Genomic DNA, 71305 nt, shown 5'->3' on the forward strand with positions numbered 1-71305 from the left:
GTCGAAATTTTTCTCTTGCTCCAATTAACCTAAAGCTTCTCCTGTATAAAACATTAGTGCGGCCAAAACTCGAATATGCGTCGTCTATCTGGGATCCTCATATTCACATGCTCATAGACAACATTGAATCCATTCAGAATCGCTCAGCACGTTTCATATTGTCTAATTACTCTCGAACTGCAAGTGTCACATTAATGAAGGCTCATCTCAATTTGTCTAACCTCTCAATACGACGCAAAAATTCACGTCTCTGCCTCTTTCATAAGATCTATCACAATAACAGAACCCTCTCTGATTCACTGTTTTTTCCACCAGCCTACATATCAGCACGCAATGACCATCGATACAAGGTTGGCGTTCCCTTCTGCCATACGAACCAGCACTTCAACTCTTTCATCCCTAAAACATGTACTGACTGGAACCACCTTCCCGCATCGATCGTTTCAATCACAGACGCCAACGCGTTCAAATCAATCATTTCTGAGAGTGCGTTGTAATTTGTTCTAATCCGGCTTTGTTGTTTTACTTTATGTTTGATATTTGTTGTCCCACTCCTCTCTGTAATGCCCAGTGCCTTGAGAGTAAATAAATGAAATGAAATGAAATGAGATCGGCAGATTGCCATGCGTTGCGGTGGGTCCTTATTTAGGATACGTGGGCAGGCTTCTCGTAGGTACTTACGGCTTCGCTGTTTTCGCTGTCTTCGTTTTGGCGTCTGGGCTATGGAATCCTCAACTTTGGCCTCGGCGAACAGAATCCCTTCGGTTTTAGGGCTACCATGATGCCGAGATAAATATGAAGGCTTGGTGGATGAGACTGGGGATGCGTGGATGTGTCGGCGCTTAAAAGAGGGTATGTGCTTAGCACTTTCTGCTTGTAGGCATTCGTGAGGTTGTTCGTGGCGCACCGTGCCTCTTTTCGCCTCATGGAGACTACGCAAAGCGGAAGCCTTTTCAGGTGCACCCATTGCGTTGTCGTTGCTCCGTTGACAATTTGGAGAAAGTTCATTTTTGAGAGTGAAATCGTCTGAGTCAGAATTAGAAACGGCTGCCTCGTCAGGTGATGCCTTAATTCCTTGTTTGAATGAAGCACTTAGTTGCGTTACCAGTGTCTCCTGATGAGGTCCTTTCAAAGATGTACCAAATCACTCTTTATCTTGAAAGAGTCATTGCTCTGCACTGTAGAGTCATTGTTGTTGGAGGTACCTGCCTGTTTATCCTGTGCTATTGCTACAATGTCATTGTTGGAATGGGGTTCCAACTCTGGAAACAATCTGTTCATTCTAAATTTGGTTAACAGGATATAATATATGCGATTTCATATTCTTCCGTTAAATGATCCAAATCAATAAGTTCTTCAACATCGCTGTCAAGCTTCTTTAGATTATCATGTGCTTCTTCAAGGCTTTTCTTCAAGAAAATGAGCTTACCGCTTGACGGTGGCTCGGCGCTCATCTCAGCTTTGATGTCGCCAATGAGTGTGGTTACGTTCTTTCGGAGGAGGCTTCGTCTTTGGCAAAGGGCTTCCAGGTCCATTCTCGACGTCGTTTATGTCTACGTGGTCGTCATGAAGGATCACGGTCGGTGGAAGGTCGAAGCCGTTGTCATTGACTTTCAGTGATTTCCGTGAGGCGTCCGCCAAGAATCGGTAAAAGTTGTCGAGGGCGTGGGATCCGGTACACGTTTGGTGCGTCCTGGGTTTCTTCGCGGACGCTTGCGGTAGATGGTCAGGAGCAGCAGCCCAGTGCCATCGCAGCCGTGTCACTCACGTCATCGTTGATGGCGGTCCGCACTCCGTTCTTCAACTGTGTAGATCTTCCCATCCTGGTCACGGCGCCATATTTGTTGACGAAACGGAAGCGGGGGACCGCGGGACGTGAGTGATTCTTTTAAATGCAGAGCATTTCTTTAACTCACGATGTACCCGTTCTAGTTGTCCGTCGTAGTCCGCACCCCTCCCCCTACACTATATAAAAAAATAATACTTACCGGCGCCTGGTTTCGATCCCACGACCCTGCGGGCGGAACGCAAGGTACATGGTGCTCTACCCACTGCGCCACAAAGCCGATACAGAATGGAGGGCTACGAACGCGCCTTATATCCTTGACTCATTCAAACTACGTCAAGAAGCTGCTGATACAACGCATTCACTGCCTGTGGGCGGAACGCGAGGCACATGGTGCTCTTCCCACTGCGCCACAATAATCATACCCACCTGCTAATAAATGATGTCACGTGACCACGTAATTACGTCTCCTCATTTAATTACAAAACAACAACCAACAGCAACAAGTGCAACAACATTAACGTAACGCAAAAACGTCGTGCGCCCCCGGAAATGCTCTGCATTTGATCGTGCCCCTCGCGAGGGGGATGTTTTCTTTTTTTTAATGGCGGATGGAACTGCTATCTTACCATGATGGTGATAGTAGGAGGCAGCTGCCAAGCTACCTCTTCTTTCTCGAATATTTTCAACAGCTACATACATGGCATCCTCTCGCGTCCCACTTGCCCTACACCCAACTGCCCTTCCTACCCATCAGCACGACACCTTTACCGGGAGTGCCATCCGCCAGACCTACCACCACACCTGCGTTCCCGCATCGCTTCCTGGGAGGACTGGTTGAACCCGGGTCCTGGCGTGGATGTCAAATCGACGCAAGGACTTTTGGCGGCCCACTGCCTTCGTGTTAGTGCGGACCTCTGGGAGTTCTACGGACCAACCGTCTCCTAATGAAGAGGCTGTGGCACGATGGCCCGGACTAGGGCTGTTTAGAGAATAAAGTTTTCTCTCTCTCTCTTAGTTCTCAAGCACCCTGCTCTGGCCTTAAAAAAGCACTGCCCTTGGAATTATCGTAGAAATTTTCCTTTCTGATATCCAATTTCACTGCCATGTACATCTCCAACGACGTTTTCGAAGTAGCGGGGGCTTCGACAGCGCCCAGCGCGGCGGCGCGCCGTGACACTTTTCTGCATAGCATCGGTGATTGGAGAGGAAGACCACTTGCGGCGCTCTAGCGACTTGGAGAATTCAGCGTGGCCAGAACCTTCTTGAGCACGCTGGGGCTTAATGGAGCGGCGGTTGAAGGCAGCCTCATCGCCTCTCCGGCTCTGCGAGAGTGCTTTTGCTTCTGTGTGTTCGACTCTAATGTGTCGACGCTCTCGGTTATCAAGAAATTACCCAGTATTACAGGACTACAGGACAAACATCCCCAAGCCCTCATACATCACTAAGCAAACCTGGAGAAATTACGCTGAGACAAATTCAAACAAATTCGTATACCTCGTAAGAACTCATTTATTGATCCCGACACAGTACGCAGCCGAATGCAAATTCTGCAATCAATTAGGTACGCTCCGCCATATCATTGTGGACTGCAAGGAAAACCCCGACCTACCAACCCTTCCAAATGCCCCTTCCCTTGAGCAGTGGGAGATACTGTTGACTAGCGGTAGCCTGGAGGACCAAGCATTCCTCGTAACCCGGACTACGACGGCGCGGTCAACACATGGCTTCCTGGACTGAGGATCCACTCTTATCTTTACAGCTCAATAAACGTTTCATCTCTCTCTCTCTCTCTCTCTCTCTCTCTCTCTCTCTCTCTCTCTCTCTCTCTCTCTCTCTCTCTCTCTCTCTCTCTCTCTCTCTCTCTCTCTCTCTCTCTCTCTCTCTCTCTCTCTCTCGACGCTCTTTTTGATCGTTGCATTGGAGGCTATAAATAGGCCACCATTCCCAAGGGCCACCGTGAAGAACGTTTCTCTGCCCGTTCAAGTTCAGGTCCTGAACCAATTTTTGCAGGTTTCTCCAGACTAGTTGAACAATCTATATATGTCGTCCGCTGAACTCGAGTGCCTCAACTATTCCCCGTTTATCCGCGTAATTCTGCCTTCCCCAGTCACTGCTTCCTGAATACCCCTTCGAGACACGCCTCAGTTTTAGCCTTAGCGGTATGCGTTTCTCCTTGTCGTACTCCCTTTCCTATCGAGAACTTTTCGCTTTACTTGTGGATGATTATCCTGCCCGTGCATCCCTTGTCGTCTAAGAGTTTTATGTAAATATCCTCTGTTTCGGGAGTGAACGCCCGGAATAAAGAATCGCGGGGTGCTAACGCGTGCGCTGCGACGTACCCCCCGGTCTGTACCTGATGACCCTGAAACCATATGATATGTGCCCCTTCAGGCGTATGATTCGCAATTATGCGAAGGACCTGGCGACATTTCCTCCTCTGATAAAATTTCGGCAAGCCTCTTGGGAATCGGTCATTATTATTGCGCGAGGATGGGAAGAGATGGCCAGGACGATGGCACCCCTTCCGCGCGAGTCGGATCAGTGGTTTTGATGGTTGTCATTGCTATGGGATTACTACTGGACGAGCTGGCTGCTGCTGTGTTACACCATTGGTGGGTCCGGCACTGTCCACGTAGATTGTAGCAGGGTGGGAGTCCCACGTTTTGGGGAGGTGTTGGGCTCGTCGAAGTGTTCTGATTGATTGATTCTGGGGTTTAACGCGCCGACGCAACGCAGGCGATGAGGCGCGCCGTAGTGGAGGGCTCCGGATTAATTTTGACCACCTGGGGATCTTTATCGTGCGCCGAAATCTCGTACACACGGGCGTTTTTGCTTTTCGCCTCCATCAGAAAAGCGGCCGCCGCGGCCGGGAATCGAATCCGCAACCTCGTGCTCAGCAGCAGAACGCCTTAGCCACTGAGCCACCGCGGCGGGTCGAAGTGTTCTGCGTTATTGATCGTGTTCCGGATGCATATTTCTGAGGAAGGGATGGACGTGAAGGCATTCTCTTATTTCCCGAGGGATGTCGAACAGATCTTGGACCGTGGTGTGTGTGTGTGCTGGGGGGGGGGGGGGGGGGTGTATTTAAAGGAGCCATGAAGACAAAATACAAGTTTGTTTTATTCGAAAGATTTCGTGTTTTGTAGTGTCCCCAGCGCTTGTCCGGATGCAAAAGATGTTTTATTCACTGAGAAATCAACCAATTTACGTTAAAATTTTGATTTTCCCGCTAAATCGCGTGTTTCGTGGTCTTCAATGACATCACTGGAACCGACCGCTCTGCAGCCCATTGGAACACGGCCGGACTGGAGGAGCGGCGAACGCGCATGAAACTGTGCGCCCGCCGCTCCTCCAGCCCGGCCGTGATTGGAAAGCCTTGTTCACCGTTAGTGAACCTAGATGGCGCCATCATACCGTGGCAAGCCGTTTTCTGCCTCTGGTTTGTTTTTAGATGCGAAGGGACCTCATTCACTCGCCTTGTACCTGCATCCGGCGTCGTCGTCGGCGTCCACCCCTCCCCCATTCTCTTCGCCGCGCCAGCTGCGCTCTCCGCCGCTCACCCCCTCTCCTCTCCGATAGTGCACTCTCTCGCGAGATAGTGTACTAGAATCAATTCTAGTACACTATACTCGCGGGGTGCATTGGATTGGATTCGATTGGATTTGGATTGGGTTGGATTAAAGTGGATTGTGTTGGATTGCGTTGCGTCATAGCCGCGGCAGACGCACTGGCGCCGGCGCGTCCCCTCACCGTTATGCGCGCTATAAAACGCGGTGCCTGCGCCGCTCCGCTCCATCGTTCCAGCGCCGTTCCTCCGCTGTCCAACGCTGCAACGTGAACCCCCTATGCGTCGAATCTACACAGGGGTTCCCGCGAGGGGAGGTGGGAACTTTTTGACCTGGCTTGTTATTGTTCAGGGAGAAAATAATCGTTTCGTGAAACAGAGTGCTCGCTCGGCAAATATGGTCACGCAATACACCGTTGCGTGCGTCAATCGGCAAGTGTTGTCTTAAACTACCCCAAAGCCCCACAGTCCTGTGCAGCTAAACCATGCAAGCACAGTGCGCGCAGTGCCAACAGCAGTACGCATCGGTACTTGTATGTTTACGTGTGCTTTCGTAACTTCCACTGTCGATCCCAACATTTTTGCTGCTTTAAAAAGAATGTGGCCTAAATTTAAGCGCAAATAGCCCGTTCGGCAAGCTTATAAGCAGTTATAAGCTCTGCCTACTTTGCGTTTGCTTTTGCCGGCCTTCGCCAATCGCAGAGCTGGCTGGTATGACATCATAGGTTTTGTTATGGGAAATGAGCGAGTGGGTCGCATGGCCTTTCCCTTTTTTCCTAATTATACAGCTTATTTGAGCGAAGTTTACGTTAAAAGTGGTTTCAGTATGATTCTAACAAGGCAATCTTTTGAATGAACAATACTTGTGTTTTGTCTTCATGGCTCCTTTAAGGTGGCTATGCCTGTTTCCGTCCTCGCGAGGCGCACTTGTTGCGCGATTCTCTGTGCATTTACGAGCTCTTTCATGGTATTGCAGACTCCCGGAGACATCAGGCGCTGGTTGGACGTAGTTACTGGTAGGCCCAAATATAGTTTGGTGCACTTACGGAGAGCCCGACCTAGTCTGTCCTCCTGTTTGGACTTGATGTTCAGAAAAGGAACGTACACGTGACGACAAAGGCTTGTACCAGTTTAGTGTTTTCGGTCTCCTTCATTATTCCGTGGTTTTTGGAGGTCACTCGCTTGATTATCAGGGCTACCTGGTTAGCCACCGCTAAAAGGCGGCTCACCGCTGTGGTGTTGTGTTCCGTGTTGTACGCCGAGAACACGGATTTCCTGTTGGTGATAGGCATGAAATCCACGTGCAGTTTCATCGGATCTTGTGTGGGGTATTTGGGCCACTCGACGTCTAGCTTGCGGTTGAGTGACTGTATCCGCCATCTCTTAGTGAGCGATTGTCTGATATCCCACATGTAGAGCAGGTGCGAGTCAACAGCTGACTCGCCTGGAGCTTCGATTTTTCGCGTATGGTGTTCCACGTCCGATAACAGCTCTAGCGTCCACCACTCAATGTCCACTGTGATGGGTTTCACCTGTTTCTCAAGTCGTCTTTGTCTGGCTTCTCTCCATTCGTGCCAGTCTGCAAGCTCAACGTCTTCTCTCCTGCCTGCCACATGCGTCGCCCCATGCTCGTCTGTAAAATAAAGTGGTAACTTCTGAGACTTTCCTCTAGGTTTTCTTATTTCTCCTCCCTAACAGCAAGTGCAAGTTACGACTGGTTTGTATTTCCCGGCTTTCAGGAAACCTGCACGCTTTTTCCACTTTTTCTCTTTCTTGTAGGCAGTATGCAATTATGTTGTCGTTTGGATTTATTAACAATTGCCATGCTTCTAAGTAAATTTACGTGAAGAATGAACGTGTCGTTATTGTCGGTGTCGGCATGAAAAGTTTGTTCACCCTGCTGGTAGCGCTAGTGGCGTTAGCGGAGTTAGTAGGTGGCGCGTCGGTTCATTTCGTGTTCTTTGGCCTCGATTTGATCTCGGCGGGCTGTCCGCCATATTGCAATGTTGTGCGGCGTTCGATCATCTTGAACAGTAGTTTTCCAAAGAAGTACCCCTTTCCGTGCGTTGTTATGTTGTTCTACGCGAATTCTGTTGCTCACTAGCCGGTACGTTCCAAGTTTTATGTTCAGGCGTGGCCTAGTCAAGTGTTGTGGATCGCAGCCGTCTGTGCAGATTACTGAATAAATCCGGATTTCGTAGTCCGGCGCCCGATGCCACACCAAAGCCGGTGTCCCGTGTGACGTCTTTAAAGTGCAGGGGCGACTTTTTTTACGAGCTTTCCGAAAATTCCGCGAATGGTCCGTGTGGCTTCGACTGTCGCGCTGTTAGTGAGTGTGTATTTATGCGCTGAATTGGCGTTTTACGCCTCGCAAGTGTCGACAAGGTGCCGAGGGACTCTCTCTAAAGCAAGCCTGCTAGCCCTAACGTCCGTAAGTTAACATGTGCTTTTCAGTCATTTTCTAAGCCTCGCTAAGCGGCAATTCATTCAGCGTTGTTAACCTTCGAAGTCAGAGCTTCAGTGCACCGGTGGTAACTTGTGATTTTTCTGCAACGCTGACTTCTTGGCGCGATAACGAGGTCGAACCTGGGTGGCGGCAACAAAAGTCAGTATCGCTTACCTCTTTGTATGATGCTTAAAGTGCGATGTTTATCGACTGCTGTTGTCTGCTGTGAAGCCTGCCCTTTCGTTGTTTCCTGTGAGAGCCTCTAACGGCGAGAAAACATGCGACATATACCTGGAGCTACCGACCGTTATAGTGTGGTCCGTGCTTGCCTGTCCGCCGGTGGTGCCGTAACGAATGTCGTAAGACGTGTGCCATGCCGGTGCCTTTCCGACATGGCTCTCCGGTCTAGTGAAGCGCTAAGAGCGCGTTGAGTACGGCGAATTGTCGCTCCCCGTTCCAATTAGTGAGTTGTGGCTGCACTAACCGTGTGGGGCCGTGAATCCTCTCCCCGAAGCTTCCCCCGTGTAACCTGTTGCGGCAGTTGCTGGCTGTGCACTCGACGCGACTCCGTGTGTAACGCCTTCGTGTTCTTGTAGGCCCATCGCATGTGTGCATGTCCGTTTGAGGCCTTGCGAACTGTTGAATCGGGTGGCACTTAAAAAGACGCTTGCCCGACACCTCGCTGATTGTCTCCCTGCAGGAACGCTTGCCTCAAGATCTCCACTAACGTGCTGCTTCTCCAGATTGGTACGTTTTTTTCCCCTCATTTTTCTGCCGCATTGCCTACTGATTCCAGAGCATGCACTGTGGTCAGTGTGGTGCTTATGAAAGAACGTAGCGCCTTTTTCTTGTTTGTTTCGGGGGGGGGGGGGGGGGGGGGCATTTCCTGACGCTAATTGGCGGAAGCCGAGTATTGAAAGAATTCCAAGTTCATTGCGAACTATCTGTCTGTTTTGTGTTAGTCAAAATAACTAGGCGATTTGGAAGGGTTTCATGACTGAAAATTTCGCTGCGTGATGTGACCAATGCACGTCTGTCCTGACTCCTACTCGCAGTGAAATTTTCAATTATCATTTATCAAAAGCCCAGCGCACAATGAGCTGGAAGCTTTAAACGTGCACAGTTACACCTTCCAGTTGTGCAGCATGTAACATCTCAAGTATGTGAATTGATGCTGTGTGGTTGTGTTTTTGGTGGTGCCTCAAACACTCAAGGATACAAACCATGCAGCAGCACCATTATGAGTTCTGAGCGAGCACAGTGATTAAGGAACGCTTGATTTGATCCTTCAAGAAGACTTGTTTTTAGGAGGTCGTTTGGCTGTATACAACAGCGCTTTCTTTTTTCAGCCAAACTGCGTGAAGTGCTAAGAGTACCACTTTTGAGACTGGTTCCTTATGCAGACTGCAAAGGGTGGGACTGCCTTCAATGTTGTACTGTGTGGCTAACAATTTGGTTCAGATCCATGTACCCGCTGCGGTGGCTTAGTGGCTAAGGCGTTCTGCTGCTAATCCCTAGGATGCGGGCTTGATCCTTCCTGGCTGCCGCGGCCGTTTTCACGGTAGAGCCAAACATTGAAAATGCCCGTGTGTCAAGATTTCAGTGTGTGTTAAAGGTACCCAGTTAGTCAAAATTTATCCGAAGCCCTCCACTGCAGCGCACCTTATAGCCCAGGTGTAGCTTCGATGCATTAATCCACGAAAGTTAAATGCATTAGTTTTCATTGCTTTTGAAGTATTTAGACAACTGAGTAGGGATCTAAAATTAACGGTACTGCTATTCCTTTGTGTAAGGAGGGTAGAGCAGTGTCTTGCATTGTGTCCCTAGGATGGGTAAAGCATAATGCAGTCACCACCAATGGGGGCCAGCAGCATTGCTAGCTTTGGCACAGAATAGGATTTTTCAAATAATTTAAGCCTTTATTTAAGATATTTTCCTCTGCTAGCACAGTGCGAGGTTCTCCGGCTATTGTGGTGTCAAGTTCCTTGCCGGCGGCTTATCTTGACACGTCGTAATTTGTGTAGACACACCCTACTCATTTAGTGCCAGTTTGGTGCAGAACTATCAGCTGGATGCAGGCCTATGTGATACGTTGCACATGTGTGAGGGTTTGTCCTATTTGCACAGTTGAATACTTGTATGATAAATCCTACTTCAGGGCATATCAGAAGCACTCATTTGACGGCATGAAATATAATTGTGCTTGAAGAGCACGTTCACATTGCCAGGGAGTTCAATCTGAAGTTGTTTTTTGGTGCAGTTCTTGGATATTTCTGGTAGCGATGGATGAGTAGCTTTAAAACTATGCCATGCAAAAAACCTTTGTAAAAGGAAATTGTTTTATTACAAGGTGTGTAGCTAACTAGTCATATTTAAAATGGAAATTACTTCGCACAATGTGCTTATTAAATTAGAACTAAAAGTTAAGACATGCACATTTGTCTCGCCGATTTGACAACTGGTACATTGTAGTGTGAGTGTGCCAACTCGGATCTGTGAGTCATTGGTATGTTGTGTGTGGAAAATTTATAATATTTTTGAGTGTGGGGGTTCCAAAAGGTTGCAATGATTTTGAAAGATTGCATTTAATTATCGTTGGTTGGGACAGACAACTTGAATGATTGTGGGGTTAAGGGAAGCTTGAGCTCAACTTTAGCACCTATCATGTACAGTGCAAAAGTTATTGCCACCTACTTAACTTTTACATGTGTGTCCATTTACTGGGTGTTTGTTACCTTTGTGGCGTGCTTCTTTTAAGCCAGGATGTCTATATTGTGTGGTGTGCACCTTATATTCTTGAGCATGACCCCTTGCACTGATCTAAGCTTTCTTTCAAGACATCTCGTAGGATGCTAGGTGTCAGCCCGACAAGCAAGCACAAGTGTGCGTTGATTGTATGCTCCTTTTTTTCAGTGACCAAGGTAAGCTGCTTAATGAACGCTACCCAGATCGTGCTAATTACACAATTTATTTTTCGGTTTGGTTTTCTGCAGCGTTCCTGCTAGTTGTACTAAATTTAGGTTTTCTTGCGTTTTGGTTACACTTAGGGCTGTTTTGTAGCTCGGCGGTGATTTCTGTTTATCTTAAAATTGTCTTCATATGTATCCTTAAAGGAGCACTGACGCGAATTCAAAGCTCAGATAACTACATAAAAAGCTTCCTTTGTATATGGAGATACCCGCCAGGAAGTTTCAATCGTAACCATTCAGTAGAACATATTTTAAATCCATTTTAATCTTTGCGCGCACAAGAAAGCTCAGTACGGATACCCTTTCGGCATCGGCATCAGCATAACTCGTTGAACACCGCGCACAAAACTGCTAACATCAGGCTCCCGTGACGTGGCTGAGGTGGCTGGCTGCTGTTGGTGTGTGCTGCTCTGCCTTGTGCACCACGTCAGTTTTTGGGACTGACTTCATGGTGCCCGGGAGAGCGCAGTCACTACTGGCCTGAGCGCGCGCGTTCGTGACAATCGTGGCGCGACAAGAACAGTGATGTCAAGCGTGCCCTCCTGGCGGGGCGGCCGCCTCGGTGTTCGTTCCATCGAAACCGAAAGTGACACAAATAAATGAAGTTAATGTAATTATTTACATTGCAATCGACCATCCAATGAGCCACTGCATGATTAGTGGGCTAGTAGGCACCCATAGCAGTGAAAAAAACGTCACACAGAAGTTTTGTGCCGGTACTTCAAGCCTACTATGCTTTCGCTATACAAATAAATTTTTTGCAGGTAGTCTGCAAAATCACTGAAAGAAAGGTTGTCTTCAGCGAACTTTCAATTGTTTTGTTGCATTTTCTTTTTTACTTCACTCGTAGCAATTTCACGATGCAGACATCTGGCTGTAACTACTTGCATTTCGATAAACTGCAAGCGAGCAAAGTTGCCTTGGGGTATAGTGGTATCCAAATACATAACTACTATGATACCAGGTGGTTTCATCAGTGTGGGTTCAATTAGTCATGCTCTCCTGAACTCTGTGCCAGTCTTTTGTGATCAGGATCACAAGGCAAAAGTTATACTTTATTGGAGACAAGCATAAATTAGATTCTTTTATTTAGATCCTTGAATTAAACTTGTTATTAACTGTCACACATGACAGCAACTGCTCACTCATACAAAAGCTTCATGTACAGCTGCACAGTGTTGATATTCCTACATAAAAATGAAAGAAGCACTCATTGAGTGCTCTTTTAATTCATGATCAGTAGTGCAATTCGCAGCATGGATAGACCGCACTTTCTGTATTTACTCGTGTATAAGCTGCTCTCGTGTATAACCCCCCCCCCACTTGGGGATGGAAAAATTTGAAACAAAAATTACGGAGACCTATGCAATCACTGAGAGCTTACTCTTATAAAGCACTGCAGTAAAGCATATTGTAGCATAAAGCAAAACCTCCAGCGAGGTTTTGCTGTTCGCTGCACATTGTCATCAGCTTCGTAGTGACACTCACCACTTCTGTCCTGTTTTTCATGGCGACTTGAGTGCCACTGCATCTCCGTTACGTGGTCAAGATTTGGAAGTATGCGCATTGCTTGTGGAGTCTTGCGTATCATGTCACGAGCTGCATGTTTTCAAACGTGGACAAGCGGAGGCAGCCCTACACTGCGGGTTTCTCGAGTGGTAGAGAGAGAGAGAGAGAAAAAATTCATTTGCCCTTTTGTCTAAGGCCTCCTCATTACAGGGGGCCACTGGATTTCCTCAGCGGCGGGTTTTCCAGGGGTCTTGCAGTGCTTATCCCACACACACACACGCACACACACACAGACAGACAGGCAGACAGAAATTGAAGTGGTATATCCATTGCAAAAGAGGCATTATCTGTTTTCTTGGCAAGCTCGGTAATTTGGTTTAATATGATTTTGGTGAATAACTAGTAGACATGTGCTTTTAGGCAAATAATTCAGTACTAGCTCTTGGACTTAGTGGCATTGTCTTGTAAGCAGGTTCATTCTGCTGTTTTATTTGATATGAGTTGAAGTGAACCTGCTGGTAGATGATGCTTTTTTACTTGTCAAGTACGCACCGTAGCATTTTCGAAGAAAGTACCCCAAGGTGCTAATGCGGATGGGAAATGTAAGGAGAATGTCTGCAGCTTGGCACTTTCAGCTGCGTCATTTGGCGTACGTAGCAATTGCATAAAAGCAGAGAATGAGGCAGCAGCAAATTTGGTTGTCTTGATATAATTGCTGCGCTGCAACCTACGTTCACACCCACAGGTTGAAGATCTCTTGAGAGGAAAAAACATTCTGTGTGGGCACGTTTACTTGAAGCCCTTTCAAGGGAAGTCTGGCAGTACCAAAATTTTTATCTATGGTGCAGGCTTTGTGCGCCCCTGCACGTTGCGCGTCTACAATGGCAAAACATTGTTTAATGTGTTTTGTGTTCAATCGGAGGGACTTGTTCACATCTGAGGGTCTTGAGCTGCAGGCTAGGCCGGTTTCTAGAAGCCATTCCCCCAGCCGCCCAGTCTCCCGAGAATTGTTTTCTGCACCTGCTGCGTGCCATCCTTTCTGTCCCCTGTAGTACGGCCATTGTGCCACACTGTAGAACAGCGCTCAGCTATGGGTGGGGTGTGTGGTCTTCTGTCAGTCCTTTTCTTTTTTTTTTGTGTTAACTAATTTTAGTTTTTCCACAATTTTTTTTAATGGTTTGGTTGAACCACATACGTATATTTTGGCCTCAAAGAGATGGTAAAAATGTGTGTAATCTATATAGAGAGCTGTAGAATGGCTATGAAGGGAGCCAGGTGTTTACATTATTGCTTTTCCTGAATGCCGTTAGACAATGTCTGTGTGTTTGTGTGGGGCCGGGGGGCCAGGAGGGTGGCTTGCGAGGTGTCCAGGTCAGTGTTGCCACTCTACCCGCCGCAGTGGCTCAGTGGCTAAGGCGTTGCGCTGCTGAGCACGAAGTCGCGGGTTCGATTCCCGGCCGCGGCGGTCGCTTTTCTGATGGAGGCGAGATGCAAAAAACGCCCGTGTGTACGTGATTTCGGCGCACGTTAAAGATCCCCAGGTGGTCAAAATTAATCCGGAGCCCTCCACTACGGCGCGCCTCATCGCCTGCATTTCGTCGGCGCGTTAAACCCTACAATCAATCAATCAATCAGTGTTGCCACTCTTGTGTGTTCCAGGTTTGGGGAAGCACAGGCGGCTTGTGCGAGAGGTCAGGGCACCGAGGGAGACAATTCCGGAGCAGCAGGGGCCGCCAGATGCCTTTGCCCAGCAGGTCACGCGTCTATCCAGATGTCAACTCCCACAGGCCGAGGGACTACTGGGACTACGAGTCGCACGTCGTCGAATGGGGGTAACTCCGCCCCCGCTTCTTTCTTTCCCCCTCCTGGCCGTTGGGCCTGGTGGAGGGGTATGAGTGCAGCAGTTCCGAATGCTGCACTGAAGCAGCAGCCCACTCTGGCAATATTTGGCAAGTGGCCTTCTGCCAAATGTTGCCACCTTTGCAGGCTGGCCACAGAAGGGAGGGGAAACAGCGTGTGTTCAATTTTGCACCCATACACTGTGTGCAGTTCGGTGCTGCACGAGGTCAGTACAGGCACTGTTGTGCGGAGAGTAAAACCATGTTTTGAGCCGGTCACAGCAGCAAGGGCAGGGCCAGTGTCTGTCTGCTCCTTGCCTTGTATTGCACCCCCGAAAGGGCCCATTCCTGTGGCTACAGGCCCAGAACGTGGCCCCAGCTGCCAGCGTCTCATGGAGAAAACAGCATGGGTTTTGAGGTTTAGTTTTACTTGTGCCTACTGCGAGTTACAAAGGCACTCACTGCCTTGATTTGTTTCATACGCAGAGTTCTGCACTTCTGGACAAATTTGACAAAAACCTGATAAACATTAGCTGGTTCCTTTGTTGAAACATCTGTACCCAAAGTACTCCCGTTTGGAGGGTGTTTATTTGGAACAACCTTAGTGGCATTTTCTTAACCTGGAAGTGCAGGACATGTTTCATTCTATGTGCACCCTTCTACTTCGTAAAACATCGGCTCCCTTGAGACAGCAAAATGATGACTAAGGGATTGGCGTCTGAATATGTTCTGGAAAGGCAGCATTGTATATTGGCAGGATCATACAAGGAGTCGCTGAGAATGGGGTGGCCATTTTAGGTTTTCACCTGAACGAAAGCCTCGTACCGCAAATATTCTTATGCACTGTTATGCAGTTTTTCTTTAGGACGTTTCAAAGGGACACTTAAGCATATTTGTTTGGAGGTTTAAATGCAGCAGTGTTGTGCAGGTTAAATTTGTCAACCAACGGTCAATTGTTTAACCACTATTTGACCATTTATGGGAATTTCGGAGCCTTAGCTTACGTGCAATGGGTGGTTGAAGATAAAGCAGCATGCACCATTCACGGCCGCCATGTAAACTACCATGATGATGTTGCATGGCGTTGAAATGTGTTCTCATGCTGTCTGCCTGAAGTTATTTCTACCCATTATTTGGCAAACACAAGCTTCACGTTTGTTCTTGCACAGGTTCTTAAACATACTGGCAGATCACTAAGTTTAGTCCTTCAGACTGCCCTTGCTGGTGTGTCATCGCAGTCATCAGCAAATCAGCAGGACGGATGGTGCGAGGGAAACAGCCCTCTGACACTTCTCCAGAAACCCTCATGACTGGCCAGTGACTGGCACCATTCTCTCATCCCTTCATAACGGTGGAAGGCCTGTGGTGACTGACAGCTAAACATTCCCTGACACGAGGCCGGCTTTGTTCTGACTTTGTTTTGTAGTTTGGGGATTCCAGTGATCCTTTTCACTGACAGTGGTAAAAACACACGTGTTCCACTCCATTTCCAGCAAAACTGCTTTGTCGTAAGGTGTTTTCAAACTCTTTGCCACCTCCCTCAAGGCACCGACCATTTCGATTGATGATTTCGGTCCCAAATTCTATTGTGTTCAAGTAGGGTTGCCACCTTTCCCCGAAGAAAAAAACCGGCAATTTGGATTGGGGAGTGGGGGAGTAGAAGGTTGAATTTGTGTTGAAAAAAAGACGCCACATTTTTTTTATTTACATGCAATGCCATTTCTTGTAGCTTTTCCCTACAGAGAAAGCAGCATAACGCTTGCACTGAAGGTGAAGGCACATTCGGCTATTGCACGTGCTGATCGCGCCGGCGGCATTTCGTTGTGCTGTTCCTCCTTTTGGTCCCCTTCCATCTCGGGAATCGGGCTCGGCCGCGCATTTCCTCTGCTTGCGTTTCTTATTTGCACAGCTTGTCGACACTTGGTTGTCGTAGTACATGTATTTACGCTGACGAAAGGCCAAAAATATATAGCCGCGACACAATGGCCAAAAAACCGGCCAATGTCGGCCGGTTTTAGGTACAGACCGGCAACCGGCCCGCTGTCTAAAAAACCGGTCAGGCCGGTCCAAAACCGGTCGGGTGGCAACCCTATGTTCAAGGCATTTCTCACACCCTTCATGTTGTTGCTGGTTAAAGCACCGGCCACATGACAACATTGTCTTTCATTTCCTTACCTGGCTCTAGATATTAGCCTTTCGAGGTGGGAGGTGGTCTGAAAGCAAATATTTAAGGCAGCTCGAAAGCTGTGAACCAAAATGAGGTGGAGGCATCTTAGCCTTCAATTCAGCATCCGTGGTAATTCTGGGACTAGTGCCATATCCTCCCCTATTGGTGCTGGGCAGTCATAAATGAGTTGTAATTGCCATGACAACGCCACTGCCATGTTGAACCTGTAGGTGTTGTGGTAACAAAGTGAGGAGGTGCAGCCCGGGGGCTGGGGTAGGAGGCGATGTCGTCCCCGGGGTTCTCCTTGCTGTGCTCGCCTTGCTGCCCGCCAAGACGGGCACGCAGCCATGCCGCCATACGTCGCACTGTACAGCGATCACGGTAGCCGAAATGGCATTTCAGCACTTTATTCATGTTACAAAAATGCTACTGTGCGCAAACACAGCGTGCGGCGAGAAACACTGATCAACAATATAAAGTAGCGAAAGGTGACATCAAATACAGTACACACACACCGTATAAGTCTAAATATAGGTCGAGATTTTTCACTAAAACTTTTGCCGAAAAGTCATCCCTCAACATATATACATTGGCTTAATTTTTTCCTCATTTCTCGGCCGCAAGGTGAGGGGTTCAACATATATTCCAGCTCGACCTATATTCCGACTTATACGGTACTAGTTGTACAGCTCTTTGCATGACACCAGCCCTGTTGTTCAGCTTGACTTCATGTTATATGAACAAGTATCTCACTTTTTGCTGAAACAAAGCAATACCACTTCTTCCTGCTGAGCAACCTCTCTTTTTTTTTTTTTTTTTTGTAATCCTCAGAATGCTGACATGAGATTTCTCTTATGTTACGACGCGTGCGCGAGCCTGGCCCCCTTGCCTTCCACTGTTGCTCTGGCAGCAGCAGCGACCGTTGTTGCACGTGCGCGCCTCCAGTCGTGCTGGGGGAGGCAGAAAGAAAAACAGTGTAAAAGGAGAAGCGTTTTGCCTACATAGTGCCGCTGCGACTAGGAGCGAGTAAATCGAATCGAAACGAGCAAAAAGTAACATTGGCCTTCCAAAATCTCAGCCCTTGTGAGGTGCTGCCGTATAAAGATAGGTCACATTGTTCAGAAGTGTCCCCAGGAAAGTGCTAATACTATAAAATCTTTTAGTGGCTGTAGTCTCCACTGTGGTTCTTCAAACCTTAAATTTTATAAAGGGCTCTGAAACATAAACTGCCAAATATTTTTTGCTGTCAGTAAGTGCTTGGAAAACTGATAGCTACAAATAAACTTGGAAGGATGTTCACCGTCCTTTCAGTTCTGCTCAAAAAGCATTTCAGCACAAGCCACTTTTAAATGCTGTAGCCTAAGGTGTCACGGCACTGTAAGGATGATTGTCTGCATATCTGTGAAGCACTTAACAGCAGCTTAGCCAGTTCTTAATCATTGCTGTGAGCTTTCGCTTTTGTGGTGCATGCTTTCAGGGGCAGCTAAAGATTGGAAGTTTTCTAATTTTCACAAATCTGGCCACTGTGCATATTAGTGCAAATTGTTGCAAGTGAAGATTGATGTTCAGGTGTGTGCAAAGCCTTATTGTTTGGTTCCAGAGTTCAAGACGACTACCAGCTGGCTCGAAAGCTTGGTCGTGGGAAGTACAGCGAGGTGTTTGAGGCTATCAATGTCACCAACAATGAGAAGTGTGTAGTAAAAATATTAAAGGTAAGCCCCAGCTTTACCGCACACTTTCTGCTCTGTGTTGTTCACCTTCGTTCTCAGGCAGACACTGCACTCATTAATGTCTGGGCTGCTGTTGTTGTGGCCACTCTTCAAGGGACCCTGCAACACTCTTTGAGCTGTGCAAGTAAACCTGCGCGACGTTCAGATTACACTGCCAGGAATACCTGAGCCAAATATTGCACGTGCACGTGAAGTGGTGAGCGCGCAAATTGCTGTGAAAGACGCAGAAAACCCAACTGCGCTGTCTTCAGTTTTTCTCATTATGCACCCCTGGCATGACCTAAACGATGTCATTTGGGCCATGGCTGTCCCATTGGCTGCTGCTGGTCAACTTCGCGGCTTATTTCTCGCATTTCCTGTGGTATCTGCTGTCGTCGGTGCTTTGTACCAGCCTCTTCTGTGTCTGAACTTGTACGCACAGTTTTGGAATTTATTTTGTGTTTTGAATGCGTGTGGAGTTTGAGTGACGACCTTAATACTCCCCTTTCAACGAGACCACTCGACAACAAACGTTTATTGCTTCAAAAACTCCCTACCAGCCTGAGCGCGTGCTTGCGAGCAGGCAGCAATGCCTGCTTTTTTGTGGCCCCAGACTGAAAATAGACCCCTCCTCGTGCGGAGAAGAGGAGAAAACTCCTTGGCGTGTGATATATCGAAGGCCGCCGAAGGGAACGCCGTGGGCCACCCCCCTTCTCCGGGAGAGAGCACACAGCTTTCGTCGCGTTGTCCGCGGTTGAGTTAACAGGGTGTCTAGCGACCGGGAAAACCGGGAAAAGTCAGGGAATTTTTAGCCACCGGGAAAAGTCAGGAAATTGTCAGGGAATTTTTGAATCAAGTAGTACCAGTCAGGGAAAACCACTTTGGGGCCTGTCCACACAGTTTTAGAATAGGGGAAACCAGTCGAACGCAACGCGAACGCAAACCGAACGTAACACGTTCGCGCGCGACGAAAGCGTGAACCGCATGAAACGTTTTCTGGTTTTTCTGCAAGGGAAAACGCGGCGCGTATGCCCGAGGCGCGCTGACGCCGCCGCGGAAACCTCCCGCACGGTGCGTGCCGAGCGGCAGGCGGTGGCAACATGGCGGTAGCACCGGCCGCGGAGTAGTGCGGTAGCTCCAACGGCCGCTTCTGACCACTTTAAAATGCTACTCAAGGCACAAACGCACTCGCTTGTGCAGGAAAGGAGCCACCGCAGGCACGAAATCGTCGACGCGGCCGTGAAAATACCGTGCACGAATCACGTGCAGAAACTCGCCGTGCGGTCCACGGACCTGGCTTAGGTTGCTGGGTGTATTTGCGGCAGAGGAACGTCTAGGTGGTGCCCAAATCGCACGCAAAACGGGGCCTTTTCTCCAGCGAATTTTAAAAGGCAGCGTTTTTGGGGGGCTAATTTTGAAAGAACTTCCTTATGACATCAGGAGCCAGAATTACATAATCAAAAAGAAACATGGTTTAGCGCGAACCCAGTGAACCGCATGGGGTGTTTACTGCTCGCGAAAACGCGCCGCGCACATCACAGGCGCGCTGACGCTGCCGTGGAACTACCCGCACGCTGCGCGTGGTGCTGCCGGCGGCGGCAACATGGCGGTGGCTTCGACCGCGAAGTGGTGACGGGAGCTCGAGCGACCGCTTCTAAGCGCTCTCTAAAATGCCGCACAAGGCACGCACGAAGTTGCTCGTGAGGTAAAGGAGCTTATAATGTGGGCGAAAACGGTACAATAAAACGTCATTCGCGCCGCTACTGAAAGGGCCCATGCAATACCTGCCGGGGAGGTAAGCCTTAACAAACATGTCTGGCGGAGCCAGCAGGCTGCCTCCAGAGCTTCGAAACTGCCGCCATGAGGCGCGCGGCTCCCCATTGGCGCAAGTCGTCAGGCTCCTCCCACTGCCGCGCGCGACGCGCGTCATTTTCTGAGCGAGGCAGAAGCTGCCGCGTGCGCGAATCGTCGACGCGGGCGTCAAAAAATCGCACGCGCAACGCACCATGCCGTTCACGTTGCATGTCAAGCCAGGACAATCAAGAAAAAAAGCAAAAGGTGCTTGCTGAAGCGCAACTTGAAGTTTCTATCCCGCAAGATGAAATAAACTCTGAAGCCGTAACTGAAGGCAAGCAAACCTCAATGAGCAAAGTGAAATTAATCAAAGTGCATTTTGAGAATTAGGGCACTTGCAACAAATGTGTTTTTCCGTATGATCGAATGTCTTTTCTCTACGCTTTTTATATGCTTCACGGACCGTTTCCATAAAATGGCGCGTGTTGTATTGGTCAGGGAATTTCAACTAAAATGGTCATGGAAAACCTGGAAAAGTCAGGGAAATTGAATTACGAAATTTGCTAGACACCCTGGTTACTTAAGAGGGAAAATTATGCGCGATTTTTCATCGCACAAGGTTCGGTGATATTGAACGGATTTCCATAATCCTTTGGGGATGGTATTGCTGGGGCGATAGACTTTACCCCAAAAACCATTCCGAGTAGTTGATGGTAAGTGCTGCAGGGTTCCTTTCTGGGTGGCATTTGTGAGGCTATCTGTTCTACCAAAGCAGAGCTGGTGTGCCTGTCTTCTGGGGGATAAAGGGTAGTTGTGTGGAAACTACTGCCCAATGTTTACTACAGTACCAAACTGCACTCTTTAGTTGCTGATATATTTCTGACGTTCTTGCAGCAAATGGGCTGCCCTTCTCATTTTCTTTCTTTGTGGTTCGTTAACAGCCTGTGAAGAAAAAAAAGATTAAGCGAGAGATCAAGATATTGGAAAACCTTCGTGGGGGGCCAAACATTGTCACATTGCAAGCAGTTGTCAAAGACCTTGTGGTGAGTTGGTGTTTCTTTTTGTTTCAATGTAGTTGGTAATATGTAATAAAATGCTTATTAAGGAATTTTGCTTTGCCTGAAAGCTCAAAAAAATTTTAAGAATTCTACATTGAAAGGAAAATACTCGAAGGTATGTTTTTCACATCAACATTTTGCAGTTGTGCCCAGTAAATCTGGTGCTTCTGAAATAGCTTGAATAGTAAAAAGTAGGGGTGTGCAAATACCAAATGCAGCTCTTGAATTGCATTGAAAAAAGTGTGATGTTGAATTGAATAAAACAGTGACAAATCTATACTGTGAGCCAAAAGCTTTTTTCGCACAAGAGAAACGGGGCAGGAGTTAAGTTTCCAATGCTGTTTCATAAGTGTCACGATTTTCTTTTTCGATCAGGGAGTTGTGCTGCTGAGCCAGAGCATGCAGGTTCAATCTCGGCCTTCGTGGCTATTTTTCTGAAGGAGGCAAGGACGAAAATGCCCATGTGTTGGGAATAGGTGCAGTTAGAAAATATCCCCAGCCGCTCTATAGTGATTCGCCATCCTTTGCTGCGGCACGCCTCACAGTCCAGGGGTCGTTTCGGTGCATGAAACACCCAGAATTATTCTTTTTCCATCTAATCAGGCCAGGATGTCGGTGCACGCATGGCCATTTTGCTACCCCAGGGGAGCCTTGATTTCCCTATTTTCTAAGTAAATTCTGTATCCTCCACTCCCCTTGCGGTATAAAATAGGTTGGATGCGGTATAAAATAAGTTGGATGCGGTATAAAATAGGGGTAACTGCAGTCTCCTGTGTACACATTCCAGACTCTAGGGTCTGGAAGGAAGGAAGGGGGGGCATAACTCTTTTGGTTCAGCCTAGTGTCATGGCTATTACTGGTGATAAGCATTCTGTTTCATGGTTTTATCGTGTCAATTTTTTTTTTTTTTGCATCAGGGGCAGAATTTTGGGTTGTCGTTTTCAAAAATATCCCTTTTATTTGTTTCATGTCACATCTCGTCATCTGCTCTCAAACAATTGGGGTTCACTCGAAATGGGTGTTTTGAGATGGACAAAATTGAGAATTCCACGTCTGGCCTTTCGTATGCTTGGGGTTTCTCATGACAGCCAGTGCAGACCTTGCATTATTTCCAACAGATGTAGTCCCCCAGACGTTATGACTAGTGCCTGCAGTCACAAACGTTGCTACTCAGGGATTCCCATTCAAATTAATATGCACAAAATGAAGTGAACTTTGCTCCAACAAAATTCACGAGGCTTATGGAGAAATGTTTTCGTGAAAACTTTGTTGTCGATTTGGCAGACAAGTTAAACTGAGGAGGAAATATGAAAGCCTTGCATTTGAGTAATTGCTCTGTGCAGGCTGTTTTTTCTGCAACAGCGATGCCGTGAAGTGATTTACATCATCATCATCATTTATTTTACCCTTACGCTTATAAATACCCTTATATTTACACAAAGGACAGCAGGTAGTCCGTTTGGACTGATGCTTCCTGGCCTGGTCTCGCTGTCATTTTCTTTCAATAATTTCGGCAACTTCTGCTTTTTGTTTTTTCACGGCAGCACCATGCTTACAATTCAGGTTGCTCTTGCACAAACAAAGCCACCCATGACAGCATCGCTTCAACGCACTGGGGACTGAGATACAGCTGTAAAGATTGAATTGGCTTGGTTGTGGCTAGACAGCTAGTCACCTTTTACAAGTCAATGTTAACATCGTCATTGCCATCAATTCGCAGCAGTGAAATGTGGACACTGGCATTGCGGGCTGCTTCAGGTGTAAAAAAGTGATACGGTCGAACCCGAATGTATCGAACCAGTTCACATCGAATTATCCTTTATGTCGAACTATTTCTGGACACGGTATATTTTCAGTGAGAATATATAGCTACAAAAAAAACCAGCGACAACCGATATATCGAATGCCAAATGCCACAAAAGTTGGAAAGTGAGTGTAGAAGTCGGAGAGGACATGTAGCCTGCGATTTCGTCTTGGGAACCCGGAGAGAAACAGACATTTAGGCGGGGTGTTAGAGGATTTTACTTAAAATGCTCTCAGTACATTCTGTCGCATGTCACTGTGTTCCGTTCATTATGGTTTTACGAAACATTCTGTAGCCTACTGATTGGAATTCTACCCCAATAGTCATTTTTTAAATAAAACTTCAAGGTCTTTCATGATCTATTGGCTCATGCAGTGAATGCATGTACACACTTGCACGAATTCTTTCGGTGCTTGTCTTGAGGCATTTCATAGTCACTGCTAAAAGACATCTGTGCGGCAGAAACTCGTCTGCACCGAAGGCGTTTTACTTGTTAACACATTTCTGCGTGCCCAGGATGCTGCTTTTGGGGCTCCTCGGTTGTTTTGCTCCCCCTCTAGCAATATTTCTCAAATCTTAATGCTAGTTCTGGCTGCTCCAAAAGCTGCTCTAAAATGACTCGACCCAATCACATCACTGTGTCTTGGGCAGCGAGGTTGTTCAAGCAGAAGATACAGGACCATTTCGTGTGAAAGTAAAGCAGTTTCACCAATAAAGTGCTCCTAACAATGCTATGTGCTTTTATGATGTTCAATTCCTTAGCTTGCTTATATCGCATTACTGATGTTTTTTTTTTCTTTTTTGTGAGTTTGACATAACCGGGTTTCACTGTATTACAATAGAGTAGGGGTGCTATGAATGTGTATTCTTCTCAGTTTCAGATCTCGAACAGCATTAGAAAGTAATATTTTTTGGTTGAAAATTTTGTTGGAGCGGCACGATTCATAGAACGTTGTTGAAAGGAAATTTCGTGCAATAACTCTTGGGGAGGACTAATTGAGAATCGGAAATGATTTCTTCATAGTGAAAATTTTGCTGGCACGACGTTCGATGTAGTGGGGATTGACTGTATTTGCTGTATTATCGGTTCCAATGTGTGGGAAGGAATGGTGCTTTTCTTTTTTCCCCCCTTATATGTGGAGTTGCCCTGCAAGCTTACCAGCCTGTTTGAAGGGTCCTACCACCTTTGTATCAAATCGTAAGCGTACTGGGTGATCACATAGCAAGTGCAGAGTGAGGAGGATCACTTTCCATAGTTTCCGTAGCAATGCCAACTGTATAAGGCCTTAGTTCAGGGTCATGGTTCAGATGAGATTTTACTGCTGGCAGCGACAAAGTTAAAAAATTGCTCAGCGGTTGCAGCCCGGTTATGACCATTTTGATGTGGATATATAGGCAAACACAAATGTATCGAACTCCAAAAGGATCGCGAAATAGCTCAATATATTGATAATTTGAAATATAAAATATGCCTGTTTGAAGCTTATCTCAAAACTTTGCATATTACTGAGAGCTTTCGGACATCGCGACAAGCAGTTGCTTATTGATTTGTCCTTCATAGCGCAGCGTGATGACTAGCAAACGTTTATTTAAATTGAAATGAGAGTCGCTTGCTTATTCTTCTGCGTCATAAAGTTCACCACACTGTTCTTCTACTCATGAAGGCCGTCCCAATGAGAAAATCCGGCGTTGTACACTGTGCCACAATAGTGGAGAGTCTGAACACTGATGCAAGCTTGGCTGCAGTAGGCAGTTGGGAACGTTGTCAGGTTCGCTAGTAGGGTCCGCTTCTTCGGCATCGGTGATGTCCGCCACAGCCTGCACATCGTTGTCAGCACTCGCGAACTTGTGTGCCGTTGTTTCCTTCGAAATGGCCCATTGGGAAGGCTGGAAGTTCTTTAAATTCTCTCTTGAGGCACTCAGCGCAGTTTTCGGTATTCGAACACTTCTCGTCTGGAGCCGCGCAACGCCTCTTTGTTGCGCTCCAGATGACACGCTCCAGATTGGCCGGGCCATCCGTGCTGCCTGTGCCTTTATGCCGGGTTTGATGCGCACTATCGCGCTGAAAAGTGCTGCGAGAAACTTTGAATACCTATGCAGCCACCATCTTTTCACTGGCCTCTACCTGTCGAATAATGTCCACTTTTGTCGCTAAATCCATATTTATTCCGTTTTTTTTTTTTGTGACCAAGGCTCCGAAATGCGGGCCACGGACAAAACAAACATGCGACACGCCACATCAATTCCCCTGGTCAGGCCACCGCTGATAACGGTGAAGCAAGCTGAAAACATGCCAGAAACTTGTGTGCTTCCGGTCGGATTTTCCTGCTCATTGATTGCCTTTCGCACCCAATCACTCCCCACATTCTCGCTGCCATGTGGCTGCCCCTCATGCTAGTGTGCGAGCTGCAGGTGTTGAAGGCCATCGAAAAGACGTGACGCCCGCCTCATTGACGCCGAGCGTGGATGAGGCAGGCCTCATCCACGCCGAGCCTGCAAGAAATCATCCCATCCACTCCGTAAGGAGAAGGGCGCTTGCAGGAGCACTTGCGGTGCAGTATTCAATATGTCGACTCTTGCCGTTATCGGGAGTTGGATACACGCGTACAACAGCGCTATACTTTTGCATGGGATTTCCCAGGGGATGTTCAGACTGTTCGATGTGTCCGTGTTAGACTGTAGTTGCAAGTGTCATTACATGCACTTCTTGCCAAGGGAGGGGGTGGCCATCTTGCAAGCTGCGAAAAGAATTAGCAGTGGGGAAGCATTGCATGCTACAGCAGAGCAAGGGAAACGGGAATTATGATTTCTATTCTTATACTCTGCTATTTGTTCGGAGATGAGTCCAGACATATTTAGTCCAGATTGGTCGAGACTTGCGGTCGTGTTTGGAGAGTAGTAGTACTTACTCTTTTTTTTTGCTACAGTTACTGCAGTTAGTGGAGTTTGAACTTTTATTTGGATCTGCCTTGCATTCTTTAATCTCATGTAAGGGTTTTTTTAAAAATCCCTGGTTTATTTCTAAAGCTACCCAGAATGGAAAGCACCAGTGTCCTTTGGGGCTGCCTCAGGGGTAATTGAAACGGGTTTTTGCCATTGTGTACACACATTCGTGTTCTAATGAGGTCACATTTGTCTGCAGATTGTGTTTCTCGGTTCTAGTGTTAACCTATTTTGTAGTTCTGCTTTGTTTGTGTTCAAGGACAATTAATAAACTATGTATTTGCTCTTGCCTGCTTGACAGCCGATGTTATCGGGCCATGCAGTGGTTATGAGGACTGGAAAAAACTTATCCGCAAAAAAAGTTACTGAAACTTGGCAAAAGAAACTTATGCTTTATTCGGGTGGTCGTTTTAGAGCGCTCTAGAGCACTCCGGAAAGCGACTCTGTGTTCGGGTGGTCGAAATCGAGCGCTCGACGTATGTTCGGTTGGTCGTCTCAGAGCGTCGTACCCCACTCCGAGCGCCTCCGACTGCTCTGACTCTGAAGTGGGAGCGCCGCCGAAATCTGGAGGCGATCGGGTCACGTGACCCCGGCCGCCGCGGCTCGCCCCGCTCGCCTGCCTAGTCGGTGGCGTTCGCTGAGGCCTAGCGAGCGGTTTGTTGTGGGAGTATTTTGACGTTTTTGCTTCTCGTGCTATTACTGAAGGCATCTCCGCATCATGTCGAAACGGAGACGCCTATTCGGTAAAGGGGAACCGTCTCCCTCCGCTGCTTCTGCAGCTCGAACTCGACGCCGAGGACAGCCCCTCAGGCGACGATGACTCGCACGTTGGCACGAAAAAGTTCGCCGAACTGTTCGCCGAACTGTTCGCCGAACTGTTCGCCGCACCGCTTCCTGTGTTCAAAGTGCAGGAATACGTTCGCAACTTTGGCTTGGAGCTAACTCGTCCGATCTGGAGGCCGCAATTTGTTGAAACACCTAGGCTGCCTGGCCAGCCTGGCTGTTTGCTGTTGCCATGTTGGCCGTGCTGCGGTGCCACGGTCGCGTGCTGCTTGAAGATCGGGTATGCGTTCGTTTGGGGAGCGGTGACTCTTGCTCGGATTGGGGGAAGCGGCGCATCCGCGTACTCCGAGTCGGAGTATCACAGCGACCACCCGAATACAGCATTAGACTGTACTTTTCGCGCCTGTTTGACTTTATAAACTTGATAAAGCATGTGTCCAATGCCCTTTCAAGACGGTCGACAGGCTCACAGTTGTAGCGTTCAACTTTAGTGTGCTCAGGGGTAATTACAGTGGGTTTTTTCCATTATGCACACACATCCGTGTTCTAATGGCTAGCACAACCTTGTCCCAAGCGTTTTTGTTGGCAATACCTGTTAAGTATTGGAACATTTTCTTCTTTTCAGTCAAGGACGCCTGCATTGATATTTGAACATGTCAACAACACAGACTTCAAGGTGAATTGCTTTTCCCCCTTCACTCTTGCTGTGGGTGAAAAGTGGCTTCTTACAATTCATTGCCTTCAAATGTATGACAGTCAGGCACCCACATTTAACCTAACAAAGGGCCAGCTATTCAAAAATGGGCACGAGGTGTCAAAATTTGGCTGGAATATTGCATAAGGGTGCACCTGCAGGGAACCCTTTTCTAATAAGTCCTTCTTGTACAGAAAACTGCAGCTATTGTAGCAAATGCTTGTCCGTATAAAATTTGTTTCTCTATCACAGTAGCAATTTATATATGTAGAAACAGCTAGAGTAAATAACAGGCACAGTAAGAAGGGGCAGACTGTTCCGAGAGGGTATGTGACTGAAAACTGGCAAATACAGCTGGCAGGCCCAACAGCTCTATACAGTGCAGACCAGCTACTACTGGGGTCCCGCATAGTATGATGGGGGGTTTCAGACAAAGGTTGGGTGGCACTGAGCCTGCTGTGGTTTTTTCCCCTCTTGGCATTACTTCTGAGCCCTGCAGTCTCTTGCAGCGTAAAAGGTTCTTACTTAGCCAGCAACTTTGTCTTCCCACAGAAAGTGAATGCGAGTGAACTGACGTGAAAGTAGATTTTGAATAAGTTTATTTGAGGAGGGCTGCCTGGCTAAACATGTCAAACACAAAAGGGATTATTGAAATCATTTGAAGACAGCAGGGCTAAAAATCTTGCACTTGCTGAAAGGCGTTAGTTCAGGTGCATGCGGGCTGGTTGGTGGCTAGTGCGGTCTTCCTGGCAGGTGAACAGGGCCAGTGAGCTGACGTGCATGTCTCGCCCTGCAGCAGCTGTACCAGACCCTGACAGACTACGACATCCGCTACTACTTGTACGAGCTGCTCAAGGCTCTGGACTACTCTCACTCCATGGGCATCATGCACCGGGACGTCAAGCCCCACAACGTGATGATCGACCACGAGTGCCGGCGCCTACGCCTGATCGACTGGGGCCTTGCCGAGTTTTACCACCCGGGCCAGGAGTACAACGTTCGAGTGGCGTCTCGGTATTTCAAGGTGAGGCCCGTAGTCTGCGGAGGTTTGTGCACTCTAAAGGGGCCATGGAGACAAAATACAAGTTCAGTTCATTAAAAGGGCTGTTGTGTCCCAATAACATTATTGCCAATTTTATCGCCAATTTCGAGCAAATAACAGATATTAAAGAAAACGTGAAGCAGTGGTGACTCTCCAGCAACTTTCCAGTGATTTCGGTATGACGTCGCAAAATCGTGTTTGTGCTATTGGTGACCGCCGCCAACCTAAGCCACCACCAAAGGAGCGTGACTCAAAGATTGTAGAGGGACCTCTAGTTCGGTTTGATCATATCACTTGAATGCTGATGCAGTGATGAAAATGTTTTTAGTGCCTGCACATAACACGTCACTCCTGTCCTCCTTTACGTCAGTGTGGCACGAAATTTGAAAATTGTTTAATAGTCCTTGTGTTTTTTAAGTTAAAAAACATATTTTGTGGCTCGAATGGAGCTGAGTCTACCACAGTCTAGTTCTTTAAAATTGAATGAAGTTGTATTTTTTTCTCTATGGCCTCTTTAACGGTTCATTGCATTTGCGATTGAATGTATGCCTTTCAGAAGTTTTTTGCTAACTTCGAGAGGGGCTACTTTTTTTGGGCTACTTTACTTTTTTGTGCACATCACAGTTGCAGTGAAGCTATAGTGGTGTTCAGGCTACTCGGCCACCCATAAAACAACGCTCCTGATGGCATTGGGTTGCAGCAGTAGCAATGGACTTGCCGAGTGCAAGTCTTCCCTGAAGCTGAATGAACCATGTGTAGCTGAGCCTGCTTACGCTGATGTAGTCTCTAATGGGTGCTTTCTTAATACAGTGCCAGAATCTCGCGACGTACACATCCCATTGGTGATGTACTTGCGGCGAATATTAGCCAATCTTTTGATATGCTGCCACAAACCCAAAAAGTGTAGAGGTGTTTGAACAGTGGAATTTCATTGCAAATCTAATTTGAATTTTGGAATAATCTGCCTCAGTAGCAAAAATATTCCAATACTGAATTGAATATGAATATAAAATTTGTATCCCAAAGAAACTTCCAGAGAGAAAAACAAAAAAGGAAACAAAGTACAGTGCAATCTTGTTCTTGTTGACACGTGTTTCACGGGAACCAGAAAATAAAACGTATTATGTGAAAATCGTAATATCCAAAGAGGTTAAAAAAAGGGGGGAAATATGCGTACCAGCAACGTTGAAATAACTGGTCAATTTGTGCGGCACTTTCTTCTTTTCAATGTCCAGGAGTAAATTCCTCCAAAATGTAAAAACAAGCTGCAGGTATTTCTTGTTACGCTGGGCACTGTTTTGTACAACAGTCTGTGTCGTGCTTGAAATAGGTGCAGCTAGCTGCCAGACGCTTGAAAGTCTTCAATGTCGAAGAAGAGCGCAATGTCAACGTTTTCGTGTAGGGCTGACCCTCGATGGCAATGGAGCTGAAATTGGACCCTGTGGGTGGGTAGGCATGGATATGAAAGGTGGAGAGGAGACTGCACCACTGGATACGGTGGGATTAAGCAAGTTGTGATGCTCTTGTGCAGCGGGCTTGCTCTGCATCTTGATACGGTTCCTTCTAGTTGACTTCTGTGCAGGCATATGCACTCGTAAAATGTCTTTTTGTTTTTGGCACTGGGTGCCTCAAACAGTACGAAGCTGTGAGTGGTTTAGTGTCCACGGTGTCATACCAATTCTTTGTTAAAGGGGATCAGTGCTTTGATCTCGTGTAAAGCATGATGCATTTGTGTTATGCTAGGATCATCTCTTTGACTGTTGTTGCTCACAATTTATTTTTCACATTCTCCTTAAGGGGGGACGCGGCTTTCAACTTCGGAAAAATGACCAAAACATCGTTTTTTTGAAACCCACATATTCGGCTTCCATGTTTCCTATTCTGTGCGTCTGCAAAGTTTTTACGCTGAAAAGCGTCGCAAAGTGGCATAAAAAAATACTTTTGTCAGGCGCGGTGACAAACTATCAGCGCAAAAGGGCGAAAAAAACGGCAATTTTCGGAGCGCTCTATCTCCGCAACGGTGCCACCGGGCGCGGCCATTTTGATATGGTTAGATCGGCCGAGCGATCGTCTTTCCGGTTCCGCTCGTCTCTTGTATCTTTGTTCATTCACAAACGCACAAACGGCAGAAAAGAAACGACGCACAAACGAAGGTAGAAATAGATGCTGAAGCGCTATTGGTCCTCCGGTCGGGGCGCAGAACAACGACCCTTCCTGATTGGATGTCGCGGGCGCAACGCAAGATGGCGGCCGCCTGAGCTGCGTAGCGAGCGGATTGAGTTCATTTTCGCCGCTTCGCTCGGCCGAGTTTCTGTTCAATCTGTGGTATTCAACACGCACGTTATCGCGATGGGAATGCCAGAGATAACGAGCCAGATTACGGGAAGTTGTGTGGCTCGAAAGGCGGAGGTCATCGAACGCTTCGTGGTGCGCGTGACTCTACCGTCGCCAGACCTTGGAGGGTGACGCGGTGTGCGCGCTTGCGATAGCGGTTCGTGAAGTGAACTTTTAGTCGGATTTACGATGTTTACACGCTTAGTTATTGCTGTGTTTTGACTGTGGGCTCGCTAGCCTTGAGAAAGAAACGGTCGACGCGTCAAACGCTGCGGCGCGCACGGCATAGCCGACGCGCATTGGATCATCACATGACTGGGCAACCGGTTACGATTGAACGCCAGTAGTTGTAATTAATGCCTGCGACGTTAGATTTAATCTTAAAAGCGACCTGACCAGCCATATCAGGTATAATCAAAGTTCGATATGTCGCGGTAAGCGTGCGCTGCGATGCGCGCGAGCCATATCGCCTTTCTTGCGCTACGTTTCCCGTGCACTTGTAATTTTCATGAAAACAGGTTTGAGTTAGTAATATAGGAATAAAAATATGCTCTCTGCGTTAAAAATGTACGTTACTGTGGCAGCATTTAACAGTAATTTTTTTAGGGAAATTATTGATACCATTGCCTAGGGCATACTGGCTGTGCTGCGAGAAATATTGGATGCCTTGAATGTCAAAAGTAGTAAAAAAATGTGCTCTTGCATTGAAGTTGGGAGTTGTGCAGAATACTCTACCAAGCTTCAAAGTAGCTCATTTTCATCCTTGTGGTATGCAAACTTTTGGCAATGAACACCTGCACGTATGAGTACTAAGTTGCTGTGCCAGGCAAGATAAAACATAAAAAAAGCCAAAAATGTTCAAGTTTAAGTAAAAAAAAATGCTAAACTTGGTGCCATGGTGACAACACTGCAAAAGGAGGTTGTCCAGTGCGATACAGCCAACCAGCTAACCTACTTTGCATTGAAAGCCCATTGAAACCCATCTTCCCCTCCATTTGGTTTGCAAAGGGGGTATGTACTCTTCACGGAGGAGCTGAAAATGATGTTTTCTGGAAAGAGAAAGGCAGTAAAAGGCACTCCAATTTCAAGGCAAGGCCTTCCAGAAGCCCCATGTTCAAAAGGACATGAAAGGCTGCAACCGTGGCGACTTTTGATAAGTGAAACCTATGTTGCAACTCGGAAGCCGTTTTCTCAAAACAGTTTTTTTTGCCACCTATGTCGCTTGTACCAGGGATTTCTTCGTGACCACTGGGTCTATTTTGATTCCGTTTCTTGCATTACATTCCTTGATGAACAGTTCAGGTCGTGACACTTTTGGTTTTCCAGATTTGTTTTTTGTGACTTTTTTATTCAAATAGTCGTTCACAGTCGACATGCCTGTTGCACATTAACCTCTAAAAAAATGAAAACTAAAAAATATTGCTTTGTAAAAAAAAAATTCTAAAACTGTCACGACCTCGCCCATTCATTTGGGAATGCAAAGCACTTCGAACAAGTTTTCTATCGTGTTTTATAAGTCGCTCAAGCTCGGTACAAGCGGAACAGAAAGAAAATTTAATAAATAAAAAAGTTATCAAAATATTATCTTGAAATTTTTATAGTGGTATCACAGAAGCATTTCCAGTTGCTGTGCCAATTTTCATCAAAATCCGCTCAGAAATAAAAAAGTTGATTTTGAAAGCCACGTCCCCCCTTAAAGGGGCCGTGCAGACAAAATACAAGTTTGTTTTATCCTAATAGCTTTGGTGTTTTATAGTGCCCCCAGTGCTTGTCCGGCACCAAACAGTGCTTTATTCACTGAGAAATCAAACAATTTAAGCCATAATTTGATTCTCTCGCTGAATCGTGTTTTGCTACGTCTGTGATGACATATCCAGGACAAGTACTGAAGCAATTGTAAGTGTGCGAAGTAGGGCTGCAGCGAGCAACAAAATGCCGTTTTCTGTCAGTCCTCCTAATGACGCCACCATACTGCTCGGGATTGCTGTCCAGACCCTTGCTTTGTTTTTGACCGGATTTGTGCCTGGATAATGTTTGTTGCAGTTGATAGTACTCGTTTCGTGAAACATTGGGTATGCTCAACAGAGTCACTGAAGACAATGTTGCTTATGCGAGTCGGCCAGTGTAATACCCCTGACACACGGGTGCCTAAAAGGCCTTTGCAGCGAAGGACTGCTACCGAAACGGCGTTTGCCTCGATGACACACGACAAAGGAGAATCTCCTTCACCGCAGCGGGTATTTCCCGTAAGGGGTGTTAGCCTATCTCCTTTCCCGAACGAAAAGGAGCAGCTAGCGGCGCAGCCTCATCATCAGGCGCTTGCAAATCATAAGCTTCTCAGAACTTAGTGCGACCAAATGCGATTTCATAATACTTCCATAAATTTTTTAAACTGCAATGAAATTAAATTGCACTAAACAAGCCCAATTGTGATATATTTTTGTAAACATCTGCCCACTGTTGCCAGATTAGGCACAAAACATAGGCTAAAAAAGCACTCCATCGTTGCTGTTTAATACAAATATGTGAAATTACCCATTTATTTTTCTAAACAACAATAAAACGCATTGTTCCTCTCTAAAATAATGAAGAACTATTAGCCACACTTTATTTTTGTTATTGTGCATGCTTTTTCCACAGAACTGCTTGCGCCACTTAAAGGTGTGTCAGTTATGGGAACTACATAAAGGAGATCGGGGGTTGCTGTGTGTCAGGAGCGCCACTCCTTTCCACAAAATGTCTTTTGACGTGGCAAAAGGGGTTTAGTTTAAAGGAGATCTAGCGTTGCTGTGTGTCACAGGTATGAGCCAGTTGGCCACTGTGCAGCTTTAGCCGGCATTGTGCGCGCTGGTGCTTCTATGTTTCCGCCTGCATTTGTAACTTCCATTATTTATGCCACCATTTTTACTGCTATAAAAAGAATATGCATTAAATTTGAGTGCAAATAGCTCGTTCTGCTAGCTTATAACCCCTGTTTAATTTGCGTTGGATTTTGCCGGCCGCAGCCAATCGCAAAGCTGCTCATATGTCGTACGTTCAGTGCGGGAAATGAGCTAGTGGGTCGCATGGCCATTCTCTTTTTTCCTAATTTATATAGTTTATTTGAGTGAAGTTTGCGTTATAAGTGGTGTCAGTGTTATTCTAACGAGGCAATCTTTTGAATGACCCAAACTTGCATTGTGTCTGCATGGCCCCTTTCATATAGGAAATTGGCTGCCTTTCAAGGTTGTAAGGATTTGTGTGTGTGCATGCAGAAATGACACAAAGTATGGAATACTCTGTCCAGCAACGTTAATTTAGAAAAATTGAATTCCCAATTGCACCGAGTGGCAGTGGCGAGTGACAAGTGGTGTTGAGGGGTACTGCAGATGCCAATCGTCAAGTGAAGCATTTTGGAACTTTACAGGTAAAAAAAGAGATCAACCTTGAGCATCTTTTGTTTGGAAAACTCGGGACTTTCTGTGCCCAGCTGGGCTTCCTTATCGAAAGAGTGTTGACCTGGGCACCTTGAGTGGGACTTCGTTATCAAGATGCGGGAAGAAAATCACCAGGGCGGAGTTGGCCCAGTGCCAAGGTGGTGTGCGCTCCCCAAAGGCAGCTTCGTCTTGCCGTTGAGCCGCACATCACTGTTGCATTGTGAGAAAGCCCATCACTGCTAGCCGAGAAAGCCGATATCCGTTTGCCGTGGTAGATTGTGAGTGCTCAAAGTGTGATGCATCCGGTGCCCAACTCATTCTAATTTGTTGCAAAGAATATATTTTGCGGGACATTTCTCGTTTTCCAGGGGGCATAATTTTATGTATTAGTTTATTGAATTCGAGTTTACTCAAACATTCATCTCTGTGCTTTCATACTTCGGAGTACTGTTACTAATGCATTATCAAATATCATGTTATTGGATTGAATATCATGCTGTTCTCTTTGATATTCAGAAGCCTAGAATACTTCCTCACCACCCCTCGTGTGTTGCAAGTTGAGCAGCTGTGCATGCAGAGTGCGAGTGCCTCAGCCCCTGCCCTGGCGTACTGAACAGGGTCCGGAGCTGCTGGTGGACTACCAGATGTATGACTACTCTCTGGACATGTGGAGCTTGGGCTGCATGCTGGCCTCGATGATCTTCCGCAAGGAGCCCTTCTTTCACGGCCACGACAACTATGACCAGCTAGTGCGCATCGCCAAGGTGCTGGGCACCGAGGAGCTCTTCGAGTACCTCGAGAAGTACCAGGCTGAGCTCGACCCGCGCTTCAACGACATCCTGGGCAGGTGAGCCGCTGGTCGCTCGGCCGGCCTGGCCCTTGGGGGCCCTGCAGCTCTGCCTCGCTACAGCTGCTGTTCTCCCTTCCCCAGGCATTCGCGCAAACGGTGGGAGCGCTTTGTGCATAGTGAAAACCAGCACCTGGTGACACCAGAGGCCTTGGACTTTCTGGACAAGCTTCTCCGCTACGACCACCAGGAGCGGCTCACTGCCAGAGAAGCCATGGAGCACCCCTATTTTTGTGAGGAGCTTGGCCTGAAACATTTCACCACTTCTCTGGGCATGCTGGGGCCATTTGTGCTGGCATCGTTATCAGTAGCTGGATACTGTTGCCGCTGCGCCTGTACACGGGGAAAGACGTCTATGCTGCCAAGTTGCACGCCAAAAAGATTTGTCCGTGTGCGTAGCATTTGTGGTGATTTATGAAAAACAAAGTTAATTGGGATGACCAGCAAACGAGGCTAAACAAGTACTGACACCAAATGCTTGCTTTTGGGCTGTAAGCAGTACCTTCTTGCCTACTAATTCCGAAAATCGAGCCAAAAGTGGCCAGCGGCCAGCATAGAAATGATGGCAACGCATTCATTTCATCCAGTTTTGGTTTTGGTCGCGAGCAGTGTAGAGAATGTTCTGAGCCGTGCCGGAAAGTATTACCTCACACTGTTGTCGCCACAAAACTTGCAGGAGGTGACTTTAAAAAAAAATTATCAGATGTCGAACCCGTTTTCCGCATCACCTTCTGTGCTTGCACTTGGTCTGTGTTGGCCCGCCCGAGCCTGTGGCGGTGACTGGGCCATGGGAAATCCGAAAGGTAGTTTGCAAGATTTGTGTAATTAGGCATTATAATACTGAGATTAATTGTTAAATTGGGACACATTTGGGTTCGTTTCTGTTCACGACGTTGGCCTACCATTGGTTTTTGAAAGCCTAGCATTAATTTTTCACCACTTTGCAAAAGTTGGGGATTGCTGTTGCCAAGTGCCGCTTGGCCAAACAAGACAACAGCAGCGCAGGAGAGTATTTCTGGTTTCGGAAAGGGCTACATGACATCACCCAGAACATCTGTGCTTGAGGGCGCGGGAACTCTTTGTCATGCTGGTAGCAGTTTCGCTAATGCTCGCAATCTGAGTAGCTCGTGGTCGAGGCAGTTAAAATTGATTTTTGAAGTTTGCCATGGCTGGATGCAAAAATTGCTGGAAGGCATTTCCAAAATACTGAAGCCAGTATGTCATTTTTCAGGATTCTGGATTTGGTGTCAGTACTCCTTGAAAATTGCCTTGTTCCTTTTTTTGTCTCATTTTACCTAAAAGATTCCCATTTAGAATTCACTGCAGATTTTAAAAAATATATAGACCAGAATTCTGCCGAATCGGCCGTTTTCTGGTGACTGGTGCGCCACCTGGCGGGTATTCCTTGGGTACTGCGGGGCAAGCAAACTGTGCTGCAGTCATGCGCTGTCTCCATGCTGTACGCTAAAGGCCGACCTCCATGTAGCGAAATGTCGGCGAAGATGCGGCGAGCGCTGCCCGGCGCCGGCGGCAGGAAAACAACTGTTCGCCGGCGACTTGTGTGGGCTAGATGTCAGGCACACTGCAGCGAATGCGGCCAGAAGCGTCAATGTGTTTTGAAGCTGCTGCCAATCGCAGCATTCTACCTCCTGTCTGCTCAGAGTGCCTGCGCACTCAGCAGTCAAAAAGCAGACACTGCTTTCACGCCTTTTTGTCGTGTACGGCTCTTTTCTCGTGAACACCATGTCCAGAAAACTGCCAGAAAAGGGCCACAGCAGTGTGGTGGGTAGAAGTGTAGCCGAAACGGAACAATGATGTTCCGTGAGTGCACTCATGTGTGAGCCTGCTGACCCTGTGGAGGTTGTTGGCCTTAAGGCAGCGCACCACCCCACATGCGCTTTGTCTTGACGGAAGTTGCTTCTGAGGCTACGTTTCGCCGTGCCAGCAGGACACTCGACTTTTTATCGTTACGTTTATTTTCTTGATTCCGGGCAGGTTGCTATCATTGCCTTTACTTGGTGATCTACAGAAGTTTCTCGTCAAGGCGTCATTATGCCATTGTTGGCTGCACCAACAACCAGCGTACGCGCTAGCCCTGGTATTCTGAGTCCTTCCTCCACTTGAGCCTTCAGTGGAGGAGGTCCTTGAAATCGATTTCCCCACGCATAAGCATTGGGGAATCCCCCCTTCTGCCGAGTGGAAGGAGCAAATGGAGTGGAGGAGGGACTCAGAATACGGCCCTAAGGGCACCACAACAAAATTACGCCCACCTCCCCTCACGGGAACCCTGGTGTGATGCGACGCTGAGCGGGGTTCAAGCGCAAGCGGAGAGCAACCGTCGACCGAAAGGCCGCCGGAGAGCGGCACACCTGTTATATGCGCAGCGCGCCCGAAGGAGAGGAGACCGCAGAGAGAGAGTACTGCACATGCACAGCACCGCGCGCAGCGCCGCCCACTGGCGGAGTGAGAGCGCGCTGGGCCGAGCACCCGCAGATGTTGAGAGAGAGTGTTCGCTCTCACCTGGGCATGCGCCGGCGCCAGTGCGTCTGCCGCGGCAATGGCGCAACACAATCTACTTTAATCCAATCCAAGCCAAGCCAATCGAATCCAATCTAATCCCCTTCGCGAGAGAGTGTTTGCTATCGGAGAGGAGAGGGGGTGAGCGGAGGAGAGTGCGGACGCTGACGACGACGGACGCACGCAGGAAGGAACGGGAAGCCGACAAGAGATGCTCTCAGCGTCGCATCTAAAAGAAGTGTCGGCATGTGCGAAGTCTATTCACTGCACAAATTTTCTCCGTCCCTGGAGTGCCAGTGCGAATGGGTCGTCACGTTGAATCGGAAAGACTTGGAGCCTAGCAAATTTGTGAGAGCAAGTACGGTCACGTTCATACACTACTTTTGGAAGCACTGTTAATTTACCCTCATTTTCAGTTCTTATGCACGGTTCTGTTCTCAGGAGGTATATTCCATTCATTTCATCGACGGGAAGCTGACAAAACTCAACCCAACACCTTTGCGGCAGCTTGGGTACATGAAAAAGGTGATCAAAAGAGAAATAGTGTCGTGGTGGCGGAGCACGCACGGTCATGTAGAGAAATAGGGGTTCACGGCTTTCACCCGTCGCTGAAACGCAAGTTCTTTTAAGCAAGCAAACAGCCGTGAAATATTGGTGTATGTAATAAGTTTCCCCTGTTTTGGTAGCAGGAAGTAGTGTTTTGCGGTGGCAAAAATGCCTTCTATGAATGCCTTTGATTGCACGGTACTGCAAATTTTTAAGTGTGGCCTTCTGCTGTTGGTGCGCGAGCGTGTTGTCTTTTAGTACGTGCTCTCATACCTCATACTGCGTTGGTTGTTAAACCAGGCCCTGAAATATTCTTTTTAGCTGCGCAGGTCATAGGCATTATGGGCTCATAACAGTAAAATATGTTTTAACAATATTTGCCGCACAACACTATTTCCTGCTACCAAAACAGGGGCAACTTGTTTGATACACTAAGACTTCACAGACATTTCCCTGCTTAAAAGAACTTTTGCGTTCCAGCGGCGGGTGGAAACCGCAAACAGCTACTTCTTCCCAACACGACCGAGCCTGCTCCTATTTCCTACATGACTGCCACTGGGATGCTCAGATTTCCCTTTCGGGTCACCTTTTTTGCGAAGCCAAGCTGCAGCATAGATGTCGGGTTGATTTTTCTTGGCTTCCCGTCGTTGAAATTAACAGAACATACCTCCAGAGAACAGAAACGTGCGAAGTATTGAGCATGAGAGTGACTAAGCAGTGCTTCCAAAAGCAGTGTACGACTGTACTTACTCTGGCAAATTTTCTATAGACTCGAAGCCTTTTTGATTCAGCGCGACAACCCATTTGCGGTGGCACTCAAGGGATGCAAGAAATTTGTGTAGCGAATAAACTCCGCACATGCAGGCACTTTTGTTGTGGTGCACTTCGCACGTTTCTTGCATAAGCACTGCACGTACGCTGATTGTTGGTGCAGCCTATGACGGCAACCTGCCAAGAAGTAAGCATCAGTTGGTGATAAAAAGTCAGATGCCCTGCTGGCATGGTGAAACGTAGCCTTACACACAACCCTCGTCAGAACAAAGCAAGCTGGGAACTGAATTTATGGGCAACTTGACAGCTCTCAGTCGCTTTGAATACTCTCCTTAAAGCACTGTTAAACTTGTTGCTGCTGACATACCAAATAAATGTCACTGATCTTCCAATACACTTGGACGTCTGATATCCACACACGTCACGGAGCAACAGCGTGCTACTGCGGCGGTGTCTGCACACCCCACAGTCCCCAAGGAATGCCTGCATGGTGGCGCATCGATTGTTAAAAAATGGCGGCACCCAGTGCACGGTGGAAATTCTTGCGTATAGGGATGCCCAATTTGTATGAATTTGTCTGCCCAAATTTTTTCTTACATTGGAAGCCCGCACAACCTAGAGTTTTATTGTTAGTTTGTTAGTTATGAAAGAAATGAAATTGTAAGCAGAGGCAGCAGCCCTTGTGGCAGCTGAGCATGAATTTTTTTTTGTCATTTTGAAAGCAGTGAAATAACTTGCCTACGATGACTCCCAATGGCTTATGCCAGGGACCCTGATCTATGCTTTCTGCTTTGGGCCATGAATGCAACATGCAACTTTGCTTCATTTGAAAGATGGCTTGGCAAATAATAAATATGTTAGTAAATACTAGGACAAGAGCAGAACAGGCAGCAAAAATCTGGCGATTTCTCGAGAAACAGACTTTATAGAAATTAAAAAGGGCACAATCCTTTAGCATTGTGGTAATGAGAAACGAACAACAATCCGACCAGGACATACAGCACCATCTGATTGGCTCAGAAGCTTTGGTTCGTTTTGAAGGCTGCTAAACTGGCGGCTGTGCTGTACGAAACTAAGTTGCATGTTCTCTTCACGCACCTTTCAGAAAACCTGGAGGGACCCATGAAATCTGGTTAGTCCATGGAGCTGTTCTGTTTACTCAAAGGTTTCCATCGGAGATTTCGGTGCAGATCATTAGGAACAGGAAGCTTTATTTTTAGGAAGTTGTTTATGGTAGGAATTGATGCAGCTGCTGACTGTTGTGTTTGACCCTTCAATACATTGTTTCGTGCAGACCCAGTGTCTAAGGAGCAGCAACAAAAGTTCATGGATCGCAGGACAGCTCACAGTGGGTCACCTCCTCCGGTATCAGCAGGTGAGATGACTGAACAAAATGGGAGCTTCCCCTTTGTAGCCTCTTACGCAGAGTAAGCCTGTTTGACTGCACCTAGTACGGTCGAATCCCGCTACAACGAAATTGACGGGACGTGTGAAAAATTTCGTTGAAGCGGAAGTTCGTTGAGGCGAAATGTGCCCCAACACACCACGGAAGGGCATGTTTAAAAAAAGTAGTGACTTGCAATTACGTCGTGTTTATTCGGATAAATAATGTCAATGGTTCTTCTTTTTCTTTTTTTCCCCTGCACATAAGCAGCGTGTTACGGGGGGGTGATGCAGTCGCAAAACATACCGCCGGGCAACAAGGCGTATCTGCTTAGCTGATTACGTGCAGACACAGAGCAAGAATGCTTGCAGATAGCTGCTAAGCGGTCGTAAGTTCCCCTCGTGCTTGTGGCAGGAGCGGTGTTATCCTCTGACTGGCAACTGACTGGCGGCAACCGACTTTGGCAGGCAAGCTGGGCGCGCTTGCATTTAGCTTGACCGCGTGCTCACAATTAAGATATGGTGATGCGGGTTCAATACTGAACACGAAAACATTATTTTTTGCTTTTTACTTTGAAGAATTGCAGAAAGGAAACTGCAGTGACAGCTGCTCACATCGCATTCATGACGGCGCAGCGCCAGCAGGGCAGATTTGCGCGATTTCGACTGGATATGGATTGGCTGTAGCTCCAGCTTGGCGAGCTGGGCTTGCGCCTCGTGTAAAGATAGCCAGACGATCGTTATCACCACCAAACCATGGCGTCCATCTATGAGTCTGTTTGTGTGAGTTTGTTTGTGTTTACAAATGGTGGTGTGGGTGCACGTTTTAAGTGAAACTAAGCACCTTGAATGTACAAAAAGTTGCGGATGGCTGTCGTTATGCTTATTTTATTGTAAAATAAATGTTCAAACCCAGCCCGGCTGAGCAAAAATTTCGTTTAAGCGAAAGCAAGGCAGACATGGTTCAGTGTGGTGAGGGCTTTGTTGCATTGATTTCTAAGGCTAGCTGATGGGGAACTGGAGATATTTTGTTCAAGCGGAAATTCTGTTGAAGCAGTGTTCATTGTAGTGGGGTTCGACTGTATATTGAATTCTCGGGATTGATTCAGACTGTTTTTTACTGTTCCTTGAATGTAACCGCTTTGAGTAGCTTTGTTAAAGCATTGAAATGTTGTTCGGGAGTGTCAGCTACGTCGTGGCTCAAATGGTTGGGAACTGTTCCATTAAGGAACGCACAATACCGACTCTTGCACAGTCCGTTCGCAGCTGGGTGATAGGCTGTAGTAGGAGAATGGTGAGCTGAGGTGTCAGCTGCCAGCAACCCCCGGGCCGCGTCGTCCATGGTTTCGAAACTTTTGATGGATGGCTCCTGAATGGTGTCTTTGTAGCCGGTGTTGAAGTCTGTGAGTTTTTAAAGTTTTCCCATCGAAAACCATTGCAAAGTCTTGTAGAAAAAATACTTGTGTACTGAGGCGACAAACTACTTGTGCAAGGTGATTGAAAAACGGCAATTTTAGGAGCGCCGTATCGTCGGACGGAACGACATTACTGGGCGCCGCCAGCTCGGGATGGTGAAGATTGAGAAACATGGCCGCCGGGCGAAGCAGTTGCTTGTGGTTCAGGCAGAGTGCTCTTCGCCAACTTCTACCATGGTTTTGGTTACAGGGGTAGCTGGGTTCACATTTAGTCGTTTGATCTGTTGCTGGGAGTTGCGCGACTAGAAAGATGGGAGTTCATCCAAAACAACGTGGTGCCCGCGAATTCGCCGTGTTTCGGCCTTGAGTTGAGGCGCAGTGCGCGCATGAAGTGAAATTTCGGACTCATTGCGGTGTTATAAAACGCTGAGTTATTGCTGCTTTTGACAGCGAGCTTGCGAGCAGCGGGAATAGGACGATCGACACTGCATAAGTGGTGGCACAGGCTACATCGCCGGAAAATGCTCAAGCAGTGTCTGATAGCGAGACGGGCTGTTATTGCACGCTATTGATTATGGTTCATCTATCTGAAGTGAAATTTAATGCCAAAAGGGAGATGGCTAAACATACCAACGTTACTAAAATTACGATCGTAGTGAACGTGCACCTTGGGTATTAAAATGGGAGGGCTGGTGGGCTGCGACGATTGTCACCTCGTTTTGCGCAACTTTTGCAGTGACGAGTCTACATTTGTGTGTAAAGCCGAGTCCAGGATTACAAAATTAATTTCGGTATTCACATGATAATAAAAGTGCCTTACGATTCCTTAGTTTTTCAATTGGATATTTTCAAAGGAGCTCCACTCTATGAAAGAGGCTAAGAATTTAAAAGTGGTTTGCAAAAAAGGTAGTGCAGATCGTACCTTGTGATAATCTGGTAGAGAAAACTTTATTGAAAGGCTGTTTCAGTGTTATGTACGTTCAAAACCGATTAAAACGTGCACTTCTCCCCCCGAGTTGCCAAAAATTTGATTTTTTAGACTCCTAAGGGGACATAAATGTCGTTCTGCTCCAAATCAAGGTTCTTCTGCTCCAAAATCAAGATTTCGCTGCTCCAAAAACTTCTCCCAAATCTGATTCAGCTGTCTCACCCCTGCTATACCCATCTGGTGGGCCGTAGGGCAACCAAACCGTAAAACTAGGATTAATAAACTTGAAAAAGATTAGAATCTTACAACTCTCACAACGTTTTTAGCAAAAAATAAAGTAGTTGCTGAACAAATAAAAGAAATTACTGGTACCACCAGGAATCGAACTTGGACCGAATAGAGAAACGAAGCGAGGGCCCATTGTCTTACCAATTGAGCTATGAGCGCACGAAGAGACGAGGGAGACAAATGGTGGGCTCACCGAGCACAGCTGCGGGTTTACCTCGTGCATTCTCGCTGAAAGCCCTGTGATAGCGTCATGCGACCTCTGGCGCCGCCGTACTCTCCGGCCACGGCAAGTGTAGCGGCCATGTGCGTGCCTTTCGCATGTGCTAGGAGTTCGTAAAAGTTAAGGAAGCTCACATGGAAGCATGGCATCTCACTTCTCCGTCTCTGCCGCCGATCTATGGATTACTTGCATTTCGGATATGCAGTAGACAGCTCAGCCTGCTTCGTACAAAACAAACCAGAAACAGTGTCAATGTGTTTGTCGCAGTCTACTTCCAGGCGTTACGCAGCGGCTACAAAATATAACTGCGGTGAAAACGCAAAGCCTGATTGTGTATCACACCGATCATATAGCCGTTCTGAACGTCGTGCTGAAGTGAAATCGTAAAGAACGTGTTAGATACAGTGTAACGCATGATTAACGCAAGCGGGCCGTAGTGACTTGTGGTTAGTGGTGTGTAAAGCTTCTCTTCCCTAACCTCCACAGGGTGGATTGGCCCGCACTTTTTTGAAATACACACAGGAGGTATCAGAAATGATACAATTGATACATTGGGCATTACAGGGTTAATTTACTAATCAGTTTTCTCCTGGCATGCTTGGACTTTTCACACTAACGTTTTGGGCTGCCGTGTGCTTTCTGTGACAAAGTTATCGTAAAGGTCGGGTCCAGTTGAGACCCAAAATGTCCATGGCAAAACAAAAAGTGCTCTCTTTAAAAGTGAAGTGAAACAATCCATTTCGGATGAAGATGGGTGAGGATCGGCATTGCGCGGAAGTGTGGCATTGTGGAGTCAACTTTGACTATAATCATAAAAAATCCCAGCAAAATTGATGTCATTTTGAATGGTAACGTTAACAGCGGTGACCAAAAACAGATTCACACTGCGACTTATGCCAATGTAGAAGCAGCACTTGCAAATGGTTTGTAGATGCTTGCGCAAAGAATGTTGCAAAAGGCCAGTAGTTTAGGGTTCATTTTTCAAGCCAGGCAAGGGATGGCTGCGATGGTTCAAAGAATGGCACGGCATCACATACCAAAGCATTGCCGGAGACGTTGGATGGAGGGGCACAGTGGCCGCATCCTTGAGACATATGCTGGCAGGGACATATAGAATGCTGGCAAAGCAGGGCCAATTTTTCAGTTACTGCCAGAGAAAACTCTCCCAGCGAAGACTGATAAGTGTGGGAGGAAAGAAACAGCAAGAATCGCATCACGGTTTTGGTGTGCGCGAACATGGACAGTTCAAAAGGACCTCTTTCAAGGAGATGAGTGCAAAGAAGCGCAAAGTGCTGTTGTTGCTCAACAGTTGCAGTGCACGCCAGGTCAACACACATCGAAGTGCTGTCGAGCTCCTTTTCCTGCTTCCCAACACAACTGCCAAGCTACAGCTGATGGACCAGGGAGTGATCACCAGTTTAAAGCGCACTAAAGTGCGCAGAGACCGTACTTTATTGCTTCCACAAAGCATGGTGCAGCAGCGTTGTTGAAGACGAAACCGCAGCTGGTAATGCTGGGGCTGCAGCAGGCGGTGCTAAGGCAACCATGAGTTTAGGGCAGCTTTGGGAGCTGCCCTATCTTCCCAGGTGGTCAAGCAAGGACAGCTGTGGTTACCACGTGCGTGCAAAGGGAACATTCAAACTAAAGGGTGCCTTTTTTTTTTCTATGTCGAAGTTAGATGAGAGCAGAGAGTGCGCACTGCGGGGGATGGCCAATTCTGTCTTGTGTAGCGCAAGCTACACTACGCTACCTGGGGCAGTCTTCGTGGGGTGACCAGTTTTGCCCTTGAGCGCTAGAGGTCAAACCACACCCCCTTCGGCAAGCGCCGGGCATGGAGCAGCGGCGCGATAATAGGCAGAGATAGGCAGGGGGTAGATATAGGCGAGGAAGGAAAGGAGACTTGTGCGGGACCTGTGCGCAGGACGTGGCGGAGGAAGGCCACGAGGCCGCCATCACAGCAATAAGGGCGCACCACGAAGGAAGGCCACGAGGCCAAGTGCGGCGCAGAACTGTGTTATCCTTTCTCGCGACCCTAAAACGATGCCCTGCAGCGCCAGTCAATCAGCAGACCCGCCAAAAAAATGAACTGTAAACGGTATTGCGCTTCGGCCAACGGTTTGCACAAGTGCTCTCTCGAATCTCCTAAGGGGGGACACTGGTCTTGAGGACATTTTTGTTATTTTTTAACCTATGTGCTTGAGATTTACATATTGAGTGTATTTCAACATTCGGAGCACAAATATGCAGTCAGTTTTCATCTATGGGGTGTACGTTTAGAGTTGTGCAACATGTTATGTCACTCTGTTTCGGGCAATTTTTTCATTATGTACCTATGAAATACTCAAAAAGCTTTTATCCCTTTGTGCTCTAGAAGGACCAGGGAGTGCAACTATACCACTACAGTAATTTTAGCATGGTTTCTGCAAACGCTGTAAAATTCGTAAATGTCAGGTCATCAATTTACAATGTTTTTGTAAAACTAACTGCATAAAATCTTGTGCCAGCAAAAAGAAATTCTGTGCTTTTGTGGCTTTATTGCACTGTTCAGTTCATAAGCTTTCGAATGCAGCAAAAATGATGTAAATCGAACCAGTACATCCCAAGATATTGTACCCGACAGCTGACGATGTGGGAAAAAAAACTGGTTCTGAGAAAACAGGGCACAAAGTTTGCAAACATAGGCAAAAATGGTCATTTAGGTGACTTCAAAGGGCAACAGCTTTGTGAATACTTATGATACAGCTATGATATTTTGCAGGTACATTCTTTGGGACCTGTAGACTGCAAATAAAATTAATACAGAAAATTGATTTTTTTGGCAAATTTTCGGTCCTCAAGACTAGGTCCCCCCTTAAAGGGGCTGCCATCGCATAGTTTTTTTTTTTTTTTTTTTTTTTTAAATTGCGCTTGTACATCAGTTTTTCCTGCTGTGACAGTTCCAGTGCTGCGGAAGAGCACTTGCCACCATACTTCTAGTTCATTGTAGTGTGGGCACATGTGCGCCACGGCGGCGGCGCCAATAGAGGCGGCTGTGTGTGCGGAATTTTGGAAGTGCATTTCTGTGAGCCAGCGGGAATTGGTCTATCAACTCTGTCACAGCAGCTTTCTTGCTCAAAGAGCCAGTTGATGCTTCCACATGCTATTCACTGCTGGTACGTCTTCCAAGCTGCTTGGAAAGTGTTTTTGCTTCCAAATCAGTGTAACTTTGATTTGTTTCAGGTCCTAATTATTTAGTGCCGTTAATTGCTCCAAAATCCACATTTTCTGCTCCACAAACTGCTCCAAAATATGTTTCAACTGTCTTACCTTCACGGCATAAAAATTTTCAGAAGCTCCTGCAGTAATAATGTGGGTTGAGGTAAATACGTTCATGCCACGCTTATCTTAAAGGGCCAAGAAGGATTAAGGGCTGCTGGGAGCAGGTTATGGTCAAATTAATATTATTTAATTTGACCATAACCTGCTCTCTCTCCCGTGGGCCTCCTGCTGTTTGTGTCGTGTTTGTGCGTGCCTGAATCCTATTGCGTAATTTGCGACTTGGTAACTGCCAGCTTATGTTAAACGTGCTGGCATAACTCCTTCAGCTTTGCCTTTACAGTTTTTAATAACGTAGACAACCTACGACAAAGTTTTTGTGTGTCGTGATATTTAATGTGGACCAGAATTTAGCCTGCAGCTGCTGAATGCCTAGTTACTCATGGAGCCTTTCTTTTTTGTTTTGTGAGGAATGCAGTGTGTGTTACACCTGTTTTGTTGTGCCCTGGCTCAAAGCAGTGTGATGCAGTTGTCCATTTAGGCTTTTAATTTTTGCAGCTTTCCTGTTTCATTTTGACTGGAGTGTGTTCTTGGGGGAGAAAAAAAACTGAGTGCAGAGGAGCCTGTGGGTGAAGTTTGTGCCTTGCGTGTGCAGGTGGCGCCCCCGTCGGCTCCAACGCCCTGGGTGTGCTGCCGACGTCGCCAGTGACGTCTCCCAGCGTCGCTGCCCTGGGCAGCACCACCTCCACGTAAGGGGCAGCGTGTGCCGGAGCAGACTGCCCAAGGAGTGGGCACCTGCGGCTGGGAAGGTGGAAGGGAGCACCCGGCCCCTGCTGGCTGTCGTCGTTGACCGGACGGCCGCCCTCCCTTCCCCCTCGTCCTACCAACCGCGGGCGTCAGCAGCCGCCAGCATGGACTACTGTGCAGCAGGAGCCCCCCTCCCTTCTCCCAGGGAAACCACAGTCGGTCAGGACTGGGCTGTGGGCTAGGCACCGTTCGCTTTCCTCCCCTCCTTTTTTTGAATGGCCTCATCCTGTTTGTCTCTTGGTTTACATAGCTTGCTGCTACCCTCACAAAGCTTGACCTGCCATTTGTTGTCATGCTCTTTTTTTTTTTTTATGCCTTGTGTCAGCACATGTGATCAGCCTTCGTTCAGGAAACGCTAACTGATCCAAGCAGCACAGGACTCTAGTTTTCTTCTGTGTGAAACTGTGTTCATTCTTGTGCTGTCCGCTTGATTTGGTGCTGCTTGCTGTTGGGGGAAAACTCCACCCCTGCCTCTCACCATTTTTATTTTTTTTTTTTTTTTTCAGCGGGCCACACGCGTGGTGGCTGCATGCTCCCAGTAGTCACAGCTGCCTTTTTTCTCTGCTGGCTTCCCCCAGTTCTTCCTTGTCCCCCCCCCCCTCCCTTTTGTTGTCAGTGCAGGTGTTTTCCATTGCTGCCATTTTGAGATGCTTAGCTGTTCTTTCCAGCGGCTGTGCTGCACTGCACTCTGGTTCACAAGCGCGCGTGACTGATTTCTCCCAAGTGCGCAGTTTGTTTTTGTGACCCTGAATGTTCGTACATTTCATTTTCAAGTGTGCTTTGATTGCGACGTGCATCTGCCAGCTGGTGTGTGTGATATCGGCTTCATACGGTGGGAGAATGAAGCGAGAAACATCAAATAAACTCTTTCCTTCATTTTTTCCCCTGGTCACGGGTTGTAGGTTTTAACATTTCCCATGTCTGAATTATTTTATTTGTGCGTGTGCGTGTTACACAGTGGTTGCAAGTGTTGTGAAATGCTTGTGTGTAGGCACAGTGTCTTGATGAGCAAGGCCAAAGAGTTTCTTGGAAGTGCCGTTGAGCTCGAGCTTCTGCCTATGCTTCTTTCCTCCCCCCTCAGCTATGCAGATGCCGTTGCAAAGTCAATGGGCAGCTGACACTTGTGCAGACTCTTCTAAAGAACTTTTGCCAATGTGATGTGGGTATAATTTGCAGCGTGTGCAGATATTTGCGCTTGGCTCACAAAAATGTGAAACAGGACTTTGGCACTAACAAGCTGAACAGGACCAAGTTGTCCCTCTTGTGGTATGCGAAGGTGAAGAGTTCGAGCTCTTGTGAAGTTGAGGACATTCATACCCTGCGGGAGTCCTGTCTGGTTTGTACCTGCCTTTATTAAATTGCAATTGAGTACTCTAGCTGTGGCTGTTCAGAAAGCTTTACTTGGGTGTCACAATTTTCTTCCGTTTAGGGGCACACTGTTGTCGAGATCCCTGGTTTTGTGTAAGAAGTGGGTCTTCTCTGCCCCTGTTCACGACATGTGGTCTGATTTGCATTGCCCACTGGCGCGGTGTTACAAGGGCTGCTGTAGCTGGTCTGGGAAGAGCTGAAGCCAAATTTCCCCCAGTGTAACCTTTTGTTCAGTTCTTGGGACGTAGTTCTAACTTATTTTCACACATTATTGTTAAAATATCACAAGATAACATATGTGCCATTCGTATCCCAAGCATTGCTCAAGGTTTCAGTTCCAGCACACTGTGCTAGTTAAAATTTTTTAACGGAATATGCAGTTTTGAATGGATAGGATTGTTCGGTTGATGTACGGTCTCGAGGCATTTGGGAAAGGTCTTGAATGGATCATGAAGCCAACATGCAACATCGCTCTATTAGAAAGATCAGGCCACACTACAGTTTTGGGCAGGAGAAAATGAAACTTACGTTGCAGAGGAATTTGCATTTAAAAGGACAGGCTTGAGATCACCTCTCACTTCCTATTGCGTGCCAAAATTTCATTTTGTATGTGGAGAAAGTAGATGAGAACGGACAGTCTGCTGGCTACATGTCAAAGGACTCGGTCTGGCAGGAACCAAAAACTATCCAGTGGGCTTACAACCCAGTAACCTTGGGAAGAATTTCCTTTAACAGTGTGGCTGCAGATAAAATGCTTGTTTCAGACGAACACCTCTCGCTTTGGTTTCTTTTTGCCAAGATTGCCCAACCAACTCGCTGTCCTGATGAGAAAATGGGCGACCAGAGTTCCTGACCCTTTCAATTCCAACCGTGCATCATATGTCAAGAGCAGAGCCGGCGGTGCCTTCATGTTACTTGGAAGTGGTTTCACGGCCTTGTCAATCGTGCGTTTGTCTTTAACAGCATCAGCCAATCCACATAGGCCAGCAAGTGACGTCGCCTGGGGACATTCACCAAGTGTGGGAAGTGCTTCCATGCACTGCATTTTTCCTAATTATCTAGCCTAACTAAGTGCAGTTTGCACTGAGCTTGACATTTGTTATTCCGCCATGGCAATCTTTTGATTGAAGCGGTTGTATGTTGTCGTATGCCCCCTTTGTGTCTGCTGACATTTAGCTGCACTGTGTGGCAGCAGTATTTGACAGAACAACATTTCATCTTGTTTGAAATCTGCGCAACAGGATATGCGGTATGAAATGCATTGGAAAGGAGAGGAAAGCAGACTCGTCAGAGTTACCGAATTTCAGGCCATTAAGTGGGTTCAGCTGCCACGAAGTCTGAACATTTGAAAGTTTTGGAGCAGCCTGCAGTGTACAACATTTGCAGCTTGCGACATTTCTTGTGCTGAAGGAAGCTTGGCATTTTGGTACAACTACGGGCGTTGGCTCGACAAACTGGCAGGGGGGAGGGTGGTTATCGCTAGGAAAGGACTATCGTTAAGAAAAGGGCAGTGGGGTGCTGTTCCCTTTTTGTGCTCTAATAAACTGCTTGATCAGATGGTTCATCATGCACATTATAGTAGTTCGCACGGCCACATGGTAGTTGGACGAGTGCTTACTGGGCTGTAGGTAATGAAGGTGTCGTGTGCGACTTCAGCCCCCTGTGAGGTGGATTTTGACAAATAAAACTTAATTCAAATGCATTTTTGGCCAGCCTCCCCCTGTGCGGTGTTTGGAGAGTTAAATTCATTGAGAAGAATCACTTGGGTCTTGCATTTCATCTCTAGGTTGTGCAGCTGCGTTCATATTCATCTGCACTAACCAAACTGGAAACTGATTGCACAGCCTGTGAATTTGCTCTGTAGTGTCCTCCACCGAAACAATGTATTGCCACTGCGACTGCTTTGAGGAAACCTAAGTCATTCAAGCTGCAGGAAGTTGTCATTCTGACTGATTCAAAAGCAGCTTTACAACTTCTGCAGCATGGAACCCCCACAAAAAGGGCCTCTCAGCGTTCCTTACAGCTGTGCAAGAACTCGGCAGCAAGGGTTTTAATGTGCGGTTTTAATGGATTCCATCCCATATTGGTGTCAAGGGCAATGAGACCGCTGATCAGATGGCTTCGAATGTGTGCCGTCATTTGCACTGACTTAGTTTCTGCCGATCACTGGAACGACTTCAGGCAAACAGTCCTTGGGTGAACCCTATCATCAGCCTTGCGTCACAAAGGGTCTTATGGGATCGGAGGCAACTTCGCTGTACTGCATGGGCTCGGCGAAGACTAGAGAATGGCTGTTCAAGGTGGGCCTCGTGTGATTGCCTGTGTTCATCACGTGCAGTGATAGGGGATGTACACCACGATGTAATGTGTTGCCCAGAGCATGGTGTTGGACGGACTGCAATGCTCTCAGAAGCGATTCGACAGTTTGAAGCCCCGCACTACACTCTGGAGAAGATTATGCTCTCAGAAGCGATTCGACAGTTGGAAGCCCCACACTACACTCTGGAGAAGATTATGCTCAGCGATTCGACAGTTGGAAGCCCCACACTACACTCTGGAAAGATTGTCTTCCAAGGGGACATTGGATGCTGCGCAGAGATGTGTTGCGCCTTCCACTAAGCTTCCTTTCGGAGAGAGAACTGGCAGACTTGTGGTGAAAGGACCCTAATATTGACTGATTGGATGAGCTCGGGCGGAGCAGTTGCCGGCATATCCAGCTAGGCTAACCTGCCTGGTGCCACACAACCACCACATTGTTTCCGTAGAGTTAATGGTTAATCCAACTTCAAAATAGTTTCTTTTGTGCATTTTTAACAAATTTGTAATGCGTTAAGGTAAACATCTGCTAAGCTGTTTTGTAAGCCCGACACAGCCCGCTGTGGTAGCTAACTGTGGTAGAAGTGCTTTGCTGCTACGCACAAGGTGCTCTGATTCTATCCTGTATGTAGCTTCAGTGCTTAATCCATAGAAACCAGGAATATTCTGTTAGCCGAACCAAAAGGCCAACTTAGAATATTATGGAGCCCAGCACACGAAGGCCTTGAAGGAAATGAGAGCTGACTCCCTAGCGAGGCAAATCAACAGCCGCAGGGAAACGGACCACTCTTACACCCTTCCTCCCTTCATGTCACTTAATGAAAGGCTTTACACTTAAAGGCAAGCGAGAAAGACCATGCCCGCACCGCATCACATGTTAGATGCCGAAGCCGCACGAAACAGAAAACTACAAACGAACGTTTTCCCACACAAATCCAGACTGTCTCTCATGTTCCCAGAGAGATATAACGAAGAATGCCACAAATGCAAATTACGAGCAGACTTATTCCACACAGTCTGGAACTGCCCTATAATTTGGCAACAGAACACCTACCAAACCTCTAGAGAGTCCTGGGATTTAGCACTGTCCAGCTCGGACCTTTCGACACAGCGTGAGCTGCTAGAGAGCCAAGCTGGGAGCCTTTGCTACTGGAGTCCTGGAAATAGGACTTCACCCATAACTCTTTCCACATTCCCGTCTTCCTATTTTCAAATAAAGTTTACTCTCTCTCTCTCGTGCTTAATCCCAAATTTGGCCTATCACTGTTGCCTACATTGCCGCCTTTGCTGCTTATGAGCTTTGCATGAGTATTCTGCCTATGTGTGCTGGTGTCACTGGTTATGTCTCTGCTTAAAGTGCTGCAAGGTAGCAAAGTCTAAAGAAGTGGAACTACGTCCAAGTTAGATGTGTTCCACTGGCCAGTATTTTTTCATTGAGTTCGAGTAATTGGTCTACATTCTAATCTTGTAGAACATAAGCACTGCGAGGCTCATACACGTCGGATCTATTGTGCTGGGCGATTCATTGAGTTCGAGTAATTTGTCTACATTCTAATCATTTATCTAGAACATAAGCACTGCGAGGCTCATACACGTCGATCTATTGTGCTGGGCGAAGCTGCCGGAACGCGCTTGCAGCTTGAAGAACCAGGGAGCGGAAGTGCGCCGTGTGCAAAAGGATGATGTGTGGCTTCGTGCGTTGGGCCAAGGTGCGTAGGACCATAGAGTTTCTCACTAGTTTGCATTTAAAAACTGCATAGGACGAAGTGCGCTGCACGGAGCAGCGTGCGCCACCATGAACGAACCAGGAGCGTCATCGGACACAGAGGCCCGATGTCAATCACGGCGCCAAACGACGTTCACGGCGTCAGTGAGAGAACCCTGGTTTGCCCTTTTTTATGCGTGAACTTGCATGCTCCCACTTTGAAGATCCGTATGGAAAGGTATGCATAAAACCTGTCAACATGGTTTCTAAGAAACTGTACCCGTCAAGAGAGAGTTTTAGGAGTACGTATGCTCCGTTTGTTACGTTCGTTACGTTGCTACCGGGTTTACCGGGACCCGACTGCGCATGCGCCATTTGTTCCGTACGCGGCCGGCGTCTCTCCCGGCGCTCTGCTTCCGTGTTACCGTATCCGGAGCCCGCAACCGGCTTGCTCGGGTGTTAGAAACTTTAGGCTTAGCGTCCTGGCGAATATTTGATCGCCGCTATCTGTGCAACTGCGAATGACACTCCATAACACAACGTTTCACCTCACTATCATCCCTTTCTCGCATGTGAAACTTTATTTGAGCTACAACTGTCATGAGCGATCGGGGACCGAGACATCGTAGCCTGTTTCGATGCTTCCGCGTAGGTATCGCCATCTCACGGGCGCTCGCCGCACCGCGCGCCGCGGCATCCACGGCCGGTCATCGCGGCAGATATATCTGATCGCCGCTTTTAAAATAAGCCCCGAGAACAATCCCTAGCACAATTTTTCACCACACTAACACCTACTTTCTCGCAGGTGGAACTTCGTTTTAGTGATCAGACTGATTCGGAAGAGCAGCGACAAGCGGTTGCTACCGTGGTCTGCGCTGGTTCGAGCCGCTGAGTGTGCCGAGCTGGCAGGCGCGACCGGCGTGTGCGCGGACTGTTTCCGATGCAGAAAACGCTTCACGGTTGCCTGCTTTATCCATTTCTTGCGTACAAACGCGCGGAATCTACAAGTTCAGCTCGGCGATCGTCGTAGTTGACCATGGAGCAAAAACAGTGGGCGGAGCGGCGCCGACGAGGCATCGCACACCCGCATCGGGCCATGTGTTTCGAATTCACGCGTACGACTAGTCGTGGTGACAGTCGTAACGATCAGTCGCATACGAATCGCGTGTACCAATCGTACATGTGTCTAGCGCTTCAATCGGGCAAGGCCAAGGCCATTCCTCGGCGTGAACGGCGCGACCATGTCGTCACCTGCGCTCGCTCTGGTGCCGTCGCCGCCACCGCAGCCCCTGCCTCACAATGCGTCCGGCCGAGCGCGATTTATTTTAGATTTGCAATGCTTTAGGGGAAACTGCGTTCTTTATTTACGTATTTTTAGCGTGTGGATTTTTGCAACAACTCGGCTAATCAGCCGTCACACGGAACGAACGGTACGACGCTACGGAGTGCTAAAACACGTTTTCCGTCTCACTACACGGAAAGAGCCCGGTACGTGCGCGCGCATGCGCAGTCGGGTCCCGGTAAACCCGGTAGCAACGTAACGAACGTAACGAACGGAGCATACGTACTGCTAAAACTCTCTAATGGCGTGCGTCACGGCATAGCTAGCACGTGTTATAACCCACAGAGGCGCATACCCGCATTGGTGTATTGGACGATTTATAAAACTGCTAAGCAGCCATTTCGGTCAGTAAGCAAGCTCAGTAAATCTCAAGGCCGTGTGCCATCGGAAAACAAAATGCCGCTGCTTCGAACCATCCGGATGCGTTGGCAGCAGCCAAAAAAAGCGACGTTCTGTCAGGGTTCGAAGCCTCTTATTCAGGGTTATAAAGGGAAGGAATACCGCGTCAGCAAAAAACGACTCAGTACCACCCAGTGTGAAATGTGCTGAAACTGCGGCGCTGTGGTTCTCGTGTCGGTTCGAACGTCAACGGGCTCTCGCCCCGTGCAAATTCTACGGTTCACCGAAAGGAAACTGCAGCTAAGCGGCAGCGGCGAGATGGAGAGGAGCCGGCCCTGCGAGACCACTCTGCCCTCTATCGGTGGGTCTAGGGATCGGTTTCTGCGAGGTGGTTCCCGGATCCACCGATTGAGGCAGCCGGCGGGTCTGCCGGCTGCCTCTACGGAAAGAACAGTGGAGAATCCAAAACAGCCAAGGTAACCAAAAAAGAGGCAAGGCAGATTGAAACGAATAAATGGAGGGAAAAAATGGAAGCTAAAACGTCGTTAGAGATGTACAGGGCTGAGAAATTGAACATCAGAAAGGAAAATTTCTACGATAATCCCCAGGGCAGTGCTTTGCTTTTTGAGGCTAGAGCAGGTTGCCTGCGAACTAAAAGCTTTGTGGGGAAGTATATATTCACAAAATGATGGGGTATGCGTGGTGATGCAAGAGTGTAAAACATAGTAAAACATAGCATAGTATTAAACCAAGAGTGTAAAACATAGGTATATTAGTCCTTTTTGGTAAGATGACATGTCATCACCCCGATACAAAGGGGAAACCAATAGAAATCATCATCATCAACTTTCCCAAGATCCGGTGCGACTAGTCACCGCTGGCAGAATACCCAAACATCCCGGATCCATACTATCACAACAAATGAGCAAGTTCTACATGAAATGGGCCCGGGACATGAGGGTCTGGAAGGAAATAAGGCGGTCAATGCGGCTGCGTTTTTACTCGCGTTCATCACGCTCCTACCTATGGTGAAACCCTATACCTGGCCGACACAGGGCCCAGCAGTTCAAAGACCTCACGGCCGCGCAAGCTAGCGGAAATCCTGCGAAAAATCCAGCCGAATACCTACATGTACAGAAATCCAGATTGTCCGAGATGCTGCGACACCAACATCGACACCTTGACAAATACTGCTAGAAATGCGGCGAGACAGCCACGCTGTTCCACGCCACATGGTCCTGCCGAGTCATGGGGAGCAGGCAGCAGCAACACCTCAATGCAGACTATCACACTGGATACATAGGAGGCGGCCTTGGCAAGCACATCTCTACAGGACCAACTCAACCTACTGGAGAGAAGGAAGACAGAAGCACTTGCCACTGGCAGTGCTGGATTAGGAAACTTTGGGTCCCGGGGCTACTGCGTCCTTGGGGCCCTGATGATGATGATGATTCCGCTTTATTATGCTAAAATTTTCGAAGCCCATGTTATGCTCTCTGATCAGTGATAAATTATACATAATTTTACGCTTTCCGGAAACTAATTTCTTGGCTTGATGCCTAGTATTATATAACGGATTTTATCAGGCGTAAAAGTTAGTATGGTTTGATTGCTGGCACACCACAGATTCACAATTAATCGAAGCGCCGTGTCGGCCTGCACACGCCATGGTACAGAAGAGAATTTGTTACACGAAGCATATTGTATAAAGCCTGTAAGGTTTTAGTATTATTGTAAAGTTCTCCACCTGCATATATGGGAGGGCTCAAAGTCCGCGCAAGCAGCTGTCCCTCACAGAGATGTGCCAAACAGTTTGCCGCCATGGCTTACGGGCCAAAATCCTGTAGGTTGCCCACGCAGACGAGAAAGCACGCGGCGGTTAGACCACGCGCCGCCTTTGAAGGAGGTTTTGGGGGTGGGGGGCTCAGACATGTCGCGTAACGCAACCTTCCTATCGCAGCGCGATTAGCACAAAGACGATAAGCAGAAAAATGTCGCTTTTTGTGCTTCGTGCGTGGGTCTGCACATGGCCGTCGAACTTTCAGCGGCGAGGAACTCATGTTGCGCAACTGTGATGGTCTTGCTAGTCGGCAAGCCGGGCCCGTTAGGCATTTACGGGTCCCCTTTGGGTGACAAGTGAGCACGAGAGATGGCATCAGACGACAGTTTAATAGGGATAGAATGTCTCAGCTCACCCCCGCGCTGCTGCTCCCGTCGGTGCCGCGCAACAGTTCCAGTAGTCAGTAGTTCGTTGTCGATCGGTAAGGTCGTTGTTCGGTCGTAACTGGCAGTGGAAACACGCTGAAGCTTCTCGTCTAGATTCGGGGTCTACAATGGAGGCGAGTATGGGTGAACCTCTCGTTCTCCAGTCCTCAACATGTCTGCCACGTCCACTGTTTTTCCCGCGCTCCTTCGGGGGTTCCTCTCCTCTTGCCGCCGCGCCCAAGCGGGACCACATCTGCGGGCCGCCCTCCGGTCCGCTCCGTCCACCGGCTCATTCCAAAGCGAAAAGCCCCCACGGGGACAAACAGCTCACCATTCCCGAGTCGCGGCGGAGGTCCGTTTTCAAGTCGGCATCGAAGGGGCCGCACGCAGGATGCGTTTTTAAGTGGACACAGCTTCCGTCATCCCGAAAGGAAACAGTCGTTGTTGCTTTGTTTGGCGTCCACGCCTGAGCTTTCACACCGCCTAGGCCTGCTCATTTCCCAGCTCGAAGGGAGCCGCTAGGGTCGGGCTGGCCCGGCGGCCTCTGCGTCCAGATGGAGTGGTGCCTAGAGAATTACGCTACGAATGGAGTCGCGCGGACAAGTAGCTTCCGCAACGCCTTGCTCAGACAGCCTGCAGAGGCTACAGCACAGAGGCGCGGGCTGCACAACCTTTGAACATTTAAATAACCATATATACGCTGACATTCAGCCAGAAATATCGAGTCGATATCAATCACGCTTATGCGATTCAACTAATCCACTAGCTTTATTGAACGGGTCGTCATCGCAATGAACTTCCTTGTCAAGCGCTATACATTGAAATTTCTGGTAGAAAATGTGTATCAGCCCGCAGGGCAGTGCTTAAGTTGTCAATAATTACATATAACGTCCCTCAGACTTAAACAATTTACAATGTTCTTCAGACATTATTTCATTATTCGCATGCCTGACCCTTTCTTATACCGAAACGTGCGCGCGCCGAAACGTCCGCGTACTTAGATGTCCGTGTACCCAAAAGAATACCGAAACGACGTGTGCCGAAAAAGACCGGAGCCGAGCTCGGGGCCTTTTTCATGTGGCTTCTGAGGCCCGATCAAGCTGTGTGCCCACGACTTTTGGTCAAGATGTCTTCTCACAAACCTCGGGAAAACAAGGAAGAGGAGTAGTAATAACTACATTGAATCGGCATGGACTCGAAGGTTCTCAACCATAACGTGAGGGGCCCCCCACTCCACTCCCCCCCCCCTCCCCCTGTTACGAGTAAGTCAGCTTCGGTGTGAAGGTGAGGTTGAAGCTCCTACCTTCAGCTTTCAATGCGGGCAGCGAGCACACTCAATATATATATATTTTTTTCATATGATCGAGCGGGGCACCTGACAGCTGGGGGCCCGGGGCTGCAGCCCCCGTAGCCACCCCCTTAATACGGCCCTGGCCACTGGGACCCTGGACCTAGGGTTCCAACCATGAATTCCACTCCTTTCTATCCCCTACGCCCTTCCCTCCGCTTCCTTTTTACTGCTAAGCAGTATACGTCTAAACCACCCAGTTTTCATTCCGGTGTCGTCGATTTACTCGGCGCCTGTGCTGCTGAGCACGAGGTCGCGGGTTCGATTCCCGGCCGCGGAGGCCGCTTTTCTGATGGAGGCGAAAAGCAAAAACGCCCGTGTGTACGAGATTTCGGCGCACGTTAAAGGTCCCCAGGTGGTCAAAATTAATCCAGAGCCCTCCACTACGGCGCGCCTCATCGCCTGCGTTGCGTCGGCGCGTTAAACCCTACAATCAATCGATTTACTCGGCGCCGCTCCAGGGCTCCTCCTCACCACCGCTGACACCTCTTTCACAACTATTTTCCCCCTTGCCTCCACCGATGCCCCTTTGGCAAGTTGCGCAGTCGGCAGCTAACCGTGGTATGGTTTTATCAGATCATTGCGAAAAATAAACAGAAGCACGAATGGACGTTAAAAAATCCACTGACGATTACTACACTCACTAATATGAAATTTGTGCGCAGTGCTAGCTGCAGTCTGCTCGGTCATGGCGCATTTCTGCTGCGTCTCAGGAAGTGTTCGCATGATCAGAGAACGTAGAGCGGCGTGCGCTACCCTGCTGCTATCTCGCAGTGCGCCGCCGCCGCCGGCCAGCATGTTGCAAATCGTGTTTGAACCTCCCGCGCACATGTCACGTGGTTTGGATTAGCCCCGCACAAGGGAGCAGCGAGCATGTTGCATATCGTGTTTGAACCACCCGCGCAAACGTCACGTGGTTTGGATTATCGGAGAATAGAGAAGTGATTTGGTGGAAGAAAGGAAAGGAAAGTGCACTGGGGATATTATTGAGCTCAGTAGGGAGCTCACCTGCATACAACCCAGTGCGGTGGGGAGGGGAAGAGGGGATAAAAGACTTGGGAGGAGGTTAGGGGTGGAATAGAAAAGGTGTGAAAGAGAAAGACAGGAAGAAAAGAGAGAGAGAGAGAGAGAGAGAAGAAAAAAGAAAAAGAAAAGAGGGGGGAAGGGGGGGGGGGCATTACATAGGTGACAGCGGCACGAGTGTTCGGCGCGAGTGTTTGTTCAGTAGCCTCAGCTACAGGCGCTGGGTTAGTCCAGTGGCCTCGAGGAATGCCAGGAGGTGGCTATAGAAAAGCGACTGGGGAAAGTCTCAAGGAGGAGGGCGCTGCTTGCTGGCGACACATGAAACGTGTGAGGGAAAGGCAGTGAGAGAGATGACGCCGTAGCCGCTCGTTTCGTACTCCACTTCACCCTTCGCTAGTCGCTCCTCTACGCTTTCTTTCGTCGCTGCTGCGTTAGCTCACTCTGCTACGCGACATAAACAGACGCCGCTCCCGCGAAACCCAGGTAACGGCTGCCAAAGGGCTGCCCCCTAAAACGACCGAAACCCGCCGTCACCGTTTCCACTCAAATTCATTTCGGGAATTAGCTGCGAATCCCTCCAGGTAGAAGAGAAACTTCCCCAGTTGGAACGCCGCCGGCTTGAGCCCATAGTTGTTTTTCAGCTTGGAAGGCCTTCCGAGTGACATTTTCGCCGGTGTCTTTCACGCCTGTATGCGCCATCACCGGTTGCCCGTTTATGCGAGCACGGTTTGCAGGTAGAAAAGGGGGGCGTTCATACACAGCTAGGCTTCATGCCGCTACCGATGAAATGCCGGCTGTGCTGATATTTAGATGTCGAAATTACATGGCTCAATGCGGTGAGTCGGCTATCCTCCTCAATCGAGTGGTTCGGGTGTGGGTTGATGTGTTACACAGACATCTTACACACACAATAAGATGCATGTTAGGGGGAAGGAAAACGGACAGCCACATTTTTGTACGCGAGAAGAGAGCTAAAGAGCTTCCAGGTTTTAAATTGTTATGGGTTGGATGCATGCAGTTCGTTTGGAGGAGGAGGAGCAAGAATCGAAGCGCTGGCCCGAACACAAGCATGAATGGGTGCAAAAACAACGGAAAGCTGCTGCAAGGCCGTTACCGCCTCAAGTTCAGCTCGTGGAGTAGCGGCGAATCCCTCCCGGATGAACAGCAAATTACCCGCTTGGAACGCCGCCGTGAGCCAATATCACTTCTTCAGAGGGCTTTCAGGGGATATGCTCGGCGGCGTCAGTCACTACAAGCACGCGCACATTACCGGTTGCCGGTTTGTGTATGCGCACGTTTGTAGCGGAGAATAGTGGGACCTGTCCGGGGTCCTTAGTGGTAGAGTAGATTGGGTTTAGGCTATGTTCAGGTTACCAACGCAAAACCCGTATCGTGATCTATGGACGTAAAAAATGCCATGTGACGCAGTTCGGTTGGCTGATACGTGAAATGACGTCATTATTTAGAGTTATTACGACAGTTGCGGCAACATTCTGAAGCCGGCCTTACACAAACAGTTAGATGCTTACGACGGGGGAGGGACACAGGCAGTTCCATGTTTATCTGCAAGAACAAAGCTTGGATCCGGCAGAGGTTCATTCAGATAATTGGCTAGGAAATATGCTCCATTGCAAATTACGATAAACGTGTTTTGTTTCGTGCACTCCGTGGACTGCGTCCAGCTTTGCAGGTCATCCTTCTTCACAGAGTGGAAGGGCACTACTCTTTATCCTTTTTGGCCCAAAAAGGGTGTAGCATAAGTGGAAAAAGGGTGTTGGGAGCCCATTAAACCCTTTTTCTTGAATCTCAACACCCTTTTCCTAGCTCTACACCCTTGTTGTTGATCAACTTCAACACCCTTGATTTTTATGTTGTTGAAAGGGTGTGCAAGAGGTGTTCAGCTGTTCATTGAATAAGGCCATGCCAACGCCGCCTGTATTAACATTGCCTGACGCGTCGCGCGCTTTTCAATGGGAAGGGTAGGGACGCTTAGTTCAGGCACTGATCCGCTATGTGGCGCGTGCCGGGGGACATCTCGCCTTACGTCACTACTCGCGAGTCGCGAACGCTGCACCCACTTCTACGACGTGTGTCTGTCAGCTTGCCTGTTGGGCTTCAAGGGCCGTTTCGCTTACATCTTAGCCGCGACGGGGCGCTAGTTCTGTGGCGCACTGGGGGATCTCGTTCAACGTGTCGCTCGCTTCATACTTGCTGCATTTTTCCAAAGATAAAGACGGAGGCGGACTGAAATAGTGTAAGAACATACTGATTGTCGGGTAGACATATAGCTAACAGAAAAACGATATTTTCGGATGGGGCAGCCATTATTTTACTGATATTTTTCTTTCTGGAGTTTTTAGAGAAGAAAAAATTGCGTGCACGTTTTTCATTCAGGCGCTCACTTCTACGATTACTTTCCAATAATATCACGTGCTTGTAAACTTCAGAAAATTATAGGGAAAAAAAAGGATAAGCAGCTGGGATCCCGCCACGCTGTCCGGGCGCTTCTACAGTACAGTCCTCAATTTTAGAAGTGCGTACCGATGCGGAGTGCGAACAGCGGGGTCAAAACAATACCTAAATGTGGAGGGGATAGAGGTGGGATGCCCCACTCAGAAAATTTCAGGGCCTGTGATCAGAGTAGATAAGCGCGCAAAGCCGGCTTCAGCCTGCGGCAGCGCAAGTGATTTTGCTTCGTGACAAAGGAAGTTTTATCGTGACAGACCAAGACAGACAGGCATGGTGAAAAACAAGAAGGCGTAGGAGCGCCGCCTCGGGAACGCTAAACAAACTTTCCACTATTTTGCATAGTTTCCGAGAAGCGGCGCTGGCTGGCGGACACGAAAGCACGCTGGAAGGCTACGGCATAGAGAAAGAAATATTTTATTTCTCTATGGCTACGGAGCGGGGAAGGGTAGGAGAGAGCAACAGGAGAGTGGCTGTTTGGCCATTTTTCGCTCACGCGTTAGGCAATGTTTATACAGGCGGCGTTGGCCATGCATACATGCGTACTTGCGCTGTATGCATGGCCTCTACACCCTCCTCTACTCGTAAGAAATATTCAAAAGCAAAAAAAAAAAAAAAAAAAAGACTGTTCGTCTGCAATAATCGCTCGTTTCAATATACGGTGTGTCCCATGCCCCAAGTTCAGCTTTGGCACGTGAAATATCAATTCAAACATTTAAAATAAAAAAAAAACTTTGTGTGCAAAAAGGGTGTTGAACGACGGCGACATGCTTGGCTTTGTGTGGGGTGTTGAAAAAATGTTTAGTTACAAAAAAAAAGAAGAGCGTAGCTGCTGATCCACCTACAGTATAATCACTCGTTATAACGAAGCCAGCGGGACGGCCGAAAATTTCGTTATAAGCAGTGTTTCGATATAAGCGACAACTCGAGAAAAGCTAAAGCATTTGAGCTTTAATAGCGGAACAGCTGTGAGGAATCATAGCGCAATGTATTCAGTGAAGCAAAACTTTATTCAGGCGCAAAAAAAAAAAAACAGTGAGCTTTGGCGGTTTGATGTTCTTGCTGGGCGCGATCAACCCCTGCTCCAATTTGGCCACGCCTTGCATGACGCTACGGTAGCCGCTCATAAAAGTGGCAGTGGACACTTTTATACGGGCCTACGGGCGTTAACGCTACGAGAGTTTCGCGCTGAAAAGCGCCGCAAACACAGTGGCTCGAGTTTGAGGTTCTGTTTGTTGAGCTGAAACAACGATTAATGCTTATTGTGGGTACATAGCGCAATCATGAAAACTGACCGGTTTTGCACTTTGCATGATCACTGGGCACATTTTTCCCGAGCTGTGCGGCCGTTAAGTTTGCGACACAAGAGTTTTCTAGCGCCCTGTTGTCGTTTACACGGCTGATTCTATGGAACAAGTGTCGGTGGTCGCGCACCATCTCGTCCATTTGACCAATGTCTAGGAACAAAATTCGATGGCCCTACCACGCATTTGGACCGTTTGTCTAAAGTCGGATGGGGTGAATCTAGCATGACCGGCTCGAGAAAATCGCCGGGGATACTCCGGCTAGAGTGAACTAGAATAGGGGAGTGGCCCGAGCGGGCGGAGACGGCGTTGCTTTCGGCGTGCCGCGCGCCGTCGACCACCGCTAGGGTGGCTAGTGGCGCTGGTGCACGATCTCGCAGCCGGTCAGCCGCGCCGGGCGCCCGCGCTGTCGCCGCAGCCCTCGATCAGACCGGACGAAACGTAGAACTTGGAATGCGGTGGATGCACGTGCGTTCGGTTGAATTGGTGCGGAGGTTCTGACGTGTTTTTCAAAACAGTGAGAGAGTGCATTTCGTCAAGGACCAGCATGTGAGGAAGACGGCGAAAAGAAGGACTGATGCGCACTGTTTTGCCCAGGCTGTCACGCCGGCTATCAGGGCGCTCCAAAGGCGTCTTTGATTGCCGCCCCAAGAGACGAAGAGGTTCGAAAGAAGTGGAAGCGCAATTTGCGCCGGCAGGAGAGAGAGAGACAAAACTTTTTTTATCGAGATTTTAGGTGGGGTGGTTCCTCATTTCAGGTAACCATGTGCCGTCCCGGCTCGACTGGCCCTCTCGACCAGAAGAAGTTGATCTTGAGGGAGGGAGCTGGACAGCAGTATCTCCCACTGCTCAGGAGTAGGGGAAGGAAAAGGAGGTGGGAGGTCTGGGTTCTTGGCGCACTCCCATATTATGTGCCGTAGAGTGCCTGGTTGAGTACAGAATTTACATTGTCCGTCGAATTGTGTGGGAAATAACAGATGTATCCTGAATGGATGGGGAAACGTATTTGTCACTATTAGGACAAGCCCCTCACAGAATCGTCGGCTGCAGTGTGCGAGCTCCACTTTGTGTACAGGCCGTTCTGCACAGGTTTGTGCTAAACATGGAGAACGCGTTCACTGAATGCTTCAGTCTTCTTCATGAGCTTCATTGGGATAGCATCCTTTACATTTTGAATGTGGTGAAGGCTAAGCAGCAGTGTGAACTTGGGTGCAGTGATCATTGTAAGGCTGTTGCGGCAGAGGTGCGTTTTACCTCACGACCCGCATTCACTTCTACTTCAAAATCATCAGCAGAAGCAATGAAAAAAAAAACGGCAATCTGCAAAGTATGCTAAACTAGGTAAAAATGCCCTAGTACTGGACCAAATTGCGAAAGAAACTGTGACAGCACACTGAAACGTAATCTGTTCTATCTCGTTCACTGTATGTATATTATAAAAATTACAATCGGGTTTAAAAAAGGTGAAGCTGGGCCATTAGCTGTACACAACTTTGCTTAACATGTAGCATTGCATGTAAGTGTTAACATTAATTAGGTCATGTTCTTTTTTTCTAGTAATTATAACAAGAAACAACTACAAAATAATTTGCCTTTCGCCATGATAGCACCTCTGATCTCTGAAAAATCGTAAAGACTCCATACAATGGAATATTGGCAAGCAAGCAGAAGTTAGTTTCGTTTTTGTGCTATGCGGCGCGTCTAAACTTCCTTTTAGAAGGTCGAGGGGGTCAACGTGCTTATTTGCGCACATGCGCCGAATAAATAATACATCAGAGTTGACTGCAACACCTCGGCTAAAAAATTTGTCGCTCTTAAATGCTGCAATACGAGCAATGACGTGTTTTTAGAACCGTGATGCTCTGCCCTGTGCAGGGCCTAACGGTCCATGCTGAACACCTGCCAGTTCGCGAAAAGTAAGTAATTATCGTTCGTCAGGCAGTATTCGGTGTGTTGCGGAGAACACAGGTGACAGTTCATTGACATTCAGAAGCGCCCGCGCCAGATATAAAGCTCGAGGTGAATCAAAATCGCGGATAGCGGATCTAAGGTGCCTGCAACCAGAACGGACCACCACATCGAGGCCGCAGTTCTTGTGCTCGACCTGAAGCAGGAGTAAGTAAAGCAAAAATCAGGTTTGGTCGTTTAGAATCTTGCTTAGCTTCTGAATGCCTTTGAAAACCGAAAGAGAACGCGAGAACATAACAGTGCAAGGCCAGGCGCGCAGTCTCACTGCGCCAGACCAGCTGCGAAAGGGCGCAGTCGCGCCACCTCGCGGTGTCGACGCCAACCGGAGTGGCTCGGCGCCGCCGCTCGGGACACTCCCTTATTCTAGTTCACTCTACTCCGGCTTGCCATGTTGACAGCCTGACTCGCCGCTGCGTCGCCGCCGCTTGGCGACGTCTCCGCTCTCCACTTCGCTCTAAGCGGGTCAAGCTGTTCATGCGCTTCGAGTAATGCGGCCTAAAATACATGTGTTTGGGTTAGGACCAGAAGAAATCTCGAATAAAGCGATATTTCGAGTAAAGCGAGTTCGTTATACAGTCGAACACGGATATATCGAACACGGGTATATCGAATTATTGCCTATATCGAAATCATAAATTATCCCCTTGAAAATTCTGTGTAAAAGTATAGGAATTCGTCCGTTTATATCGAACCGTTTTTTTCCAGACATTGTGTATATCGAACGCCGCACGAGCTGGAATGTGCTCTTCGGCGGTCGCTGCACCCCCGATTGAGGTTGAGGAATGCGCGGGCATGGCGAAGACTGGCTCGCGGAACTAATTCCCCCTACCGGAACGAATTTGCGCTTGCCCAGTCGGGCCCCGCTACCGGCCGCCGTAGCGTTAGCGGACGGAGCCCGGTATGCTAAATCTCTCTAGGCACACAAGTCCCGCTCGGAAAATGTGAGCGTGCGAGGTAGGGATGCCCCGGCTGCGCATGTCCTTTTTTTTGGCGGCTGCGTACGTTCCTTGGCTTGCCGAAAAATAGTTTTTTTTTCTCCCTCTCGGTCTGTCCTCCCCCGATGTCGTCTCGGGAAAGAGAAGAGGGAACGAAGGCGCTGGCGGCCTCCTCCTTCTTTTGCATTTTGCTGCTGTTGGTGCTGTTTGACGAGTTGTCCCGCACCTTTCGGAGATCACTGTTTCTCTCGGAGATGACCATCGCGAGCGCTTTGTTGGAGTCCGTTCAGAGAGCCATGGAATTGTAATTGTTACCTTCAAAGTTATTGTGGTACGTGCGCGCTGTTCTTATGCGTGCGTGTTGTGCATGGTGTGCGAAGGCGCAGCGTACTGCTGGAATTGTCTAGTTGTGCAGCCTCGAGAAGATCGATACCAGCGTCTTTAATTTCATTATCTGGACGAAGAAGCAGGGCAAGATCAGCGATTTTTTTTCACGGAAATAAAGCGTCCTGTTGCATCGTGAGTGCGGAATTAGTTGTCATTCTTGAATGCGACGATCGGTAAGTGATCGTCCGCCATAGGTGAGGTCTCAGAGCCTATGTTTTTTTAAATCGAATTTTTCATATATCGAACTAACTCTCGATCCCCTTGGAGTTCGATATATCCGTGTTTGACTGTAGTTTCTTCCGGTGTCGCTAGGTTTTGCTACGTTTTCTAGGCTTTGCGATGTTCTTGCTAAGCTAGGATAAGCTCTCAGGGGCGAGGCCAAGTTTAACCGGATTTCACAAGGCTGTTCCAGTGTGTCCCCCACACTGACAGCGGGTCCAAGAAGGAAACAAGCTAGGTCGACCCCCAACTGTGCTGTTTCTCCAGCCTTGCACCACCATTGCAAGCTGCGCCAATTCTTTTTGCGTTTTAGAATCCAAAAAAGAGAAGTACATTTGAAATGGTGTAGCAAGAGGTGCGTATACGCTTGCGCCTTCTGTGATAACATTCGAACAGGCTACAAAGCTGGCTTCACAGGTGTAATACCTTGTCTGCGGCGGTGCACCCTTTACAGGGGGCGCAGTTCGTTTTCTCTGTCATTTTTTGCTAACGCCACCGAACCTAGGTCAAGGTTAAACAGCTTCGCTTGTAATAAATTGTGCCAATTTATGTTGTGGGAAACATCGTGAGGTACAAAATATACTCCGCTTGTAGAAAATGTTCTGTCCACTCGTGTAAACGGGTATGAAATACCTCCAAAGTTGGAGGTTTCTTACACCCTTTTTCTTATACCCCTGTCACACGGGCACTTTCAATCGCGATTGAGTCGATCCGGATCGAGTTCAATCCGGATCGGGCCCCTGCTACGCGGCAGTTTCAATCGCGATCGAGCTCGATCCCGCTCGAACTCAATCCTGGTTTCTCAAGCGCGATCGAGGCTTCCAAGCGCGATCGAACGAAAGCGGCGATACTCTCGTCCCCTCTCAGTAATGGAACAGAATGTGACAACTTCAACTAACGCCACAAATTGTGTCAGATAACTTGACCCAAATAAGCGTGAGGTAATATTTACGTAGTTACGTATACCTACGACCGCGCGAAGTTACCAGACGCTGGCCGCAAGTACATTGTTAGCGCCATCGGGCGTACACGAGTGCAACCCGTGCAACTTCTCGATCGCGATTGAAACGTGCCGTGTAGCAGCGGCAGTGCGTCGAGCGCGCTCGAAAACTCGATCGCGATTCACTTTAATCGCGATTGAAAGTGCCCGTGTGACAGGGGTATTAGTTTCAGACACCCTAATTTTTAGTTTTGCACCCTTCCGGGAAAAAGGGTGTTAAAATATTAAACACCCTTATTGAAGGGTGTTGAGAAGGCGGGGAATATTTGTCTCGTATTTCATAAAAATTTATGACTTATAGAACATATTAACTACCTCTCGATTAAAAAGTTTCTGCAAATCCGCATGCTGATTTGCATATGCCTACATTGAAATGCATAATTCTGAAATTAGCGCTAAAATATCTTATTTTTGCGACAAGCCTACCGGCTCTAATGGAGGACTTTCCTCTGCTTGCTATAAAAGCATGTAGAGCAGATGTATTTCTAAGTAAGTATGTACTCGCGGCCCCCATGCATCCAGTTGGTTTTCTTGCTCAATTTTTTTAATTGGTTAAAGGGGCCCTGAAAGGCGTTTTGAGCACACTAAATGAACTAGCGCAATCGTAGATTGGGTCGTCAACGTCATCTGCGCCAAGTATTACTCTTTTACGCCCAGCGGAAAGCTCACGCTTTTGTTGCAAAGTTTGTCGCTTTTTTCTCACCCTTCCCTTCGTGTTTTTGGACGCCGCCATCTTCACATGTCTACGTCATCGATTCCCAGATGTTCGTCATGAGCTAGACATCCTGCTATTGGGCGACTTTATCACGCACTTCCGGCAAAGAGATGAGTCGTCTGCTCAGCGTCGGCTCGCCGGCTGATCTGCCAGCGTAGTGCCGGAGTGCTTGGACATTTTACGACAAACGAAACAAGTGTAAACAAACGCTTAACCGTTTGTATGGAATGCAACACGGCCATAACACGACATGGATATTCTCTTACCTGACTACGTTCCATAAAGAAAGCGTTGAAGCCCCGTGGCACTTCTTTCGTGCAATCGCAGAGAACGCCCTGAGCCGAATGCCCGGGTTTGACGCATACATTTTATTCAACTTCAAAACAATCCAGAGATGCGTTTCGAACGAACACAACGTCAAAACATGCGTTGCAAGTCTGAACCGCGATTGACAGACGATGGGTTGCCTCCTCCTGCCCGTCGTAAATTCGGCACTCACCTCGCACGCGGTTTGCGGGGACGAACAGCAAGTTCCTTAACTCTGGCGCACAAGCCGAGATGGTTTTTAGCCAGGTTGAGTCGTACGTCGCGAGGTTTAGCGACGTTGAGTCGTACGTCGCTCGGGAAAGGTAATCCAGACCATGGGAAGCACTCCACCCGCAGAAGCACTACGTCGCATTTCATCGCGAAACAAAGGCGTCCACAACACACACACCATCGCCTCCTGTAATGCCAAACGCATCTCGCACTTCCCAATGGGAGTGAGTGGTACGCCTGCAGTGCCCACATGTAGCGAGGTGGGGCCCGAGCTGAACCGGGATCATGCAACCGTAACTGAGTTCTAGAGCGGTTTGTGCCTTGTTGCCAAGGCAAGCGATGTTTGAGATTGTCAAAGAAATGGCGCTCGCTCCAGAGCTAGAAAGCTGAGAGCCGCGGCCACGGAGCAAGAATATATAGGAGAGAAACGCCCATTGCGGCCGGCGCGACCGAGCGACGAGATAATGTCACAATGATAACTGCGGTGACCAACGGAGCTCCGAAGCTGCGGCGGCGAACAATTTGACAGCGGCACCTGGTTGAATGTATTAAAAACAATACTGTTGTTTGCAGCATTCGCCACAATGAGGGAATCGCTATGCGCTCGAGCTGCTGCGCAACGCGGGGACGGAACGCGCGTTTATGGAGAGTTTTAGCATAGCGGCTCCCGTACGCTACGCTAAGGTTAGCGGGTAGCGGGACCGGACTGCGCATGCGCGCGCGGGGAGTGCGAGGAGGTTGCCCCTCAGCGGAGGGAAAGAGCGGGCATGGCGAAGGCAGGCCGCGCGGAACTAATCCACCCCACCGTGACGAATTTGCTCTCCCCAGTCGCGCCCCGCTACCCGCCGCCGTAGCGTTAGCGGACGGAGCACGCTATGCTAAAACTCTCTAATCTCAGACGTAGCGTGCCGGCCAGTGTAACTCAACTCGCTTCGAGCGCATCGCACGCGAGATAAGGCCGTGCGTTTACAGGTTTTACATTTTTTAAGTGCGAATGCACTTTATAAGCGACCCCAAACCTTCCACCGCCGGCGGCGGCGGCGGCGGCGTCCGCAGTCCTCCTCTCCCTAGCAACGGCGTGGAGCGGAGAGGAGCGTCGGTAGCAACGGCGCGGTGACGTCACTTCACCACGTGACCGCGCTCGCTCCGCCTCCTCGCCGTGGCTGCGCGGGTGCGCGCCGCTCCCCGCACCGCTCCTCGCGCCGTGACGTCATGGTATGACGTCACAGCGCGCCTCCTCTCCCCAGCAGCTGCCGCGCGCCTCTCTCTCCACCGTGACGTCACACTCTCTCCTCTCCCCCTCGCTCGGCTGCAGCTGCCGTGCGCCGCTGTCCCTCTCCCCTTGCGCTCGCCTCCTCTCTCAGCCACCTGGCTCGGCGCGCTCGGCGCGGCGTACCCCCTATATATGCAGCGATAAACTGCCAGACCTCCGTGGGTCGGCTCGCGCGCGCTCACGGGCGAATGCCAACGGATTTTAACTTTACTCCCCCTCATAGCATCACCCCGTGCATTCGCACTTAACCATGTTCACCCTCGGGGAAATGCTTGGGAGTTTTTTGCGTTCACAGGTTTGTATTTTGGGCTTGGTGCTCACGCAGGATTGCTTCCGCATTAAAAGAAAATGCCCCTTTAATTCGCTCGTACCGGCCGGTTTATATTTGACAGAAAATTAATCGCGAAGGCGGGCTCTTCAGCCAACGGAAGCGCAGAAGAGCGCACACACTCTCGCTTCTGCCACGGAATGTTTCGACGGCCCGGTGAAATGCCGACGCGATGCCGCAGCCGGGTTGGACTGAGCGAGTGCGAACAGAACGCGCGCCGGCTGTGGCGATGACCACGCACTTCCTTCGCTTGCCACCAGATGCCGGAAACTTGACGTTCGCCAAGTGCTTGTGACCTTATCAGGCTGCCCCAGGAGGCTCAGTTTCCCCTCCTATTTTATTCTTGCTCCGTGGCCGCGGCGGAGCATGTTTTGCCAACGTTGCCGCTCTCCACCACGCGTCGCCCCAAGCTGAACTGGTCACATGATTGAAGCGTTTTGTGCACGGGTATGTATCGGTTTAAAATGTCTTTTTCACATGCCGCCGGCAGGAATTACCACCGCCGTAAAATAAGACCCGGCACCAGCGGGGCCACATCTGATACGGCGCTTTTTGGATAAACAGTGCGCGGTGCATCAAAAGGAACGAGCGCACGATCCTCCCCGTGCGGCTGCGAGTTCGCCCCCGATAAAAAGTCACGTGCCGCCGATAGCAAGCAGCAACGTACACCGTGAAAGGGCAAGGCCAGGCCGCCGCACACATGCGGCCAGATTTTTCGTTCGCTTTTCCAGCCTTGAGCGCAGTGCGGGATTCATGGTGTCAACAAAGCTTGCCCGTAGCAGACGGCAGTCTGAGGAGCTCAATAGCGGAAGTACATCACCGCTGAGGAGCGCAGCATCAAGGGAGGGAAGGCTCTTGCGCCGTCAACAGCGAAGAATAAGTTGAAAGGAGGAGGAAACGCGGCGCGACGATAAAGCGCGCTTTTTGATTTACGATTTCTCAGCTAATACTCATCGCTTTAACAAAATTCTTGCGGGAGGAGATTGCTAATACATTGCTTTATTTGGTTACATGTACATCCATGCATCGGTGGAAGGTATTTAAGGACCCCTTTAAGTGTGACTTGTGCATGTAGAATTTGTCTGTATGGGATGCTGCGCTCTCGGCTCATCTACACCGTCACGCGTAGCTCCGCTGCCCACACCCTTATTTTAGGGTGTTGAGCAACCTCACACCCCTTTTTTAGAGTGTTCACACGAACACCCTTTTTTCATCTTTACACCCTTTTTTTAGGCAAAACACCTTTTAAAGGGACACTGAAGTGATATGTAAAAATTGCGGGATTACTAGCGCAAATTGTAGTCCGAAGTCCCCAGGCCATGTTTCGACCACTCTGGGCGCGTTTACGCGATTTTATTTAGTAGAAAAATTAATTCGAAAATGCTGTCCTCCTCTCTTTACGCTCGCCCATTTTCTGTGGCGTTTTCGTGTGACGTTTTCGGCCAGGAAGGAGATCCAACCACACCCACCCACAACAGCAGAAATGGAAACAGAGGCTTCAACCACTGCATAACCACACCAAGCGAGCGAACCGGACTGGGCAAAACCATTCCAATGCCTCACACAAATGATGGAAAAACTCACCAGCCAGATCAACACCATCGCGAGCCAGGGCGAGCAACTGTCTTCCAAGATAGGAACAATCGCAAACAAGATGGACAACAATGTCAAGCAACTGAGGCTAAAGGTT

General features: G+C 48.3%; 1 protein-coding gene across 4 annotated transcripts; it reads left to right on the forward strand.

The window, feature by feature from the left end:
• The first annotated feature begins 7304 nt into the window (after nucleotides 1-7304).
• Nucleotides 7305-48213, forward strand: LOC144154870 (casein kinase II subunit alpha-like). 4 transcript variants are annotated; one of them, XM_077685946.1, is made up of 11 exons: nucleotides 7305-7461; nucleotides 8501-8547; nucleotides 13938-14110; nucleotides 17884-17995; nucleotides 20728-20829; nucleotides 27000-27050; nucleotides 27865-28092; nucleotides 34478-34707; nucleotides 34792-34940; nucleotides 39836-39916; nucleotides 46686-48213. In XM_077685946.1, exons 3-11 carry the CDS (start codon nucleotides 14016-14018, stop codon nucleotides 46781-46783), a joined length of 1146 nt encoding a protein of 381 aa, XP_077542072.1. In that variant the 5' UTR covers nucleotides 7305-7461; nucleotides 8501-8547; nucleotides 13938-14015; the 3' UTR covers nucleotides 46784-48213. The 4 variants fall into 4 exon arrangements, with proteins under 4 accessions (XP_077542072.1, XP_077542075.1, XP_077542073.1 ...); XM_077685949.1 differs by having other exon boundaries at nucleotides 27868-28092; XM_077685947.1 differs by having other exon boundaries at nucleotides 7311-7415.
• The last annotated feature ends 23092 nt before the right edge of the window (nucleotides 48214-71305 follow it).

Source organism: Haemaphysalis longicornis, unplaced genomic scaffold, assembly GCF_048455015.1.
Source record: "Haemaphysalis longicornis isolate Haplotype H1 unplaced genomic scaffold, Haemaphysalis longicornis Haplotype H1 scaffold_1, whole genome shotgun sequence".
Taxonomy (NCBI): Eukaryota; Metazoa; Arthropoda; class Arachnida; order Ixodida; family Ixodidae; genus Haemaphysalis; species Haemaphysalis longicornis.

Bases quoted from the DNA above. Each gene is read 5' to 3' on its own strand.
- LOC144154870 (XM_077685946.1), top strand. From the start codon at position 14,016: ATGCCTTTGCCCAGCAGGTCACGCGTCTATCCAGATGTCAACTCCCAC. The intron at 20,830-26,999 runs GTGAGTTGGTGT...TCTTCTTTTCAG, and splicing joins CAGTTGTCAAAGACCTTGTG to TCAAGGACGCCTGCATTGAT. The intron at 34,941-39,835 runs GTGAGGAGCTTG...TGTTTCGTGCAG, and splicing joins CATGGAGCACCCCTATTTTT to ACCCAGTGTCTAAGGAGCAG.